The following is a 72,089-nucleotide window of genomic DNA, read 5'->3' as shown; positions in this document are numbered from 1 at the left end:
TCGGCTGCTTTCTATGGATAATGTTCCCTCCATGACTCAGTTATCTTCAGGGTGGCATGAGGGTGGGGATCTGGCTGTTTTCAGTGGGACAAGGAAGAGTCCAGGTGGATCTAGGCTAGGGTTTCTAAGCTTTGGTATCGGTGACATTCGGGGCTAAACTTTTGCTGTCCTGCCCTTCTGTGCATTGTAGGATGTGCATTGTAGCAATAACCCTGAATGCTACACCCCCGAATGCCAGTAGCACTTCTACTCCAGGTACAGTAACCCACACCATCCATAGATACTGCCCAGTGTTCATTGAGGGAGCACCCCTGGCTGCCAGCTGAGCATCACTGGTCTAAACCGAATGAGTTTGAAATCTCTCTTTCTCTCTTTTTCTCTTCTCCAGTCCCCCCTCCCATTGTCAATCTGCCCTCTCCATCTCCACCACCTTAGTCTAAATTACAGTCTTGTCCAGCCTGGACAGCTGCTATAGCTCCTGTCCTAACCGGTTTCCTGCATCCCCCTTTACCCTCCAAAATTCATTCTCCATACTGATGTCACAGGCATCTTTGAAAAAAAAAAAAATTCTCTGTCTAATGCTGTAAAACCCTTCGGGCCCTTCTCATTTCCTTAGTTTCCTTAGGATAAAGACCAAAGCCTTCACCATCTGACCCTGCCCTGTGTGATCAAGGCCCTCTGCAGAATCCTCTCTTCCAGTCATTCCCTGGTCCTCTGGGCTCCAATAGTCCTGCTCTTCTTTCACTTTTCAGGTGGACTGTGTGATGCATCCAGCCACAGGGCCTTTGCACATCCTGGTCGTCTGCCTGCGTCTCTCTCCCTCCATATTCCTCCGGTTAAAGCTGATATCCTCTATCAGCTCCAGCATCACTTCCTTGGGGACACCTCTCTGAATGCTCAGAAGGGGTTGGGCTCCTCCTGCTAAAGGTGCTCATATCAGTATGGAGAGCTCTTATCACAGAGCTCTAGCTTTGCACTAGAGGACTGTCACCCAATTGATGTCTCTCTCCTCTTCTGGGTTGTTAGATGTAGGAGGCGAGGACTAACCGATTTCTTCCCTTCCTTCTTCCTCTTCTTCGTCTTCTCTCCTTCTTTTCTTTTTTCCTTCTCCCTTCCCTGTTTGTGGACTCCATTCACATGCGTCTGCTGAGCCTGATCAGTAGCCCGTACACGGGGCTCTTCACAATACTCCACCTATTCTTTCAGTTACTTATGTTTCAACTGATCTCCTTTTCTAGCAACCTACCATTAACCCTCTGCCCTTTCTGTGGGCTAAGAAGTCTTTTGAAGGAATATTGAGTTGCTGGAAAGACGCCACCCAAAGCTCTCTTTGTGGGACCCCCTCCAAGGTGAGGGAAAAAAAAAAAACAGTCTTTTGTTCAAAGCAAAAGGGGTCCTGAGCCTTTTAACCACATTTCAGCTAGAGGGCTGCCCAGGGCCCTAGCTTAGGAAGCGGATAATAAAATCAGACAAGGGCACAAAAAGGAAAACGGAACACACTGCATTTGTCAGGCAAACTCTGGTTTAGTGGCGCTTGTGACGGTAGGCAAGAGAAAGTCTAGTTAATGACCATGACTGATAGCAGTAATGCTGATGGGTCGTGACCTTGTCTGGCTCTGCAGTTTCTGGTTTGTGGTTCTACCCCAAGTCTGTAATGACATACAAAATAACAGACCACTTGTCCTTGCCCTTCTTCCTCATCGCAAATCACATTTCTCAAGACGATGCATGGAACTCAGAGGATGTAAACTTATCACAAGAATGTGCATCACTCAAGCGATGGCTACTGAGTCAAGACCTCACACTGCATGTTTAACTTAAACCTATGTCCTCCCCGTGCTTCCGCTTTATACAAGCTTTCCTTGTGTCCATGTTGTCTTTCTTCCATCTCAGTCTCTTTAAGGCTGTTGATATTGACCATTTCCGGAAGAAAGCGTCAGAAAGGGTTCTAGACCCAAGGATAATGATGCCGTTGGACTCTTTCGATCTTGACAAGACAGTGCTGGGGATCCAGAGCGACTGACCATAATGCGGGGGTAGCAATGGGGACTGCTACTGATGTCCACGGGGACAAGGCAATTTCACATCCATTACCGCATGGCTAGGACACTTCCAGGATCCTAAGAGAGCACTCAAGGCGGAGATGAGAGAGGTGCCCTTCTCAGTTGGAAATGCCATCTTACGAGGATTTCCCTTGTGAACGGCTGGGGCCACATTCTTGTCTGCTTTACAAACTCAAGGAGAAATGCCCCTTGGAAAAAATTCACGCAAGAGCTGGATGGGGAAATCAGGCTGCTGCCCTGGTAACTGGTTTAAGCTTCACGATCGCAGTGACAGGGTCTGCTTTCTTCGTCACACCCCTAGAGCCTAGGAGAGTGCTTGGCAGTTGATATTCCCAGGAAATACCTGATGATCTTCCGTGTGTGTGGAAGTAACGCAGCATGGAGCTGAAAAGGAAGCACCCAGTGCACATGAGAAAGGGGGGGGGATGTGAAAAGTGGGGTGAACTGGCAATAAGCACACTCACGCTGTTTCCTTTAAAAATATTTCTTCTTCAGTGATATTGAATTCTGAGGGTGTCTTTAAGATGCCTTCTTAAACGACTGTTATTACTTCTATTTTTCATAGGTGGAGAAAGAAACATACAACATGTGGCTTCCCCTGGGTCATGCAGTGAATCTTCTTAATACTCTGTTTTAAAATATGCTTGTTGCCTCTTTCCTTTTTCTCTCTTTTCACGCCCGCACTGGTGGCTTATGGACGTTCCTGGGCGAGGGGTTGAATCGGAGCTGCAGCTGCCTCCCTGCGCCACAGCCACAGCAGTGCCAGAGATGAGCCGCATCTGTGAACTACACTGCAGCGTGAAGCAATGCCAGATCCTTAACCCACCCAGCGAGGCCAGGGATCGAACCCTGGTCGTCATGGATACTGGTCGGATTCGTTTCTGCTGTGGCACAGCAGGAACTCCCTCCACCTTCTTGATCTTAGATAGATTTCACATCTGTCTAACATTGTTAGTGCGCTACTGGACACTTCAGCCTAGTCCGGTGCATCACAGGGTTACTCAGGTTTAAGAAGCAACAAGAGTTGCTTGCCTAAAGGAGGCAGCTGTATTTACAAGAGTGATCTGTCCTCAATTTGTCTTAACAAGTTACAATTTTCTTTTGGCCTTCCATGACACTAGAAGCCCGCATTCTGCTGGAAGGCTTTTCCTGGCATTGCGGGATGTAAGTTTTTCTACCTTTCTTTTTTTTCCCCCTTTTCCACCAGCATGAAATAGATATCAAAATAGGAATAAACTATTGTTTTTCTTAAGAAAGAAGGAGTTTATTAAGCACTAATCGGACGCCCAATGTAGAAGGAATTGTAAATGCATGATTCCCTTTGTGAAGCTGAAATGTGGACATGAAGCCACATGTCTAGTTGGGGACAGGATATGTGGATAGTAAAAGGCTGGGGGCTGATCCTGCTTTGATCCTCGCCAATGGTCTCTGCTGCTCAAGCTTCTTATATCTGCCACTTCCTGCTTGTATGACCTCAGCTTCCTTCTCATTTCTGGTTCCCAGGCTACGTAGGCGTCATGGCGCTAAAGATACAAATTCTCACTCATGCAACATATGCACATGTCACACAGGGCTACTCTTTTACAATCTCACATTTTTTATTGTATAACTGAGCAGAGCTATTCCACTATTTTTGAGTCTGAATTCTCATTGCTAATTTGCACTGTTATATTGTTTTGATCACTAATCTGTGTCCACTTTCTTTTTTTACATTTGCACCTTACGAATGTTCTTATTTACACCACCATATAAGTCTAGAAGAAGAAATATAAGGAGAGACAAGGCATGTTTCTATTCCCCAAAGACACTCAAAGAGGTTTACAATCGCTACCATATTCCTTTCAATCTGTCACCAAGGATTTTTAGGCTAGCAGTATTTATGTCTGAGAAAAAACAAAAAGTGCTCTCTATTGGACTTTGACACATGCTTTCTTATCGCATCAATTTGAAGATCCTCATCAATTTTGGAGATGTTAAAGTGCAAAAAAAAAAAAAAAAAACAAAAAAGCAACAGAACGGGTATGTTCAGCTTATGTCATTAGAACCAGTGGTGCACCATGCCTAACCCAACTACATTTCAAAAATTACAAAGCAGGCATTATCTTAGCTATTAATGAGCTATTATCTTAGAAGCATTTTTAATTTATTTTATTTGTTGCTTTTTAGGGCTGCATCCGTGGCATATGGAAGTCCCCAGGCTGGGGGCTGAATTGGAGCTACAGCTTGCTGGCCGCAGCCACAGCAATGTAAGATCCAAGCTGCGTCTGCAACCTACACCACAGTTCACAGCAATGCCGGATCCTTGACCCACGGAGCGAGGCCAGGGATCGAACCACATCCTCATGGATCCTAGTCAGGTTCGCGAAATGCTGAGCCACAACGGGAACTCCCTAAAGCATTTTTAAACTCCAATGACTGTCATGTGAATCCTGAAAGAACTGAAAGCACAGAACTTGTGACAGCTGTTTTCCTGAGTTGCGGACGGACACGGTCTAGTGCTCAAGATTTGACTTACATGACAGTTTTATTCAGCTTCCATGAGCCCCTGTATTTATTTCAAACCCAGCATTCTTTCTATGAGAATTTCTTTTAAAATAATAGCCACTCTTTCGTGCCTCCCACAAATAACCATCCTTGCACGCTTGCTGCTGACTCGGCATTGGCAGATCAACACAGTCTGTTTCCCAGGGCTGTCCTGGCTCCCCCAGCCAGCAGGGGGGATGCGAAGGCAGCATGGGCCACAGCCCTGCAACGCCGGTTGGCCTTGGTGGTACAAGACCATTAATCAGACTGTTGTCAGTCTGTCTTTAAAAGTGCAGTGAGGTTTATACTTTCCAAGAGAAAAATCTGAAAGTACTGCTTGCTTCCTTTTTTTTCATCTTATGGTAGGCAACGTTGCTCCGTGAAGAATATATACACTCAAAGCTGTGAAAGGCGACATAAAAGCCGCTGGGACAACCCTCGTAGTGGACTGCAATGGCATTTGGATGGTTCACCTACACATCAATCAGTTCGACTTGGCTTTGAAAGCAAGGCATGAGCGATCAAGACCCATGGGCAGGGTCAGAGAACACGCTATATTTCTTTGTGCATTCATGTCATAGCTATTATTTACTAAGCACTTACTATGTGCTCAGTACCACCGAAAGGGAATTAATAAGCTGGAGTGACTCGTTTCTCATAACCTGTAACAGATAGGTAATACTACCAGTGACATCTCACAAAGAAAGAATTGAGTGTTATGTATTGTGTCCCCTCGAAGTTCACATGTTGAAGTCCTAACCCTCAATGCAATCGTATTTAGAGAAAGTCTTTTTTGTTGTTGTTTATCTTTTTAGGGCCACACCTGCGGCACATGGAAGTGCCTAGGCAAGGGGTCAAATCAGAGCTGCAGTGGCTGGCCTATGTCACAGCCACAGCAACATGAGATCCAAGCCATGTCTGCAAACTATGCCACAGCTCATGGCAATGCCAGATCCTTAACCTACTGAGTGAGGCCAAGGATTGAACCCACGTCCTCATGGATACTAGTCAGGTTCATTTCCACTGAGCCACATGGGAACTCCTAGAGAAAGTCTTTAAAGAGGAAACTGAGTTAAAATCAGACCACTGGGTTGGGGCTTAGTCCAATAAACTGGTGTCCTTAGGAGCGAGGGAAATTTGGACCCAGGGACAGGCATATGGGGACAGGACCATGTGACCATGAAAAGAGGCCAGAGATGGATTCTCCCCTCACAGCCCTCTAAAGGAACCAACTCTGCTGACACCTGGATTCTGAACTTCCAGCCTCCCAAACCGTAAAACAATACATTTCAATGGTTTAAGTCTACTTGGTAGTACTTTGTCATGGCAGCCTTAGCAAACCAATCCAACCAACTAATGAAGGTTATACGATTTGCCAAAGATCACCCAGATAAGCGGGTCTGTAGTTCACACTTGAACTTCTGTGTCTATGTTTGAAGACTGGAGTCCCCCCAACACCAGTCTTTACACCCCCAACTGAGTCAGAATGGACTGTCTTCCGTGGGCTTTATACACCGTGAAAATGGAGCCCATCGGTCTGAGGCTAGTGGTTCCTAAAAAGTTTCATTTTTACTTTTTATTTTTTAGGGCCTTACCTGTGGCATATGGAAGTTCCCAGGCTGAATCGGAGCTGCAGCTGCCAGCCTACACCACAGCCACAGTAACGTGGGATCCCATCCAAGTCGGTGATCCACATCACGGTTTGCAGGCAATGCGGGATCCTTAACTCACGGAGCGAGGCCAGGGATCAAACCAGCATACTCACGGAGACTATGTCAGGTTTTTAACCCACTGAGCCACGATGGGAACTCCTTTTATAAAAACTTTAATATCACACAGCAATCATTCACCCAGCATGCCTTGCTGCTGATGAAATGTCCGTTACATTATTATTGCCCAGAAAAGAGTAGGGGCCAAACTGATCCTGACCATCTGTCCTATGGTGTGCCGACCCACCCTGGAACCAGAAACTGACTTCAGGCTCACCACGGCCCAGATCGTCCTCTGGGTCTGATGAGGGTTGTCACCACATCTGCAACTCAGCAGCACTTCCTGGGGACATTTCAAATCTTCTTCAAGTCCTGATCAGGTCATTCAACTCAGAAACTTGGCTGACCAGCCCTGCCATGTCCTCCAGAATAAAGTCACTCATCTTTTAGCTCGTATGGCGTTGCCCTGGCCTATGCTTCCTGACCTCATTACAGTAGCTACCTCTTTCGTTCCTATAGGCCGGCGCGGGCAGGCATGCGCACACAGGGACCCTCTTTTGTTCCCATAGGCTGGCGCGGGCAGGCATGCGCACACAGGAACCCTCTTTTGTTCCTATAGGCCGACACGGGCAGGCATGCGCACACAGGGACCCTCTTTTGTTCCCATAGGCCGACACGGGCAGGCATGCGCACACAGGGATCCTCTTTTTTTTTTTTTTTTTTTTTCGTCTTTTTGCCATTTCCTGGATCGCTGCCACGGCATATGGAGGTTCCCAGGCTAGGGGTTGAATCGGAGGTGTAGCTGCCGGCCTACGCCATGAGCCACAGCAATGCCAGATCCAAGCCGCGACTGCAACCTACACCCCAGCTCAGGGCAACGTCGGATCCTTAACCCACTGAGCAAGGGCAGGGACCGAACCCGCAACCTCATGGTTCCTAGTCGGATTCGTTAACCACTGCACCACGACGGGAGCTCCCCAAGGATCCTCTTTTGTTCCCATAGGCCGGCACGGGCAGGCATGCGCACACACGGTCCAGTCATGCTGGCCCAGCCCTGCTTCCAGGGCTCCCCCTGCAATGCAATCTCTCATACCGGAGCCCTTATTCCAAGCATTTCCCTGACCTGAAACTTCCTTTTTATCCTTGTTTCACCTATTGATAATCCTACGCACTTGCAAAGTCCAGTTCAAACCTCACAGTCCCCAAAGACCTTTCTTACATCCCTTCGAAGAAAATTATGTTCCTTCTAATTCAAAGTCCCAGTGCCTATTTCCCAGTCCGCCTTCAAAGGAAGATAATTATGACTATGTTCCCCACGAACTCTTGGGAGAGAGGGCCATTGCCTTTTGTAAAGTTTAAAAAAAAAAAATCTTTTTTTAAAAAATTAAAAAAAAATTTTTGCATGTCCTTGATGACACCTTAGAAGGGTTTTCTTTATACAGTAGGCAATCAATAAATTTTTGCCTGATTTAGTGTGATTTCCTGAGTCATCCCAATGGAAGCTCCTAAACAGTCTCCAAAAAATTAACCAATCTTCAGGATCAAAAAAGCAAAGCCTGAGAGCCTTACTCTTGGCTCTCATTTTAAACGGAGCCAACTCATATGGGCAGAGATACTCTTTCTCATGTTTTTCCTGGAAGACAAAGTACGGGCCTATGATCACCAAGTATGCTTTGCGGTCTCAAGTTCATTGTCTACCAACTTAGAAAATTTTATTTTGTTCCTAGACTTAACTACTTTGAACTCCAGGAGTCAATACTACAGCATACCCAACAATTCCCCCACTTTAGGTCAGGTGACAAAATGACAACTTAGATAACATGGTGGCCCCAAATGGCAATGGCATTCTATGTCGGATTGGAAGGTGCATAGGATCAAAGTCTATTTCATTTCTCTAGGTTGCTTTCTTCCTCTTCTTCTTCTCCTCCTGCTCCTCCTCTTCTTCTTAAGGCTATGCCTGTGGCTCGTGGACATTCCCAGGCTAGGGACTGAACCCTCACCGCAGCAGTGACCCAAGCCACTGCAGTGACAATGCCAGATCCTTAACCTTTGCCCCACAAGAGAACGCTAAGGTTGCTTTCCTCTTAAGAAATGTGAAGACAGCATAAAAGAAAGATGCTGCCCAGCTCACGGGCCTCATTGAGGGCGACTGTCTAATTTAAAGCCATTCCTGGTGGTTATAGCAATTTACAATGCAACAACTCCATTAGCAGCATGATCCCAAACTTATGTCCCTTTTCTTGAGACAAGTTGCTTTGAACTTGATGGCAATTACTCTGTTCTCAGTGGCAGTTGGCATAATTGCTAAGTTCATGAAGCCTGGGACCATCTGTTCCCAAACAAATCCTGGCACTACTACTAACTAGATCTTGGGATTTTTAATTTTTTTAAAATTTTTATTTATTTATTTATTTTGCTTTTGCTTTTTAGGGCCACACCTACGGTATTGGGAGGTTCCCAGGCTAGGGGTCGATCGGATCGGAGCTACAAATGCCGTCCCACACCGCAGCCACAGCAATGCCAGATCCGAGCCTCATCTGTGACCTACACCACAGCTCATGGCAACACTGGATCCCCCACCCACTGGGTGAGGCCAGGGATTGACCCTGAAACCTCTTGGTTCCTAGTCGGATTCGTTTCCACTGCACCACGATGGGACCTCCTGATCTGGGGATCTTTGATATCTCAACTTTCTAGATCTCCGTTTTATTATCTGTAAAATCGGGGCGAGGATTGGTTTGAAGGTGTGTTCTGATGCACTGCATCAAAAAATAGAAAGTGCACGGACTAGCAACTAGGACAGAGGCAGTGTTGGATTTAATGTTAGCTGCTACGACTTGAAAATGTCCCCTTTGCCAAAGAAAGGAACGAGCAGAGAATACAACTGGCTTCTGTTATGGATTCCATCTCAAATGCCTTCCCCTTTGCTGTTTTGTTTTTTTGTTTTGTTTTTTTCTCTTTTCAGAATATGTTGGAAATTAGAAGCAAACATGTAAGGGAGGCATGTATATTTAGCTTCACATACAACCTCATTGGTACTTCCTGGCGTCCTTCCAAGATATCTCACAAGTTCTCAATCTCGCCAGGACAGAGTGTGTTTGCTGACCACTTCCCCTTTGCAATGAAGGACCGTGACCGCTGGCTTACGCAGACGGAGACCAGCGGCCTTAACCCCAAAGGAGGTCAGAAACTCCCAGCGCTTCCCGCCGAAGGGGCCCGCTGAGAACCTGACACCGTGTGTTTCAAGGCTGTGGCTACGCCTGTGACCATAGGAACTGGGAACACCCACCAACACCCAGTTTCCCCCCAGCCCCACTTCCTTCGCTTCGATGCCATTAAGCATGGTTGCAGTGCATTTGTGAATGTTTTGAGTGGAGTTAGGTTTCTGGTGTTTATTATTGAATTGCTAAAGATTTGGAGAGAAGACAAACAGACAAACAGACAAACACAGAAAGAGACAGAAAACACCCTTGACAGACTCACGCTCTGAGCAGACCTGGGATGCACGAAGGTCTGGGGGCCCATCAGAGCCCCGGGATGTGGTCAGTTGCTCTCCAAATAAAAGCTGCCCTAGGCACACAGCGAGGAGGCTTTCTTTGCATGGGAGACCTGCCAGTCTGGCCTGGCAGGTAGCAGGTCACCGTCAAGGGGGTGGTGAGTTTTCCCGTCTATCTTCACGAAAGCATTGAATTCCATGAAGCAGGGCCTTCAAGGGGTCTGGCATTGCTTCTCTTTCCAGATCAGTGTTTCAATTACATCCAGTTGTTGCCTCTTGGCTCTCTTTATCACCTCTCCTCCAGAGCACGTGGCAGGCAGAGACGATAAATTCACAGAGACTTCTCTACTGAGTGTACAGGCGGCTCAGGAGTGGGGCCGGTCCAGCTGGCCACACTGAAAGGTCAGGCTGCACTGTGTCACCTCAGGCTTTCCCAGTTGGGCAGGAAGGTTCCCCATCTGACTTCGTGGTACCACCTACACATACTCACTCACCCGCATCCACTAAAGTCCACGTAGGAAGAGGCTGCGTCTATGCTGATGCCATGGCAGGGCCAACATCTACCACATACGTGCCTGGCACGGATCAGACTCGGTGCTTAGTTGTTGAATAATAAATAAATGTCTCTTAATAGACATAAATACATAGCCATTGGTATGGTCCGGATTTAAAATACTTGGAGCTCCCGTTGTGGCTCAGAAGGAGAAGAACCTGACATAGTGTCTGTGAGGATGTGGATTCCATCCCTGGCCTCACTCAGCGGGTCAAGGATCTGGCATTGCTGTGGCTGTGGCATAGGCTGCAGCTGCAGCTCTGATTTGACCCCTGGCCTGCGTCCATAAAATTAAAAAAATAAAAAATCAATAAGATATTCTGTTCCACTGTCTTTGTATGTACATTTATGTATAATCATGCTAGTTTTTTGGTTTAGTCAATAGAGTCACTGTGTCTGTTTTCTCTCCTTTTTTTTATTATTGAAAGAGGGATGGAGGAGTTTCCATTATGGCGTAGTGCTAACGAATCTGACTAGTAGCCATGAGGTTGCAGGTTCGATCCCTGGCCTTGCTCAGTGGGTTAAGGATCCAGTGTTGCCATGAGCTGTGGTGTAGGTCACAGACACGGCTTGAGTCCTGTGTTGCTGTGGCTGTGGTGTAGGCTGGCAGATGTAGCTCCAATTTGACCCCTAGCCTGGGAACTTCTATATGCCGTGGGTGAGGCCCTAAAAAGCAGGGAAAAAAAAAAAAGAAAAGAAAGAAAAAAGAAAAAAGAAAGAAAGAAAGGAAGAAAAAAGAAAAGAAAAGAAAGAGGGTGGCAGCCTTCCAAAGGCCAGGAGGAAATACATCTGATAGCAGCCTGTGATTTCCTGGGAGAATGGACTCCAAAGGCTCTTCCATCATAGTTAGAGAGTCTTAAAGTGTGCAAGCTTCTCCATCCAAGATAGATTAGAGATTCCTTGGGAGTCTAGAATCTTATCACTCCCCTGAGAGGAGCTTAAAGTTTAAAGAAGAATGGGGTCTGATGAGCAAGACATGGAATCGTGCACTTTAAGATTATGAAAGGTTATGCACTTTGAAGATGACGTTGGCGGCAGGAATATAAATTACAGCTTAAAGAGTCTTAATATTTTACCTTCTCACCTAATAATTCTTCTAGGCCGATAGCCTAGAGGTATAATATGGAAATCAGCAAAATATTCATCACCTCATCACATAGGAGAGCCAAAATGTGGAAACAGTTTTAAAGTCCAGCAATGGCAATGCCCAAAGAAATAATGGGGTGTGGTCATTAAAGTGGAAAATAGGACACTTTGTTGTGGATGTGTTGGTACCATGGATATTTTCTGTCCCCAAAGAATGAACTATTCCATTCCTGACTTGAAAAAAAAAAAAAGCGATGTATTTAACGCTCCACCTCTGGAAGCCTCCTTCTTCCACTTTGACTCTACACCCAAGACTTCAGTGATTCCATAGGCTGAGTCTATGTGATATACAGATAATCTGTCATTTAAACTCAAAAGCTTAGCGATGTATTTTTCATGCCACCAAGTCACTGCGGATGTGAAAAGACACAAGACAACCAAGAAAAGAGGGTGAAACCTTCACTTACACGAGCGATATTTATCAAGAGTATTTATTGATATTTATAACAATATCAAGTTAAAAAAAAACAGGACACACACGTGCATGTACAGTGCAATGTAAATAATATAAAGATTTTCATATGACTATATAGGATATCCCTGTGCTAAATTATCTACATGGAAGTCACTAGTGGGAGATGATGCATGATGACTGTTTTCTTAATATTTTTATATGTTTTTTCACATACGTGCTTATTGCTCTCATACTAAAGCTGTATGATAAAATTGTTAAAAGTAACTAAATGACAGTGTGTTGAATTGCGTTAACTACAAAGGAGAGCATATTGATGGCATTTTTTTTTTTTTTTTTTTTTTTTTTTTTTTTTTTTTTTGCTTTTCAGGGCCACACTCATGGCACAGGGAAGCTGCCAGGCTAGGGGTCGAATTGGAGCTGCAGCTGCTGGTCTGTGTCACAGCCACAACCACACCAGATCCCAGCTGCATCTATGACCTACATCTGTGATCCTTAACCCACGAGGCAAGGCCAGGGCTGGAACCCAGTCCTCATGGACACTAGTCAGGTTCTTAACCTGCTGAGCCACACTGAGAACTCCAAAAACGTTTTTAAATGCTTGAAATGAGATCCTTGGGCAAAATGCATGGCTACTTTCTCCCTGAGGGTTATACGAGCGGTTCACTTTTCTCCCTGAAGGGTCAGTGGATCTGAGGGATGGGGAAATCTGGACCACTGATATCTCTCATGGTCTCGATATCTGTTAAATTACAGAGACAGAGCAAGGATAATTTCATGGCATAAAATGGCCATTTTTTTTTTTTTTTTTCTGGCAAGTGCATTACCAGTGAGGTGGCTTGAGTACCTGTCCCAAGGGTCCAGCTCTATTCATATGTTCCCTGTTGTTCACCACTCTGTCCCATTCAAGTCCCTTTTCCGTATAAGCCCCTATTATAGAGAGCGGAACCCTTGAGGCTGGAAGTCATCCATCTCTCCTGAGGCCTCCTCTGTATTGTGCAGCGCTAGGGGCTGACGGAGCCCATGACAGCTTCAGAGCCCAAAGCCAGAGGCAGCTTAGGCTTCCTGACCTTGCAATTGGCTTTGACCTCCACTCTCAATCTCTGAGGTCCAGCTCTCTCAAGGATATAGTCCAGACTAGGATCGGCAGCAGGAGAGGGCTGAAGTCTCCTGTGCTGTGGTCTTCAGCCTTTGCGGTTCTCAAAATACAGCCAACTCTCTCATGCAGTGCTGGTAACACGGGATAACTAAGTAGCAAAAGAATCACGTGCTTGTGCTGGGCAAGAAAATAAAGACATCCTCGGAGTAAAATTAAAGTGCATATCATTCATTTCATTAATAATTTTGACTATGGGGGGGCAGGGGATGGAAGAGAGTATTTTATGGAGCGGGCATTTTATTCCCATGGATCCTGACAAAATACTACATGGACCAGCAGCCTCAAGTAAGAGCGACTTTCTGTGGCAGCCTTGGTTTTCCGAAGGCCAACGTGGGGAGAAGTGGCCTGAATTCAGGGAACCCCTCAGAGCTTCCTTGATCTCCCTGGGGACAGGTTGGATCCTGAAGATGTTTCCTGGGGCTCTTGGACTCTAAAGACTAATGTATTCTGGGTGATGGGAAAAGAAGGAAAGAAGGGAGACAGGAAATGAATGAATTGCCATAACTTTCTTGCTGCCTTTTGGATAAAGGTATCCAGGGGAGGGAAAAAACTCCCATTTGGGGGCAAAGTGCTCTTTTGTTTCTTCTGGCTATGTGTTCGAGATTATAAAGGGAGGAGTTCCCGTTGTGGCTCCGCAGGTGAAGGACCCGGCGTAGTATCTGTGAGGATTCAGGTTTGATCCCTGGCCTCGTTCAGTAGGTTAAGGATCCAGTGTCGTGGCGAGCTGTGGTGTAGGTCGCAGATGCAGCTGGGATCCTGCGTTGCTGTGGCTGGGGTGTAGGCTGGCAGCTGCAGCTCCAATTTGACCCCTAGCCTGGGAACCTCCATATGCCGTGGGTGTGGCCATAAAAAGGGGGGGGGAGACTGTAAAGGAAAATACAAAGGCAAAGAAATCCTATCCTTACTAAGAAGTTTCTGGTCCTATAGAAATGGAGCTGGAAGAATCCTGTATTATTTGCTTGGGCTGCCATAAAAAGGTACCATGGCCTCGGTGGCTTAGATAACAGGAATACATTTTCTCCCAGTTCCAGAGTCTAGAAGTCTAAGGGCAGGGTGTCAGTAGGACTGGCTGGTTCCTTCTGAGGCTCTGACGGTGGGATCTGCTCCTGAACTCTCTCCTTGGCTGATAGGTGACCATCTTCTCTCTGTGTTTTTATATCATCTTCCCTTTATATGTATCTGTGTCCAAAATTCCTTTTTTTTTTTTTTTAAGGGGCACACCCGCCACATATAGAGGTCCCCAGGCTAGGGGGCAAATCAGAGCTGTAGCTGCTGGTCTACACCACAGCCACAGCAATGCTGGATCCAAGGCGAGTCTGCGACCTACACCACAGTTCATGGCAATGATGGATCCTTAACCCACTGACAGAGGCCAGGGAGTGAACCCATGTCCTCATGGATACTAGTTGGGTTCGTCAGCCACTGAGCCACAATGGGAACTACCAAAATTTCTCTTCTTATAAGGACGCCAGTCATATCAGATGAGAGTCCACCCTAATGATTCTGTGTTAATTTAATTTCCTCTCTAAAGACCTTATCTCTAGATATGATCACATTCTGAGGTAACACGGGAGTTAGGGCTTCAAACACTATGACTTTGGGGTGATACACCATAGAGCCCCAAACAAAGCCCATTCATTTTTGGCGATGGTACATTCTGACGTAGGAGTTTTTCTCAGTCGTTAGTGTCTACAGGTCTGGGAGCCTCCCCCCTTTATACCAGGGGGTGAGGGGGGGAGAAAACCAGCCCAGCAGACACGCTGCACACAAGATTTCAATCTTAGAGCAGATACTGCATGAAACACCCACTCAAACCCAGCCTGGATTGGACCTGCTCCCTTTCTAAATGGAGCAGTTGCCGAAAAAGCAAAGTTTTCTGGTGAATCCAAAATAGTCTGAAACTATGAAGCCAGGCTAGTTGGGCTGTGTGGTGGAGCCCATTAATTATAGTGTGTCCTGACCTCGTTTATTTGTCTAAACTCTTCTTGGTGTTGTACAACTGCCCCCATTGCACATGAAGCAGCAAAGGTGTGAGAGCCTATGTCTCGACAGTCATCCCCTTGTGGCTGCAGGTCTGTGGAGGGGAGATGCAGGGAGGCAGCCTGCATCTCACTGGGCTGGGGTCCTGCCTGAGTTCACCTGGGTCCTGTGGAGAAAGATGCTCCCGAGCACATCTGTGGGTTGCCTGGCGTGGTCTCCAGGACCGGCTGCCATCTTGTGTATCATGAGCCAAATGCTTGGCTGGTGAAACCCACGGGTTGGGAACAAGGAGGATGGGTGATGAGGTGAAAGAAACATAGATCCTTTCCTAAGTGCCTTTTGTCCCCATCCCAGACTGTGGTAAAAGAGAGCAAGGTCCAGCTGGCCAGCCTTGTTTGTTTAAGCTGTTGACTAATCCCTGAGTTCATGTGCTGAGCTGGTTCATGAAGTTCTTGAACTTTTATTATCCTTGGACTTTCGGCACAGTAAAAATGAAATAAGAAACGGGTGCCGTCTTTAAAAGAAACCTATGAGATTGAGGAAATTAAATGTTTGAAAGAAGAGATCCAAGGAATTCAAAGAAAATTTGCATTGACATTTTTTTGGGGACGGCTACTTGGTGCCAGGCATGGGACTTGAACATGGAATTAGAGTAAAGTTGAATGTTCTTCTCAGCTCCATCAAGGACCCTTCTCACCTAGGCTGCCTCTAGAGTCATTGGGTCATACTGATCCGCGGTTTCCACAAAATGACAGTTTAAGTGCAAAACACTAAGGGGCATTTATAAATCAGAGTTAAAGAAAAGTGACTATAGATCTGTGGTTTCCAGTATGGTAGCCACCAGTCTCAGTGGCTGGTGAGAAGCTGAGGAACTGAGGAAATTCACTTCCTCAGTTGCACTGGCCGTGTTTCAAGTGTGGCATAGCTACCTAATGGCTGCCATACTGGACAGCGTGAATCTAGAACATTCCGAATGGCAGAATGTTCTATTGGGCAGCACTGATAAAGAACAAGGAAATATGGGCTCATATAGAATATCTTTCATTTCAAAACATTTTGCAGACCACTGCCTATGAAACCTGCAAGGGCCAGTTAAGATTTCAAATTTACATCTCAGGACTTGGAAACAACCTTAAAGATTACCCAGATTAACTACCACCTGAGGATTAATCCATGCTACCACATTTTCACCAATCCTATGTCTATTTTGGGGTTGAAAATTCTGAGAATAGACATTTGCTTTTCAAGGCGGTGGACTTTATCAGTGAATTCCTCCCGAGTCCAAAATGGTTGGTGTATTCAAGACGAGGCTCTTGGAATTGCTAATTTTTCTTTGAAAATATTAAGTCCATATTCTTATTAAACTCTTTACAGATGAGTCACAAATTTCATTACAATTGTGAATAGGAAGAATAAATGTCAAATGCAAATGTCAATGTCAAAAATAAAATGAGGTTGGAAGCTCCCTTTGTGGCTCAACGGTTAACGATCAGGACTAGGATCCACGAGGATGTTGGTTCGATCCCTGGCCTCGATCAGTGGGTTAAGGATCTGGCGTTGCTGTGATTGTGGTGTAGGCCGGCAGCTACAGCTCTGATTCCACCCCTGCTCTGGAAACTTCCATATGCCATGGGTGTGGTGCAGCCCTAAAAGAAAGCAAAAAATAAATTAAAAAACCTAAATAAAAAAAATAAAATGACGTTATGCTGTAGTCTGCCCTGTGTCCTATGATACACTGGTAATAATGTGAAAATTAGGTTTGAATGTATGAACACAGCCCAACGGATGACTTACTACTGAAAATGATTGTATACATTTCTCAGTAATTTTCCTTCTCAAAAATATTTTGCCATGGAAAAAAATCAGTGAATCTTCCAGATTAAAAAAAATTTGTTTACCTTCGGCAACACCCACATCCCAAGAAGAAAAAAAAATCAAGCATGATAGGGCGTTCCCATTGTGGCGCATCAGAAACCAATCTGACTAGCATCCATGAGGATGTGGGTTCAATCCCTGGCCTTGATCAGTGGGTTAAGGATCCTGCATTGCTGTGGCTGTGGCGTTGCAGGTGCAGCCCTAAACTCCCCACTCCCCCCAAAAAAAGTGTTGCGTGATAGACACATTTCCATAGAACATCTCTGCTTGAGTAAGCAGGGCATCCTGACACATTCAACTTTTTCTGAGGGTCTTGTCTTCAACCCTGTGGGCCTAAGCCTGGCCACTGCACCACTGAGGCCCCCCTGCTGCTCAAACCTGCAGCCCCTCGGCTGTGAGCACCTTCCATACTGAGTAATTCTTTCAACTCTGCCACTGCTCTCACCAATCTTTTTTTTTTTTTTTTGGTCTTTTTAGGGCCATACTTCAGCATATGGAGGTTCCCAGGCTAGGGGTTGAATCAGAGCTGCAGCCTCCAGCCAATGCCTCAGGCACAGCAATGCCGGATCTGAGCTGCATCTGCAACCTATTTCACAGCTCACAGCAACATTGGATCCTAAACCCACTGATCGAGGCCAGGAATCAAACCTGCATCCTCATGGATGCGAGTCGTATTCATTTCTGCTGAGCCACGACGGGAACGCCTCACCCGTCATTTCTAACTGCGCTTGGCTCTCTTTTACTAGACAGGAGATTTTATTGCTTCAGCTCTTCTCTATCTTTTCACGCACACTGGATTTATCTTTAAAGATAAGAACCCGAAATGACTATTCCTCTAAGGGTCCTCATTACAGCCGCTAAATAAAGTGCATAGACTTTGGGACAGTTCTTTTCCCCAGTGCTGTTCGTTCCTCTTACCTCCAGTACTGCCTGATGTTGACAGAAATCTCACGGGCTGAAAAATGATGCTCTGTAGTATTCATAGCGATAATAAAAAAAATTTTTAAAAAAGGAGGAGGAGGAGGAGGGGAGGCGGGAGGGGAGGAGAGGGAGAGAAATACAGTAACTTGCATCTATCGAGCCCTGATCTAACCACTGGGGCTATGTTTATTCATACTGAATTCATAACAACTCCATAAGGTACCTTTTGCTTGGTTTCTTTTCCAAAGGAGTTAACCAAGGCCATAGAAACAGGCCATCCAGCTAGTAAGGGGCAGAGCCTGGATTTCATCACAGGACAGACGGCCCCAGTGTTACTATTGCTAACCATTTTGCTTTCCGATCGATTTTTCAAGTTTCCACGCAGTAAAAAAAAAAATAATAATAATAAAATAAAATAAAATAAAAAAAAAAGTTAAAAGGAGTTACTGTCGGGGCGCAGTGGAAATGAATCTGACTAGGAACCATGAGGTTGTGGGTTCGATCCCTGGCCTCACTCAGTGGGTTAAGGATCCGGCGTTGCTGTGGCTGTGGTGTAGGCTGGCAGCTGTAGCTCCAATTTGACCCCTAGCCTGGGAACCTCCATATGCAGGGGGTGTGGCCCTAAAAAGCAAAATAAATAAATAAATAAATAATAATAAAAAAAATATATAAAGTGCATAGATTTTGGGACAGTCCTTGGCCATTTGTTTAGGCATTCAATTAGCTTAGGGAGTTCCCATTGTAGCTCATTGGTAATGAACCTGACAGGTATCTCTGAGGATGCAGGTTCAACCCCTGGGCTAGCTCAGTGGGTTAAGGATCCAGCGTTGCTGTGGCTGTGGTACAGGCCACTAGCTGCAGTTCCGATTCGACCCCTAGCCTGGAAACAAAACTACATATTAGTTTGAACAAACTCCTCAGTACCTTTACTTTTCAGATGTTTTCTTCTAGTTTTTCTAGGAGGCTAAGAGTGCCTTGTTTGCACATGAGGGTGTAATATGTATTTATTGCGGTGGTGGTGATATCTGCCATCCTGGTTATTTCTGAAATAACCAGTGTTTGCTCAAAAATATCATGCATATTTTGCATTTGCATTGCTACTTCGCTATTTTAAGATTTAAGAGGACTCACTTTCTTCAACCACCTTAATTAATGTGTGTGCCAGGCATTTTGCTAGGAGATGAGAATGAATGATGTGTAATAAAGATGCCATGTCCTCAAGGCTCTTACAGTCTACTGGGGAAGACCCTCGTATAAAGAGAGAAAAGTCACTATAATGAAGAAAGTGATGGGATAAAGGCCAGGAAGGTTCTGAGAAAAATCTAAGGTTTGGAGCAAGGGGAAAGCCTAAGAGGAGTTGTCACCTGCTCTGAGACTTGAAGGTTGAAGAAGAATTAAAGAAATAGAAGGTGGGGAGTTCCCGCTATGGCTCAGTGGAAACAAACCTGACCAGCGTCCATGAGGTTGTGGGTTTGATCCCTGGCCTCGCTCAGTGGGTTGAGGATCCAGTGTTGCCGTGAGCTGTGGTGTAGGTCACAGATGTAGTTTGGATCCTGCGTGGCTGTGGCTGCAGCTTAGGCCAGCAGGTGTAGTTCTGATTCAACCCCTATCCTGGGAACTTCCTTATGCCTTGGGTGGGGCCCTAAAAAGACAAGGAAAAAAAAAAGAAAAGAAAAAAAAACCCTGAAAAAACCAGAAGGTGTACCTCAGACCTTCAAGTGCAAAGTCAAGTGCATCTACCTGGCCTTCCGCCAGGGTTCCCTCAGTGGACGGCATTGAGCGGCTACAGAAAATGGAACCGGGAGGATATTTACCTCCATCCTCTTCCTCACCCTCATCAGCCAGTCAGTCACCAAACCCAGTGCATATTCCACTTCCTAAGTGGCTTCGGAACCCATCACTTCTCCCTACCGGTTTTGTCACCATGTGGTCATATCTTGCCTGTAGTTGACAATGGTCTAAGTACCAGCCCCCAGCCTCAAGGCCTGCTCTGCCCATCATTCCCCACCACCCTCCCCTAAACGCACTCTCCACTCTGTAGCCAAAGTGCTTTCATGTGGAACTCTCCTATTGAATGCCCTTTGAATTCATTGATTCCATTTTTAATTTAAAAAAAGTGTGTTTTTGGGGGGTTTGTTTCTTGTATTTTTAGGGCCATATGTGCAGCATATGAATGTTCCCAGGCTAGGAGTCAAATCAGAGCTGCAGCATCCGGCCCACGCCACAACCACAGCAATGTTCTGCGACCTACACCACAGCTCATGGCAATGCCAGATCCTTAACCCACTAATCGAGGCCAGGGATCGAACCCGCGTCCTCATGGAGACTAGGTAGGTTCGTTACCATGGAGCCACGATAGGAACTCCTTGATTCCATTTCTTATATGCAGTCTGCTATGTTGTTAATCTAATGAATTCTTAATTTCAGGTATTTTAGTTTTATTTTCTAGACTATCCATTTGATTATTTTTAAACCATCCTAGTTCTCTGCTGAAATTCTCTCTTTTCACTATCTTTTCTTCTATTTTCTTTACCATACTTATAAAGACTATTTTTAAAGCCTTGCCTACTATTTTCAATTCATAAATCAACTGATGGTTGGCTTCTATTGGATGTATTTTTTCCTTTTAACGATGAACCACAGGTTTAGTTTCCTATCATGTCTTATAAATTTTTTAAATTACGCACCAGACATTGTAGATAAGAGGATTGGTGTAGATATTTTGCAGTTAAGGTGAGGAGGACTTCAATCCAATCAGAAAGTGAGCTAGGCTGTAACTTTAATTCGTTTCTTTCTTTTTTTTCTTTTTTTGTCTTCTAGGGTCACACCCACAGCATGTGGAAGTTCCCAGGCTAGAGGTCAGATCAGAGCTGTAGCTGCCAGTCTACACCACAGCCTCAGCAACTCCAGATCTGAGCTGCATCTGTGACCTACACCACAGCTCACTGCAACGCTAGATCTTTAACCCACTGAGGGAGGTCAGGAATCAAACCTGCGTCCTCATGGACACTAGTCATGGTGGTTGCCACTGAGCCACAATGGGAACTCCTTAATTAGTTTCAGTACAACTTTGTTCCAAATATCTTGAAGGCTATCTTATTATTATTAGTGCTTATTATAAATTTTTCCAGCAGTATTCTTTCCCATACAATGTGAGACTTTGGGGCGATTGCTCTCTACCTTCCCAATCCAGTCCCTAAGTTGCCCAGTACTCAGGAAAAGTCCCAGTTCTTGGAGAGAGGAAACCACCCGGGCATCCTGACCTCTGCCAGATTCCAATATGTCACATCTTTTCTGGTAGCAGGCTTGACCCTACACTTGCCTGTGTCTGCTTGGCAGGAAAGTGGCTATCTATTGATATCTTCCCCCAAGGAAGGGTTTTTCCATATAAAATTCAGCCCTTTTACAAAAAAAAAAAAAAAAAAAGGGGGGGGGGAGTTCCCGTTGTGGCGAAGCAAAAAACAAATCTGACTAGGAACCATGAGGTTGCAGGTTCGATTCCTGGCCTCGCTCAGTGGGTTAAGGATCCGGCGTTGCTGTGAACTGTGATGTAGGTCGCAGACGCAGTTCAGATCCTGTGTTGCTGTGGCTGTGGTGTAGGCAGGCAGCAACAGCTCCAACTGGACCCCTAGCCTGAGAACTTCCATATACCTCAGGTTCGGCCCTATAAATACAAAAAGACCAAAAAAAAAAAAAAATTCCCTTTAGATTTCCTTTCATCATGTCCATCTTTGCAGCTTTTTGATACCTGTTTAAAAGGTATCTTTAAAAAAAAGTTTATGTGACTTTGGAGTTCTTGTGTCTCAAGTGGATTAAGGACCTGACATAGCCTCCGTGATGATTCAGGTTCAATCCCTGGTCTCACTTAGTGGGTTGAAGATCCGGCATTGCCTCAGGCTTCAGTGTAGGTTGAAGATGCAGCTTGGATCTGGTGTTGCTGTGGCTGTGGTGTAGGCTGACAGCTGCAGCTCCGATTGGACTCCTTTTCCTGGGAACTTCCATATGCCTCAGGTGCAGACCTAAAAAGAAAAAGTTGATCTGGCTTTGTCTATTGGTTATGGTGCTGGTGCTAGCAATGTCCTAAGATCTTCTACCCATAAATAAATAAAAGCAGAGTTACCTGAATGGTTTTTTAAAGTCCCATTGCAGGGGAAAGTAATGCATATACTTTTCTCTTTGAATTTAAGTTTTCGTTCTTTTAGGGTGAAAGTGACATTTGTCTTAGAGTATAAGCTCTGTGGAGACAATGGCGAGTTCCTAGGCCCACCACAGTGCCAGACTCATCACTGGAGTCCAGGAAATGTTTGAATAAATTATCAGCACGAACAAAGACACAGGGGTTTGAAATAAATAGCGCAGTGCCTAGGGAAATATTAAATTATTCTCTATGTTCTAAAACTAGAACATTAAGGACAAAGCAGAGAGAGATGGAGGATGGGGCTAAAGATACAGATGGGTAAAAGGAAGAAGGGTTTGTAAAGAGCTCAGACTTTAAGTGATCATCGGCCACTGACTGGTTTCAAAAGGGAAATTGATACAGCCAGCAGCACAGGATAAATAGATCATTCTGGAAACAGGCTTCAGTAGGAGAAGACTGTTGACCAAAAGGACAATAGGGAAGCCATTTTTTGGAACTCCTCGCAAGAAAGGACAAAAGACTGATTTAGAGACAGGGAGGAGGGAACAAGTATTTGGGTAAGCTGGTGGCATCAGCAAATACCTTTGTCACTCTCTCACTCTCATGGCAAAGAAGAAAGCCCATAGGATGTGGGGACGGGAGGTGTGCCTGAAGCTTCAGGTCCTAAGGATTCAGTAGAGAAAGAGAAAAGCCCAGGCTAATTTCGGGACAAAATCATTTACAGCAACGAGTAGACCTAAGCATGAATAGACCCTGGAAAATCAGAACACACACTCGATCTCATGGTTTAATGAGAGACTCTGGCCAGTGATTCCCCTGCATCCTGAGAGACAAATGGAACTGCCTGAAATTGCCAGCCCTGAGAGAATCCCATTGCCCTGCCTGAAGTCAGCCTCCTGGTGAGGAAGTACCTTCTACCTCTCACATCCTGTTTGTTTTTCATTGCCTAGGACACCTCCCCTAACCCGACGTTGTACACAGGTGCCATGGGGACTCATACCAGTAGACATTGGTGCGAAGAGAAAGCTCAAAAGGTCAGATGTCATGGAGTTCCCGCTGTGGCTCAGCAGCAGTGGACCTGACGTATCCATGAAGACTCAGGTTCCATCACTGGCCTCGATCAGGGGATTAAGGATCTGGCATTGCAGCGAGCTGTGGTGTAGGTCACAGATGCAGCTTGGATCCTGCATTGCTGAGGCTGTGGTGTAGGCGAGCAACTACAGCTCAGATTCCACCCCTAGCCTGGGAACTTCCCTATGCCTCACGTATGGCCCTAAAAAGCAAAAAAAAAAAAAAGAAGTCAGGGGAGTTCCTATCATAGCTCAGCAGAAATGAATCTGACTAGCATCCATAAGGATGCAGGCTCAATCCCTGGCCTCACTCAGTGGGTTAAGGATCCGGTGTTGCTGTAAGCCGTGGTGTAGGTCACAGATGCAGTTTGGATCCTGCATTGCTGTGGCTGTGGCGTAGGCCAGCAGCTGTAACTCCAATGGAACCCCTAGCCTGGAAACCTCCATATGCCTCGGGTGCGGCCCTAAAAAGACAAAAAAAAAAAAAAAAAAAAAAAAAAGTCAGATGTCATTGAAAGGATCTCAGAAGCTTGAAAGAGGAATCCGGCCCAAGTAAACAGAACAGCTGCCTTATAGAGGGGGTTTAGCAAAGGAGTAGAGGTGAATTTTAAAATGATTGTAAGGAGACTTTTTAAGGAGACATAAGAAAGTGCTGTAAAAGATCAATTGGGGAGAAAAAAAAAGATTTCTGAAAATAAAAATGCATTCTGCATTTTAAAATCCAACAGACGACCTGAATAACAGCACTGAAACTGCTGAAAATGAAATAACCATCTAGAGGATCAGATGAAAGAACATAATCATGGCGAAAAGCAAAAATAAAATAAATGGAAATTACCAGTTAAATGATAGGGATCATGAAAGACACACCTGGGAGACTTAATATGGTGAAAACAGGAATTTTAAAGTGGAGAAAAGAAGAAGAAAGAACAATAATCATATACTAATAATAATTCCCTGTGCAAAATTGGCAAGATTCAGAAATCATTTAGAAGATAAATACAGTAAAGCTCTTTGATATCACTAATACCATTCGACTGTTTTCAGAAACAACTCCAGTTTCTCTAATTAATGTCTGTATTTCCCCAAATTTTATTTAAAAGGTCTAATACTTCAGATGGTTTTATTTTAACAATAAGTCTGATAGGCGTTCCCATCATGGCTCAGCGGAAACGAATCCAGCTAGCATCCGTGAGGACGCAGGTTTGATCCCTGGCCTCGCTCAGTGGGTTAAGGATCCAGCGTTGCGGTGAGCTGTAGCGTAGGTTGCAGACGCTGCTCGGATCCTGTGTGGCTGTGACTGTGGTGTAGGCTGGTGGCTACAGCTCCGACTGGACCCCTAGCCTGGGAACCTCCATATGCTGTGGGAGCGGCCCTAAAAAGCAAAAGAAGAAAAGAAAAAGTTTGATCAAATTAATTAAAAAGGACCTATCAAACATAGTTGCTTCCTGGAAAGCTGGGGGTAAAATTACATTAGATAGCCCCAACATTGTGCTTAGAATACACATGCAACTGTGGACAGGGATACTTCCCTCATACTTGACCAAGATACTTTTTTCACCCCCACCTCTCATTCAGGATTTCCTGCGGTTTCATAATTTACCATTAGAAATGCACTCCTTTAGGTATAAGGCAGTATATTTTACTTTCTTGCTTTTTTAGGGCCACACCCACAACATATGGAAGTTCCCAGGTTAGGGGCTGAATCAAGCTACAGCTGCCGGCTTACAAGCCACAGCAACGTGGGATCCAAGCCGGGTCTGTGACCTACACCACAGCTCCTGGCAATGCTGGATCCCCAACCCCCTGAGCGAGGCCAGGGATCCTCATGGATACAAGCCGGGTTCATTACTGCTGAGCCACGACAGGAACTCCAGCAAAATGCATTCTTCAATGTCATCAGCACGAAAGAATACATAGCAATTTTATAATATCTCAGCTTGTCTTACCTTACCTAGCAAAAGGAATTCTGAAGGTGCAATTGAGAATCTTAGATGGGGATATTCTCCTGATTACCCAGGTGAACCCAAGGTAATCACAAGGGTCTTTGTGACAGAGTGGCAACAGAGAGAAGAAGGTGACAGAGCTAGAGTCAGGGCAGTGTAGGTTAATGCAATCCCCCGGCTCAAGGGAAAGACATCTGATTCAGGCCTATATCCAGCCATGCCTGAATCCAGCCCTATTCCTACATTCTCCAACTACAGAACCAATAAATTGTCAATTGACTCCAAAAGAATTCCATCTTCACATATAAGGGTTCTAGAAAGTACAGTTTGAGAAATAATGATTGAATCACTGTGTTGTTTACAGCTGAGTGTTGATGTAAACTTGAATTTTCAATTATCTTCTTGGTCTTAGTGTCTCTATTATTTACTAGATTATTATTATTATTAGTTTATTATTTTTAGTTTTAGGGTTTGGCTTAAGTATTTTATGATTTTGGTAACAACTGATATATTAATGTATTAATTGATATCTTAATATAGCAATCAATACATTATTAACTGATATATTAATATCAATCGATATATGGATAAATATATAAATATTAAGTTGGAGCTGCAGGTGCCAGCCTACGCCACAACCACATCAACTTGGGATCCAAGATCCAAGCCACGTCTGCAACCTACACCACAGTTCACGGCAAAGCTGGATCCCCAATCCCCTGAGCGAGGCCAGGGATCAAACCCACAACTTCATGGATACTAGTCAGTGGCTGTGGCTGCACCACAACGGGAACTCCCTCATTTTTTAGTTAATACATATTTACGGTGTAACTATTATGTACCAGGCAACAATCTAGCAAATGGGGATAGAGAGGTGAGTAATACAAAGTCCATGAACGAGTAGGGTTTGCATATTAATTGGAGAGTGAAAGGCTGATAAATGAATCTATAAACTAAACGGCCAGAAACGTTCATTATCTTTGAAGAAGCAATCTGTGGGCTGACAGTAGAGTTTAACCCAGTCCGTGGATGTGGGAACACAGTTTGATGCCAGCTTTAGGGCACAAAAGGAAAATCCCTGCCACACAGTAGGAACGTCACATCAGAACTCTGTAGGAATGTCATATGCATGAAGCAACGTGTCCCATACATGAAGCAACTGGGTTAAACATACCTGAACATGGTTCAGAGATTTGAGGGAACTACTTATAATCTGAGGATCAAGGTGTCAAGGAATTAAAAAACATGTGTGAGGAATTCCCGTCCTGGCGCAGTGGAAACGAATCCGACCAGGAACCATGAGTTTGCGGGTTCGAACCCTGGCCTTGCTCAGTGGGTTACGGATGCGGCGTTGCCATGAGCTGTGGTGTAGGTCGCAGACACAGCTCAGATCTGGAGTTGTTGTAGCCGTGGTGTAGGCCGGGGGCAACAGCTCCGATTGGACCCCTAGACTGGGAACATCTATGTGCCGCAGGTGTGGCTCTCAAAAGACAAAAAGACAAAAAACAAAACAAAACAAAACAAAAAAATGTGTGAAACACTGAGAAAGAATGGGAAGGACTATAGCAAAGTCACTGTGGATTTAGTTGTTATAACAGATAAAACAAATTTTTTTTCAAGTAAAATCACTGTGAGTTTAGATGTTATAACAGATAAAAATTTTTTTTGATCTTTGTAAAGATTTATAAAAAGGATGAAACATATTGTTTCCAAAAAGAAGAAAAAGAAGAGAAGGAAGACAACCCTTATTTCCTAAAGTTGACAAACAAAGAAGAGCCCCAGAATTGCATGGCCTAGAAAATGAATGTTTGTTGTTTCTCTATTGGAAACTTGAAAATTGCTTTTTCCCTCTTTCCCCATCAGACTTGAGATAGATACACATATAAAAGCTAAAAGCTTTTTTAAATTTTTTTTTTTATTTTTTAGGGCCGCACTCGTGGCATACGGAGGTTACCCAGGCTAAGGGTTGAATCAGAGCCGGCTTACACCACAGCTCTTAGCAATGCCAGATCCTCAACCCACTGAGTGAGGTCAGGGATTGAACCTGTGTCCTCATGCTTCCTAGTCAAATTCATTTCAGGTGAGACACGACAGGAACTCGTAAGAGCATTTTTAAATTTGAAGACATCATTTCATTTGTTTGGGTGGTTTTTGTTGTTATTGTTGTTTATTTTATTTCTTTCTTTTTAGAGCTGAACCAGAGGCATATGGAAGTTCCCAGGCTAAGGGTCAAATCAGAACTGCAGCTGCCGACCTACACCACAGCCACAGCAACACCAGATCTTTAACCTACTGAGCAAGGCCAGGGGTAGGACCCGCATCCTCATGGATACTAGTAGGGTTCATTATCACTGAGCCACAATGGGAACTCCTGTTTGGGTGGTTTATTTATTTATTTTTTTAACTCAGCCTGATTATTCTTCCTTAAAGTGTGCTCAGGTCTAGGGGTTCAACTGAGAACACAAGCTTTAGGAACTCAGAGATGTGCATTTGTGAAAAATCCTCCTTATGGAAATGCCCTTTAGAGAACTATGCCGGAAGAAGACATAAAATTAAAATATATTAACAAAAAGTGAAAACATCCAACATTTTTATAGGTGTTTAAATAGGTCAGTACCTCCATTCCTTCTTGCTGAAGATACATCAGAATCTGAGAGCAACATTTTCATTTTCTTTTTTTATGTGTTTTTTTCTTTCTTCTTCTTTACTGCCATACCTGTGGCATATGAAAGTTCCCAGGCTAGGGGTCAAATCAGAGCCAAATCCGAGCTGCATTGGCAGACCTTCTCCAAAGCTTGCAATAAGGCCTGACCTTTAACCCACTGAGCCAGGCCAGGGCTTCGACCCACATCCTCGCTGACACTAAGTTGGGTTCTTAACCCACTGGGCCATAATGGGAACTCCCGTGTTTTCATTTGCTTACCAAGGGGCAGGATTCTGAAGAGAGTCTTAAAAAGTCCTAGAAAGTTTTCCTTAGCAAGGAAACCAACACTTAACTCCACCTCAGCTTTGGGTAACCTCCTTCTTTTCTGATTGACAGCTGGATGAGCCCTCCTGGGTGGTCTACCTCTGTGCATGCTCCTTTTATTTTTAGGACACAAAAGGAAAATAACTGCCCAGCAGTGGGACTGGCCTATGACCTTAAGTCTCTGGGAATGTGATATATGGCCCTGTATGTGAAGTTACTGGCCCTCTTTCTGCACATTTTTTTTTCTTTCTTTCTTTTTCTTTGTTGTTGTTGTTGTTGTTTTAGAGCTAGGCCTATGGCATATGAAAGTTCCCAGGCCAGGGGTCCAATCTGAGCTAGCTGCTGGCCTACACCACAGCCACAGCAGTGTGGGATCCCAGCTGGGTCTGCAATCTACACTGAAGCTCACTGTCAACGCTGGATCCTTATCCCACTGAGCGAGGCCAGGGATCACACCTGCATCCTCATGGATCCTAATGGGGTTTGTTAGCACTGAGCCACAACAGGGAACTCCTACAATTTCTTTTTTAAAGTCAGAGTTGGTGCCTAAAGGCTCCCTGCTGCCACATTCAAAATCTGCTTCACTCAAAGCCCGTTTGAGGCTGCCATTACAGGGATTTGGAAGAGGGTTCTGGTTTTCTAAGCCTGCCAAAATATTTAATTCGGGACCTATATTTGGAACCATGAAGAAGGCTGTACCCTCAGGATCCCTGAGGATGTCGAGTGCTGGGAAAAAAAAAAACAAAAAAACAAAAAAAACTGGGGGGAATAAGGGGATAGGAAGGGGAAGAGAGAAAGTCAGGAAAGGTCTTCAGACATCACCAAGTTCAACTTTCTAAATCCTATGGGGAAACTGAGGCTCGGGGATGCGAACTGGCCCAGGACTGTCTGTGATGGTACCTTCATCCTTGACCAAGGCATCCATCTGCATCTCCCCCAGCCCACGTCTTGGACCTACGGAAAGGCAGCTGAGGACGGGCAAGTGGCTTCTGGAACCGCTGGAACAACCCACAGCCTCCTCTGAGGGCCCCGATGGGGAGGGAGGAGGCCTTTCTGTGAGAGAGTGAGTGAGGGAGGGCGAAAGGAAGGAAGGGGAGCCAGAGGTGGGAGTGGAAGAGGCAGCCTCGCCCGGGGCTGATTGGCTCCCGGGGCCAGCCCTCCCGAAGCGGTTTATAAGAGTTGGGGCGTCGGGGCGCCCTGCCCGCTCGCCCGCGCGCCCCAGGAGCAGCGCCCGGCTCTGAGCGCCGCACGTCGAGGCCCGCCTGGCCGCGCGCCGGCTCCGCGCCGCCTTTGGACTTGGCCGCGCGGGCGGACTGACCCCGGGAGGGAGGCGAGCGCCCGAGCCAGCGGGCCGAGCGCCATGCGCCGCGCCAGCCGAGACTACACCAAGTACCTGCGCGGCTCCGAGGAGATGGGCGGCGGCGGCTCCGGCGCCCCGCACGAGGGCCCCCTGCACGCCCCGCCGCCGCCCGCGCCACCGCACCAGCCCGCCGCCGCCTCCCGCTTCACGTTCATGGCCCTCCTGGGGCTGGGGCTGGGCCAGGTGGTGTGCAGCGTCGCCCTGTTCCTCTACTTCCGAGCGCAGGTGAGTGCTCGCCTTCCAGGGGCGCGCGGCCGGGGCGCATCCACCTCGATCCGCGGGCACTTGCAGGCGACAGAGTCTGGCTCCCCGCTTGGCTTCCCCGATCTCAGGGAGGGGAAAGGGACTCTAAAGAGGGAGCGTCCGGCTCGGAGACAGCCAGGCGTGGGGCCCGGCGCGGTGGCCTCCGGTCCCCGCGCACGCACCCCGCCCCGCCGCGTGCGGAGGCTGGGCTCACCCAGCCTGGTGCGTTTGAATTTCCCCCGGCGAGACCGCATTGGCCGCTCACCTCTTGTGGAAATGATTGCACGCTTTGCTCCCCCTTCCATTTCCCACTCGGAGCAAAGAGTCAATTTATGTCCATTTGGGAAGAAAACAACAGCAAACACCAATACTGAGCGCTTTAAATTAGGCATCGACCCTTTCCCTTCCCACCCACCATCAGGAGGATTTAGGTTCCCGGGACTGGCCGCTTTGCACCGCCTCGAGGTGCGAGCAGGGCGGCAAGTCCTGTGCGCTGCGGGCAGACGCGGGAATGATGTCCAAGTCGCCAGATGGGCCGAGCGACACAGCGCGGCGAGAGAAGCCTGCTCTCAGGACATGGGCTCGGCTCGCGCGGGGTGAAAGAAGAGAGAAGGGCCCACGTGTCTTCCCACCAAGGTGGGAGGAGGAAGAAAGCCAGGTGTGTGTCGAAGTGGAGAAGGTCTCTCCCCTGCCACAGCCTGGCGACAATCTAGCAAATAACCAAGCTTTTCAAAGATGAGGAACTGCAGCAAGATAGTAGAAGGGAAGGGGTAAATGTGTAACACTATGCTTTCTGGTGGTTTATGCTCTTGTGTTTTCTTGGAAATTGCAGTGCATTTGGTTGGATTCATTCGAATATTCTTGTCTGGTGCTGTGAACTCTTTCTCAAAGGAAGTGGGGGGCTGACTGTGCATTTTTTTTTTTTATGGGAAAAAAGAGTTGGGTTTGGACTTCACTGGTTTTCAGATTCAAAGATGATTACTAAACCAAACTGGATGCATCAAAACATGGCATTGCTTGGTTTCTATGGGATTTTGACATGTGTCAGAGTCTTGAACTAGTTACTTGTAATCACAGGCTTTTTGTTAAATATGCATCACTGGCTAACTTGCGTCTTATAGAACTAGTTTGATTACCGAAACAAAGGTAGATACACTATGTGTGATACTTTAGGCAATTTGTATTTCCATATTAATAAAAATAATCTTTCCCTATTAAGATAATTTTTTTTCTAAAAATACAATTTTCGAATGATGTATTTGCAACATAGATGACACAAACCTATGTGAAAGTGATGAAACATTTTTTCTTTCACTGTGAGGGATGCCGTAGTTAAGAATGCATGATTTATCTGTTTCTCATCCCGCATGTGGTTCGGTTCCCCCACCCACACCATTTAATGTTTGTATATCAAGGGCCTGCACTGCCCATGACGCTGTTAAATGGTATGGAGTATGAGGCAAGAATCATTTATTCAACAGTGTCCACCATACAGTGGCCTGAGGCCAGATCATGAAGGGGCCTATAAAGAAAAAAAAAAAAAAAAAAGACTTTCAACTCTTAGTCAAATAAGAGAGGAACGTTCAGAAAAGGAACACCTTCAGGCTATGGCATTTTCACAGAAGTAATGGTTAAGTGAGAATGCAGCCCTGAAAGAGCTGGTAGGGAGTGGATGAGTTCTAGGGACCAGGAACCATGGGCATCTGTGTGACTGTTCAGGAAAAGAATGACCTGCTGGGCTGTGGAAGAAGTTGTTCAGCTTCTTTGCAGAGATTCTCAATACGAGTGTCGAACCTTCTGATGATCATTTCACAGTCTTGGGGTCTCATGGATAACAGTGGACTTTTCAACAAATTTTTTTCCCAAAGGAAACACGTAAGTTAATAAACATAGCTAGAAATTTTTCATTTGGAGAATTTAATGTCATTGGATTTCTGGATACAGTTTTCCTAAAGGAAGACTGGGATTCTCTAAGACTTAGGCCAACATACATGAGCCATTACTCTGGACTCAACTTTTTATGGCATTTTTAAAAGGCCATCTCCTTCAGGACAGGAGTCATATTAGGAGCGATGTTTTCATAGGAAGATCCCATTAGATGTAGTTGTGGTGTTATTGACTACCTTTGGTACCTAAAGGAATACTGATCATTGAGAGATCCATACGGAAGTAGTTACAAATGCAATAAAATGTCTGGGATTCATTTCCAAATAATAGGTGGGGAGTGGGCATAGGGAGGCGGCTGCTTAGAGATGAAACAAGGTTGGTCATGAACGAGTGATTGTTGTTGAAGCTTAGTGATCTGTACTTGGAAGTTCGCTCTGCAATTCTTTCTACCTGTACATATGCTGGGAACCTCTCAAAGTTTGACCTGACACTGATGTCACATTTCCACTTATATCAGCTCCTTTGGATTAGAACTTGGTACTGAATCAGAGATAGTTTTTTGATTTCCACTTAATTTGTGGGTCAACTCCTCGGCGTTTCTGAAGGTGTTTGAATTAGAATGAAATCATCTAATGTCAAGTAACATGTTTACATTTTACAGTAAGAGAAAGAGTTTCTTTGTTTTTATTTAAAGTTGGGAGGGGGGAACTATGCAAATCCTCAAGAAAAGAAAAGGTTCAGTTTAGTTTTAAATGCATTTACAAGAATGCCCCAAAGCATGTAAAAATTAGAGTGACTTGAAAAAACCTCCCCTTCTCAACTTGTGTTTCAGGAGTTAAAAATGAATCAGCCTCTCAAATGTTTGCAGATCGCCTGTGCCTAGATTAAAAAAAAAAGTACTAGATGCCCTGCAGACTGGCTTTTCCCCCACCAACCTTGCCAAAGAAAAACTTGCATGTGGCTTGTGCTATATAGTTACCACATAGTATTCATACTTTGGTTTACAAAGAAAAAAATAAACTCTTCCAAAAAGTTGCTTTTAAAATTTATGTGTGCTTAAAAAAAAAATCCATATACCATATTCAGAATTTAGAGTTTAGCTATAAGATAAGCTTTTCAGAAACCTCAATTTCTGTTCCCTTTTAACTCCTTCCCCCAAACCCAACCTCTCTGGGTTGTTTGTTACCCAAACAGGAGAACAGTTCCTACTGAAAATCTGATGCAGAGGTGTGTAGGCTGCCCACTTGAAAAAACAGAAAACAGAGTAACATAAATGTCAGGCATCCTGCTTCATTTAACCTTACGAATGACTCAGTTTCAAGGAAGTTCTTTTTTTAAAGAGCGATTTCCTTTCATATGAACTACATCATCTGATAAATCTATTTTTGAAATCCAGTTTAGATCAGATAATCATGCCTGCCTTGATATATTCAGTAATTTCTAGGTATGGTGAATTCATTTGAAACTCATTAGACTGTGATTTTTGGATGAGTTTCTATGTTCCGAGTATAAGTTCCTTGAAGGTCAAGCCTGCCTGTTTTGCTCATTACCTTGTTTACAGCATCCAGCCTGGTGCCTGGCATGTTGAATTTACTGAAAAAGCTTTTCAGATAATTTGCAACACTAGAAATATACCCGTTTCTAATTTGTAATATGTAGATGGTCTCATTAGTAGCTAAAATAGATGCAAAAGTGTAATTTTTCCATCATGCAAAGTACCTATTGTTGGGGAGGAGGGTACATTTGTTTAGCTACTCCCTGAACACCATGAGGGTCTGGCACCAGCCCCTCACCCTGCCCTACAGCTCCTGCAGCATCAAGACCACAGGAGCAGATGAAGGGTTTGCCTGTGTGTGTGGCTGGCCCTGCACCCCAGCACCTCTACTCTGCCCTTTCTTCTGGTCTCTATTTTCAGAAATGGGGAGCATCAAGAGCACTGGAATAAGAAAGACAGTTGCTTGTAGGTTAAAAATAAATTTCTAAGATACATGCATCCCTGTGCTCGTAGCAGCCCTGTTCACATTAGCCAGGACATGGAAGCAACTTAAATGTCCTTTGACAACTGACTGGATAGAGAAAATGCACGTAGACACAATGGAATACTACTCAGCCATAAAGAAGAACAAAAGAATGCCATTTGCAGCAACATGGATGGACCTAGAGATTATCATACCAAGTGAAGTAAGTCAGAAAGAGAAAGACAAATACCACAATATCACTTATATGTGGAATCCAAAATATGGCACAGATGAACCTACCTATGAAACAGAAATGGACTCACAGATATAGAGAACACACTTGTAGTTGCCAAGGGGGAGGGAGTTGAGGGAGGGATGGGTTGGGAGTTTGGGATCAGCAGATGCAGACTATCATATACATGTAAAATTGAATCACTTTGCTGGGCACCAGGATATCACATGATAGTCTAAATCAACATACTTCAGTAAAATAAATTTTGAAAAATAACAAAATATATTAAGTAACCAAAATAAGTGAGTATATCAAAAGTAGTTATGCCATACTTTTGTTTAGGAACACAATTGGCGACGTTTTCTGTATGTTTTAGCTGTAACATGACCTTCTGAAACAGCAGTTCTCACCTACGCATTAGAAACACTTGGGGAAAAAAAAAAGAAACCCTTGGGGAGAGAGACTCACCTGACCCCTCTCCTTAGGAATGTTGATTAAACTGGCCAAGAGTGGGATCTGGGCATGGACATTTTTTAAGAGCGAAGAGACAAAAATCTTTGCATCCCATTTCTTTGCATCAAACCGTCAGCCATTATTGACCATCGCAGCATCTTTGTGCTCACTGGTATGACTTGTGAAAAAAATCTCAAATTGGTGTGCAAGGGAATGTGGAGACATTTTTAAGAGCAGACTATCGTCTTTTGTCCATTTAGTACTTGAAAGCATTGCTTCTCAAACACTAATGTGCATCAGAACCACTGGGATCTGGTTAGAGTGCAGATTCCCAGGCACTGTCCAGGGCGGGGCCTGAGCTTCTGTATTTCTAACAGGCTCCCGCTGAGCCTGCGACTCTACGGGTGCCTGACCTATCCTTTAATAGCGAGATTAGCAGGGATCTGCTGCCTCTGTTGATGGCACTTTGCTTGTCAGCAGGACTGGAGCTTAACCAGTGTTAGGGTCCCCAGGCATTTCTCCGCTAATACCACACTGTTCCTTTAGCTCAGCAGCTTTCTGGTGGGGAGCCAACCGAGGCCTTTGTATAATTCTTCCTTGAGGTCTGAACCCAACGACCCTTCATATCAGTTGCCCAAGTTTCTCTGGTTTTGTGGGAAACTTCTTGGTAGAAGTGAGTTTTTGAAAAAAAAAAAAAAAAAAAAAGTATGGAATTGAAAGCTTGCCTTCTATAAAAACTCACATAGACTGATTTATACTAATTATTTTAAGTGAGAAAAAAATAAATATGGATTGCAAATAGTTTTGCTTCATAAGTGATATCTCTCCTGTGATTATAGAGAATCCTTATATTTTGCAAGAGTAAAATGATAAAATTTATATTGGGGGTGCACATTTGTTAAAAGGCTCTCATTTCATTTTGAGCATCTCAAAAATGGATAGGGTACTTTCTAGTTGATTTCTGATGGCTGGTTAATAAACCTGCACATCTTCTGATGACTTTTAAAAAGATAATTAAGCTAGAGAATAAGAGACTCGGTATTAATTGACTGGGCCTTGGTTACTGCAAACTTACGTCATTTTTCCTTTTTGCAATCTAGCCTGTACCTGCTAATAAGCAAATGCACGTGAAGTACCTTGGATTTTTTTGAGAGAAGAGGGCAATAAATTAAACCACTATTATTAAAACAATTAGAGAGCTAATTATCTCTACCTTTTACTTGGCGGTTGAAACCACAACAAAGTCTTAACAGAGCCCCAGGAGAAGCTGGCAGACAATTGTAAGAAAAGAGTAAGACTTAAAGAAATGCCTGTGCTGGCATCTGTTTTGACTAGATGGGGATATTTTGGGTGGGACAGTCCCCCACACCTCAAGAATTTTAGCATCTTCTCAGCATGTGTCCTCATGGCTTGCTCATACCAGGAGCCCTTCCCATCCCAAGGGACACCAAATGTCACCATGCACCTTCTCAGGCACCCACCAATGGATGCACCACTCCAGGTTAAGAAAACCCAGAGGTTCAACAAAAAGGGAGATTATGCTTCTGGCTTCAGATTTTCTTTGGGGCTAGGAAAAGGATTTCTTCCTCCCTTCTTTGGCCAATTAAAATTCCCATTGAGGAGTTCCCATTGTGGCTCAATGGGTTAAGAACCTGACTAGGATCTGAAGATGCAGCTTGGATCCCTGGCCTCACTCAGTGGGTTAAGGATCCAGCATTGCCATAAGCTGCATTGCAGGTTACAGATGCGGCTCAGCTCTGGCGTTGCTGTGGCTGTGGCGTAGACTGGCAGCTCTAGCTCTGATTCGACCCCTAGCCCTGTGAACTTCCATATACCACAGATGTGGCTGTATAAAAAAGGGAAAAAAAATACACATTGATTAGGGGAAAAGGCCAGGCAAACATGGTGGCTAAGCGATGTTAATTTCATCTCACATCGTGTTTATTTTGTGATGTTAGGTTTCATGCCATGAGTATCCAAATGGCCTTCATAATCCCTAGAGTGCGGCATAGGACTTAAAGACAAAAAGCTTTCTCTCCCTGTCCTGAACACCTGTAATTTCTTTGATGCCTTTCTCTGCTATGAGGACTTCTACATCGTCAGATGGTTTTGATCATTTCCCACGAATCACATGTGTACACGTGTGTCGTGGATGATAGAAATGAATTAGAAGTGAATGTTTTCACCTCCTTGAGGATAACTGTATTAACTGTTAACTGCTGGGGACAGAGGGACTCTTGCAAGAAGGAATTCTTTCGTCCTTCAGTCACACTTTATTAAATAGCAGCATGAGCACTGACATCCTCACGTTTTTATCCTCCTCAGATGGATCCTAATAGAATATCAGAAGATGACACTCACTGCATTAATAGAATTTTCCAACTCCATGAAAACACGGATTTGCAAGACACAACTCTGGAGAGTCAAGACTCAAAATTAATACCTGATTCGTGTAAGAGAATTAAACAGGCCTTTCAAGCAGCTGTGCAAAAGGTGAGTCCACATGGAGCTGACATGTCAAGGGCCCTCACTGACTCTACTAAAACCCGCTAAGTGCTGTTGACTTTGTTCTTTTTTATTTTAATAATTTTTTCAAGAGCCGATGAGACTTCTTTTGAGGGATGAGCAGAATTCTTTTGCAGCTGGTGGTAGTTAATTATGGCGCCCAGAGATGTTCATGCAGATGTTTTTCTCTTTCCTTCCTTTCTTTTTCTTTCCTTCCTTCCACCACGTTCCCTCCCTCCCTTCTTCCCTCTCTTCCTTCTTCCCTTCCTCCCCCGCTGCCCCTTATTTTTGGAGGAGGGATTAAATTCACACTGGGACAAAGATGCTTTGAGGTCGTCAAGGAGTCAGTTTGCTAGTTTGAATCCCTGCCTTAGAAACCATTCCCTCAGCTCTCAGGATTCTCTGCTAGCTGCTTCCTTTATATTTGAATTTGGGATGGTAGGATCCCCTGTTCCATGTCTGTGGATCCAGATACAGTTATCTGAGAATAACTGTAACTCATTCACTGTTGTCATCTGAGGTGAGGGAGTAAGCGGGTGGAGCAGGAATTGATGTGGTGGGTGAGATGGAAATTCTCTGTCCATTGGCTCATTCTCTGGGAGAGCTGGGTGAGAAGGAAGAAAGAAGATGGGAACAGGGGAGACCAATCACCTCTTTACACCGACAGTACCAATTGAGAAACACTGTAATAACTGCCTGTCTTGCTTTCCTGGATAAAGTCACTTGAGAATTCTGCAGCCTTAGAATTATTTACTTACTAACTCCACCAAGAACTGGGTAGAACCCTGTGACTCCAGCACGTGCATATCTGTACACATTGCCTACTTAAGTAAACATCTGTGCACACTGCATAATTGGATGCACATCCGCATGGATTCTTGCATCTACTTGTCCATCCCAGCCTCAAGTTTGCAACTCCCTGGGCTATATCTCTGATCAGCTTAGAGTAAATTCTTAAGTTCTCAAATCCCTTAAATCCTAATTGAACTTAAATGTAATTAGTTTCCTTTTTAAAGATCCATACATAGGAACAGCATTTTTTAAAATGAGCATATGTGTTGGAGGTGGAGGTAAAGAGATAAAGCTGTATTGTGTAGCCCTTGAAGTTGATATTTGCTATGTTTCATCAAGCTTAAGATACCACGAATTTTCAACTTTATTATTTCATGCATGATAAAGATAGAAAAAATACTAACTGAAGAGTTAAACAGGATTGTCATAGATTCTAGCTGCATCTTAACTTGAGATGCTGAAATGTCATAAAAATGTGCATTATAGAATCAATGATGGATATATTGCTCTAGGATCTATACAAGCATATTGCTTGTAAATATTACATTTTCATTATAATTAGTGTGTAGGTGCTTAGTTTTATGCAGTAGATGCATATTTTAAAATGTGGCTTTAAATTTGATCTTTTGGGAGTTCCCGTTGTGGCGCAGTGGTTAACGAATCCGACTAGGAACCATGAGGTTGCAGGTTCGATCCCTGCCCTTGCTCAGTGGGTTAAGGATCCGGCGTTGCCGTGAGCTGTGGTGTAGGTCTCAGACACGGCTCGGATCCTGCGTTGCTGTGGCTCTGGTGTAGGCCGGTGGCTACAGCTCCGATTGGACCCCTAGCCTGGGAACCTCCATATGCCGTGGGAGCGGCCCAAAGAAATGGCAAAAAGACAAAAAAAAAAATAAATAAATAAAAATAAATAAATAAATAAATTTGATCTTTTGATCTTATATTGTAATTTTTGAGTTAGAGCAATTCCACTAGTCTAATTCACTTTTTAATGTTCCATAATATTTTCTTTGCCTGCTTTTGTTGAGTTAAACTACGAAAAATAAGTAACTTCTGATTTTTTTTATTACTATGGGAAGAAATTGGAAATTAAAGGACTGCTATCCTGTATTTATCTTCTGCTCACATTATCTTAATTCATATATGTATTATAGGAAAAACTGTGGCATGTGAAGTCAGATAGCCTTTTGTTTGATTCAGTGTGATCTGGCTAAAGTACTTCATATTCTTCGCTTTGGCATTCTCATTGTTATAAAGTGGAGCTCACAATACCTTCCTGGGGGATGGTGGGTGATTTAAAACAATGGGTGTATGTCTATGGTCATGCCACCCTTGAACATGCCCAATCTCGTCTGACGTAACAGACGTAGAGGATCTAGGCACAGTACTGGAAATAGAGTATGTACTCAGTTAATGTTTATCACTGTTATTGCTAGTATTACTAATTCACATCATTGTTGATGATTCAGTCAAAGACATATCTTTAAAGACAGAGCATGTTCGATCATTTTTCTAAGAGTACATCAAAACAATATGAGGGAGTTCCCATCGTGGCTCAGTGGAAATGAATCCGACTAGCATCCATGAGGATGCAGGTTCAATCCCTGGACTCACTCAGTGGGTTAAGGATCCGGTGTTGGCTGTGAGCTGTGGTGCAGGCCACAGACACGGCTCGGATCCCATGTTGCTGTGGCTGTGGCTGTGGCCGGCAGCTATAACTCTGATTTGACCCCTAGCCTGGGAACTTCCATATGCTGTGGGTATGGCCCTAAAAAGCAAAAAAACAAAAAAACAACAAACAAACAAACAAACAAAAAAAACAAACCCCAAAAACAAAAAGACAAAAACCAATATGACATTGCAGAAAACCACTGAGTGGTTTTTTTTTTTTTTTTTTAATCACCAGCAGCAATAAACATATTGAGTACATACTAGCCTTAGGCAACCTCTAGGTCTATTTAAGACCTGGAAGTAATTCTTTTATTAATACAATAATTTAGAATACAGAGAACATGTTCTTAAGGCATTTTAAGCTATACATTGAAGAACTGTGTATTAGTGGAGGAGAGAAACATAACATTTGCAAGATTCTCAATTTGAAATTATCATTAAAAATCCTGAGCCACAATTGAGGAAAAGGGGACTTCCTGAGCTGTGTGCATTGTGAAATCTAATACTCAACTTGCTGTTCTTTTTTTAAACTGAAGTGTAGTTGATTTATAATATTGTATTAGGTTGTTCCCGTCGTGGTTTGGTGGTTACAAATCTGACTAGTATGCAGGTTTGATCCCTGGCCTCGCTCAGTGGGTTAAGGATCTGGCATTGCCATGAACTGTAGTGTAGGTTGCAGACGTGGCTCAGATCTGGCATTGCTGTGGCTGTGGTGTAGGCCACACCTAGAACTCCGATTTGACCCCTAGCCTGAGAACTTCCATATGCCTCAGGTCTGGCCCTAGAAAGCCAAAAAAACCAACCAAACAAAAAACAACAACAACAAAAATACTCTATATATAGTTTCAGGTACACAGCAACAGTGATTCGTTTTTTTTCATTCCATTGTAATAACCTATATTCCATTATAGGTTATATTCAACAAGATACTGACTATAATTCCCTGCGCTATACAGGGAATCCTTGTTGCTCATCTATTTTATGTATAGTAGTTTATATCTGTTGGGCTCATGCTCTTAATTCTCCCTTCTTCCCTCCCTTTCCCCTTTGGTGGCCATAAGTTTATATTCTGTCTATGAGTCTATTTCTGTTTTGTAGGTAGATTTCTTTATACTATTTTCTAGATTCCATATATAGGTGATATCAGATTTAAAAAGGAATGAGCAGATGCAAACTACAGCAGATGAAAACTATTTGCATAGAATGAATAAACAACAAGGTTCTACTGCATAGTACAGGGAACTATATTCAATATCCTGAGAGCAACAGTAATGGAAATAATGTGTGTATGTTTCTATCTTATACATATATCTTAATCCCTTTGCTGTATAGGGAGAAATTAACACAACATTGCAAATCAGCCCCGCTTAAATAAAATCAATTTTTTAAAAAAGGAATGAAATATGACCATCTGCAGCAACATGGATGGGCCCAGAAAATATTCTACCTAGAGAAGAAGTCAGACTGAGAGGACAAATTCTAACTCATTTTTTATTGTTTTGTTTTATTTTTATTAGTCTGCTTGTTTTTATCCCACCTCTCAAATACTGAATAATCTATCTATCAACAACATTTGCATGTACTAGAGGTAATCCATGAGGTCAAAACTGAAGCCCTAATTAAGGTCATTCTGCTTCGGTAAATGATTGCCTCCTAATTTCCTGTTTCGATTAACCCATATCGCATCTCCCTACGATGAAAAGAAGCTCAACTTTTCGTTTCATTGGTGTCCCTGTTCTTAAAAATTATGCTTTGGGTTTCTTCTGGAAGATGAAGTATGCAAGATAGGCCAAAACAATTTTGAAAATAAGTAATATGAAGAGGAACAGATACCATTAACATTTACTTATGAGGATATAAGGATGGTTGATCCGAGCAGGTTAAAGGAGAAAAACATTATCATCTCCCGGACACTGAGAAGCGATTGACAAAATTTTGCACTTATTTCTGATGTTTAAAATCCATTAGAAAATAGAATCTGAATATGTACAACTCATTTACTTTGATGAACACCTGAAACTAACACAAAACTTTGTTAAGTCAGCTATACTCCAATAAAATTTATTTAAAAATTCCGTTAGAAAATAGAGTAGAAAATAGTTGGATTCTTGATGTTCATCTAAGTAGTTCAAACTAAAAATTAGCATGATGAAAAATAGGAGCAGTTCTCTTAATATCATGAACATACCAATGATACCAACTGTCTCCATGTTCTCAAACATTGCTCAGCATGTGCTGTGATTACATATGAGAATGAAATCAAATATATAGAAGGCAGAATCTGCATGTGATATGATTGTATACTTGGGAAGATTCGAAGTAGCTGAAGGGCTACGAGCAAACTAAATCAGTTTGTAAAAGTTAGTAGTTACTAATCACTAGCTACTCCCATTTCAAACAATAATGAGAAAACATGAATGAAAGATTGCATCCTTCATTTTTCAAAAGCCTGAAAAAATTAGCTTAACAAGGAATGTACAAAGCATGGAAATAAAACTAGCAAACTCTACGGCGGCATTTAAAATAGGATTGGATAATGTAAAGACAGAACCACGCAAAGTCATAATCCATATAAGAGAACAAACACTAGCATAGACCTCATTGTATGTGTGTGAATGTATGTGTGTGTATCATTTAATGTAAGATTAATTTTGGGGGGGAGGTTCCATCATGGCTCAGCAGTAACGAATCTGACTAGCATCCATGAGGATGCGAGTTTGATCCCTGGCCTCGCTCAGTGGGTTAAGGATCTGGTGTTGCCATGAGCGGGGGTGTAGGTTGCAGAGGCAGCTCAGATCTGACGTTGCAGTGGCTGTGGTGTAGGCCTAGCCTGGGAACTTCCATATGCCGAGGGCGTGGCCCCAGAAAGACAATGAATAAATAAATAAATAAATAAATAATTTTGAATAAGTGGGCGTAGTTTGGATTATTCAGAATGGTACTGGGACAGTTTATTTGCTCTTTTTAAAAAGTGATAGCCTTACCTCATGTCCTAAGTGAAAACACATCTTAGAGAGAAGTGGGCAGTAGCTGCTCCCTGGTAAGCCCTCCCTTTCCGCTGTCTCCGTGGGCTTTCTGTCCCCATCTCCCCCATCAGAACTTCCCATTCATTGTCCCATTTCCTTGGAACTTTCTATGTGACTGTCTAGAGAGCATGACAAGCCAATTTGTACTTAAAGGTGTTAATGAACCATAATGGCAGAATTTTCACTGTTGTAGGAGCCTTTTGGGTGCCTCGTGCCAAATGAGTAAGACCAATTATGAGAGATTCAGTGCCTGGCAAGCCAGAAGAAGAAAGCTTGGTGGCAGACAAGAATAGTCAACTGCTTTTATTAAAGACACCCGGTTTTTTTGGTTTTTGTTTGTTTGTTTTTGGCCACGCCCACAGCATGCACAAGTTCCCAGGCCAGGGATCAAACCTGAGCCACAGCAGTGACAACGCTGCAACCTTAACCTTCGGAGCCACCAGGAAATTCAAGGACACACCGTTTTAATTACACTAGTAGACTAACATGACTCTCAGTACAGTGGAGTGGAGCTTTATTTTATTGATTTCACGTGTGTTTTTGTGTGCTACAGCATTTTACCTATTATTCACGCGTAAGGATATTACACACAGATAATTCTTTTTAAAGAATAAGAAGCTGTCATAATATACCATTGTGTGTTTGGAAGTAGACGATGCCACTTCTTCCCCCAGATAAGAGGATCTTTATGAAAGAGATGAGCATTTATTCATAGCTTCTCATTAGAATCAAGCAATTTCATTAAATGCACTTACTCTGCTAGGCACTTGGCTATAATTTCTCCTATAACCAAGGATTTACTCTTCTCTTATTTTAGCCAAATAATGATTTGCCAAATGTGTTTTCCTGCAACGAGAATTACTGGTTGGATGTGACATTCTACACATCTTGCCAAAAGAATCAGATTCCTCATTTCTCTTGGCGATGCTAAAAATAGGATAGATGTATCAGGCATTTGTAAGTAGGTCTGAATCTTAGTTTTAGGTCTGATATAGATACTGGGTGAACCCGTAAAACAATTACATTTGTGGCTACAGTCTTTACTGAGAGATCTCCCCATCCAGCAGTAACAAATGCCAGACATAAGCACAATAGCACAATATCACATTATATGTGTGCAAAAAGTGGTGTTTACCCAGCCCATCTTTGGTCAGACAAGTAGTGCTATTCCCCCCACCCCCTTTTTTTTGTTTGTTTGTGGCTGGGTTTTCTTGGCTTTTTTTCCCCTTTTGCACAGAACTCTGAAAGCCTCTTAGTGATCCAACCCTACCAACCACAATTTACAAAGTCTCTCATAACAGTCTATGACAATAAGGAAAACAGCAGGGCAAATACGGGGTCCGATTTATAAAGCAATTCTTGTTCCAGATTTGGCGGCCTCAGCAGCCTCTGCCGACCCGAGGAGTGGTGTGGGGAGTTCAGGCCTGAGCAGGGGAACCTGGCCCTCAGACCTCCCGGCCAGTCACATGAAAAGCCGTCTGTTTGTATATTTACACAGCCTGAGCCCTGGGGTGGTGACTCTACCCGCTGTTACCACGCCCGGGTGTTGATTTCCCACTGGGCACTCATTTGTCAACCCAACTTCCTGAGACTTCCTTTTAAAAGTTTCTGGAAGGGTGATAGGGAGGAGAGAGGTCAATATGCCAAGCACAGCCCTCACCTTCCTCTCCAGAGTGGGGTGCTCAGTGCAGTCGGGTGATCCCCTAAGATATGGGAAAGAAGCTCATGGGTATGCATTTTTGACATTAGCTTTAAAGTATACTTGCAGAGTTCCCATTGTGGCTCAGCAGAAATGAATCTGACTGGTATCCGTGAGGAGGCAGGTTCGATCCCTGGCCTCACTCAGTGGGATGAGAATCCAGTTGCCGTGAGCTGTGGTGTAGGTCGCAGACACGGCTCAGAGCCCACATTGCTGTGGCTGTGGTGTAGGCCAGCAGCTGTCGCTCCGATTTGACCCCTAGCCTGGGAACTTCCCTATGCCACAAGTGAGACCCTAAAAAAGCAAAAAAAAAAAAAAAAAAAAAAAAAAGCTCATATTTGTGAATATTTTATAAGGTACTTAATATACAGGAATGTTTTAACGTTTATACTGATATAAATACATGCGTAAGTTTGGGGAGCATTACAGTTTTTCCCCCAGATATATTTAGAGATGGTGGAACAAAGCTACAGCCCCGGCAGGACGAGGACTGCGGCCATCCCGCTCGCATTTGAGTGCATGATGCCTGATTTAGACTCAGGATTGAAGGAAAGAACAAGTAAATGACGGATGACTTCTTGAATTCCGTAGACGAATAGTTCTGAGCAAACATGGGTCATCAGCCAGCTCCTAAAGCCATCCAGCCTGTTATAAGCCTGGTTCTCACCTGTTGGATGTCTTACCAATGTTATTGTGGATAATTATTAATATTATGGCCTGAAGCACTAATGCCTCGGTACCGTCACAATGAATGTTAATTTCTGTTAAAAGTTTCCTTCATCCAGACTTCTCGCTTTAGTCGTGATTTCTCCAGGTCTTTTTGCCTCTTCATAGCTGGTACGTGATAGAGAGCCAGGCCTAAAATGTGAACTAAAATCACAGCTCTGGCTTTCTTCTTGTGATTTTATAAAACTCTCTAATTCCACCTCAGGCGATGAAAAGCCAGTGGTGACGAGGATGACCGCCAAGCTGTGCTATTAGCATATTCTTGACTCAGCATTTCCTGGAGTCAGTAAGTCTCTGGGCCTCCCAGGATTTAATGGCAAATGGGGAGTAGGAGTAGATTCATAATTACTGAACAATTAATTCTTACCTGGAATTCTTATTTTATTCCCTGGGGATCAGGTGGCCTCATCTCCCATAGGGTTCACACTATAAATGAAGCTGTCTCCTGATATTTAGAATGATGTACACAAAGTCACAACTTAGTGATCCTCAGTCATATATTCATTGTTATTTCCTATAGCCTATGCCGTTACAAACAGACCCATCACTCAGTGAACGAAGACAATCTTTTTCCCTCATATGCAGTGATATACAGTCCTGGGCTGGCAGGGAGGCACCTCCATCAACAGCTACCTTCCATCTCTGGATCCAAGTTGGTGTCTTCATATGTTGTCATTTCCAGATAGAGAAAAGGGAGAAGGAAAAAGTGAAGGCAGTGTCTGGAAGTTGGGACGTCATCACCTCTGGTAGCATCCTCTTGGCTGTAATTTACTCCTAAGATGACACTTTGATGCAGCAAAGTAGGCTGCACATCGTAATCCCTAGCTGGGCGGCCCTTTGTACCAAAGCTTGAAGAAGGAGGTTGCCTATAATCATCAGAAAGAGGGGAGGATGGATTCTGGGGCACAATGCGTGGTCTCTGATATTCACTAAACCCTATTTAGCCAGGAAAGTGGGCTCACTCTATGAGCAAGGGTTAACTCTATGGATGCAAAAGTCTATGAAAAATTGGAACGGTTAAGATTTTATTTTCTACAAGTTAAAGTACTTTAGGATTATTTAGATTCCGGGAGAGAGAGAAATTTCAAAGTAGATTTAATAGCATGCATCTTTTTGATGGACTTTTAAAGGGTTTTTTTTTGTTTGTTTGTTTGGTTTTTTTTTAAGTCATATGCATCTGTGATATTTGAGTAAACTTAGATTCTCACTTGCAGTTTTAAGTACGTTTTGTGGATTCAAGAACATTCGTTTAAAACCAGAAAGTTCATCAGTTTAGACGGTTGTTTTCTCTGTATGTAAAGATGATTCCTTAGAATCCCAACGTCTGTTATTACATAAGGTCTAGTCCCGTTTTTAAAATTAAAATACATAAGAAATCAATTAAAAATTGAGTAGCTCTTAAGTGCTTATGAAATTATAATCACTGAAGTTGTTCTCTAGCTATTATTTCTTATTTGCTTTTTAGTTAAACATACACACAACAAAAACAAGGGAAAAAATTAAGCCCCATTCATTATTTCTTTGCCTTTGTATGTGAGTATGTGTCTCAAGAAAGGTTCTTGAAAACCCACAAGATAACTTGGGGTTTCAGGGCACTGAGGTTCCCAAATCAAGATGTTAGTCATGTAAGTGGTTTTTCCAATGGGATTTCATCTCTGCCGTAACTGTTTTGGGAACTGCAATTCAATCAACCCCAATCATATCTAGTATTTATAAAAGCTGTCTTTATGGGACAGCTTTGGGAAAGCTGAAGTATGACCCACAAAAGTTTCCTATAAAACAAGACCATCCACGGCCTTTTGCCCAACAAAAGGCCATGTGCTGCCATTGGCTGCCATGTGCTGGACCTCAGGGGAGACCCAGGGTAAAAGGGAGGGGTGTTTGCAAGAAGGAAATGTTGTGATATTGTCAGAGGTGGGCTTATCTTCATGCTGGAAGTACTCCAGATGAAAGAAAAGATAGTCTGGCTTGACATTTTTGTTTTTATTTTATATCTTTTTAGGCCGACACCCATGGCATATGGAGGTTTGCAGTCTAGGGGTCAAATCAGAGCTATAGCTGCCTGCCTACCCCTACGCCACAGCCACACCAATGCCAGATCTGAGCCTTGTCTGAGACCTACACTACAGCTCAGAGCAATGCTGGATCCTTAACCCACTAAGCTACGCCAGGGATCGAACCTGAATCTTCATGGATGCTAGCTGGGTTCATTACCACTGAGCCACGATGGGAACTTCCCAAACCTGCTTGAGCTTAAGAATCACTTGGGGACCTAGTTTAAAAGATAAACAAAAGGCTTCCAAATCGGTTACAAAGATTCAGATCTGGTAGTTGAGGAGTAGACTTTGTGATTTGGGAAATCTTTTCTTGGAAGGGCTGATCTGTCTTTAAAGGAAGGCTTTAGTGTGGGTACTGATAGAGCACTGGGACCAAAGAGGTGTTCTAAGCCTCCTAAGAAGCGGTGAGAGCCCCCAGAAGATGGGGAAGCTGCTGGTGCCTGAAATGACTATCTTTGAGAAGAAGGAGGCAGCCTGTGTGGTGTGGAGAAGATGGACTCTTGGAAGTTTCAGAGAACAGTCTTTATATCTAAGATGACCAGACAACAAATGTTGGCTTGAACTCTTTGAGATTCAGGGTCTGAGAGGTCGGTTCTCACGTAGCTTCCTCATCCTAGGGTTCTACCCTAGTTGTCAGTATTTGCCCTTTGAGGACACTAGGGGATGGTGGTGGTGGTGGCAGGAGTAAACATAATCATGATAATTATAAACTGTGAGGTCATATTCATCAGAAGCTTTTGGTGAGCTCAGCATCTCTTCTCAGCCTCTAGACCTGCTTCTTATCTGACCTGCCCGTTCCAAGTGGATGACAATCCGTCCTCTCCATCACCCCACACCAGAAGCCAGGAGGTGGTCTCAGATGCTCACTCACCTACTTTCACTCCCAATCTGTGAATTCTACCTCCTTCCTAAACCTTCAAATACTTCTCTCTGTGCCACTATTGTTGTCACATTAATACAGGTGTCACCATCACCATTTCTCGCCTGGACAACTGCAAATGGCCAACCCCTCCTACCTATACTGCCTCTGGTCTGTCCTCTCTGCAGCTGAGTGACCTCTAAAATGCAAATCCGACCATATCACTTACATTCCTGCTTAAGAAAATCCGTCAGGGGACCCTGTAGTCATCAGAATAAAGTCTGAGCTGCTGAACAGTTACTACAAAGTCTTCTGTGTTCTGGAACCCTCCTTCCAACCCCAGCCTCTCCAGTCTCATTACCTTATGAGACTTCTCTCTTTACCTTACCTCCTCCCCCAACCTCAGCTCATGCTCAGTGGCCCCACCTCGGTAGTGCTAGAAGTTCGCTAACCTGGCAGTGTCCTCCTTTGCCCTGTCCCCTGCCTCCCTGTTGTGACCATAGGCACAGTGGATATCTGTCCTGGACACGCAGCATCTTAGCATCCTGGAGGACGCCTGGCCCTAGCAGCCATTAGGGAGCTTTGTGGATCAGATGAATGCATGGATCAGATGGATGCATGGATGGATGGACAGATTGATGAATTACAGGTTCTTTGTGCATGTCCTTTATGTCCCATTCCAGGCTCTTCTTTGTGTACCGTTTTCTAATTGTCTTTCAAAATTGAGCTCAGGCATTAGTTCCCGAAGGTCCCTCAGTGTTGGCTGCCTGCCCATCTTTGGGGTGAGGAGCCCTCTTGTGCACACCTAGGGCTTCATAGCAATGACCTCAAGAGCCTGGGGCGGGTCTGACTCATTCCAGTTTTCCAAGGATGGAGACTGTGTGATGCTTGATTTCTCTATGCAGTGGCAGGTACCTAGTAAGCGCTCAGTAAGAATTTAAAGAACCAGTTTAATGACTATGTGAGTGACCTGTGCTCACCCCTGCTCTTGGGGTCATCGGGTGGTCGGTTGTTTGCCAGACACTTCACAGTACTGGTGTCTGGAAAGGCTGGAGCTCACTCTCAAGAGTGGTGCTTTTCCTGCTTCTTCCAGAAGGGAGCATCTTCCCTCTTTGGGGCAGGAACACCATAGGGACTTTGAGGCGGGTGCACCCTCACCGGCCACCCCGCCTCCTCCCTCCCTGGCCTCACTGGTCCACAGTGGCTGTCCTGGTGCCTCTGTTCCACTTTGGGTTCCATTCCTAGCCTCCGAAATCCTTTGGGCAGAGTCTGTGAGAGTCTGACTTTCTGCAGAGGAGATGAGGCTTTGTGAATGTCAGAAGCTCTGATTCACCTTTTTCCCCCGCTCCATGGCATATGGAGTTCCTGGGCCAGGGATCAGATCCGAGCCATAGCTGTTGCAGTGCCACATCTTTTAACCCACTGTGCCTGGCGGGGATCTGACCCACTGCCCCAGAGCTCCCAAGATGCCACCAATCCCTTTGTGCCACAGTGGGAACTCCAGATTACACTTTTTTTTTTTTAACAAGTACCCTAGCGCAAGACATTTTAACATTGGGCTCTTTATGGAGACTAATATTGCTGTCATAAGGTTACTTTATGAAAACCCGAGGGGCCCTTTACCTATAGCAGAAACTTCCTCATTTAAACCATGAAGGTTAAACAATAAAAACTAATTTCCTATTCCCAGCGTAGCCATCGCCCTGCCAGGAGAGCATCCCTCTGCTTTAGGAAAACAAGGGCACGGTGGATAGAGTACATTATCTGTGCACAAAGACATGTCTGTTCTGATCAGGAGACTGATTCCGGGAGAAATGAGCGCCGGCTGACTGCACGTGGGGGGAGAGCAGGCCAGTCTGCATCTCGCACAGCTCTTCTCCAAGAATTGCGGCATGGCAGCTGATTCAGTGAGGAGAGGGGGCGATTAGGCGGTTGAGGCGGGGTAGATGCGTGAGGGCAGGGGACCCGTGTTGAGAAGACTTTGGCATTGAGAGAATTTTTTAAAATCAGGAGTTTATACAAAGAAATGCATTTTAGGGATCAGAAGGTCAAGCTACACAGTCAAGGTGGAGATGGCTGTTACCTTCAGAATGAACGGGGTCTGCGCCTTAACTGCTGTCTCCCCTCTCCCTGGGCCCCGCCCATCTCCCCGGGCCCCGCCCATTCCCCCTCCCCCAGAGTCAGGGTGGGATGGAGCTGCCCTCTCCGTCCTGGTACCCTGTGAGGCTCTGCTCCAGGCAGGGTACCTGGGCTGAGAAGCACAGGTTCCACTAATACCTTTTTCATAACATGGACTTAGGTGACGGAACCCCTAATGGCTGCTACTCTTAACGTTCTTTGAGGTGTTTTTGAACTGTCACCATTGACTCTATGCAGAACCAGCTGGGGGGGGGGGCCTCCAGGCCCATCCGGGCGCTTATCAAGTGTCCCTTCACATCCTGTGGCTTAGAGGTTCCATGTGAGCTTTAGGGGAGGAGGAAAGCGAGGCTGAGGCATCTACTCTAATTCTGCCTCTTTAGTTGCCTCACAACACGTGGTGGCTGTTCTTTCTGTGCCTCGTGAGCTAGAAAGCTCATGGAAATAACATCTTTTCAATTAAAGATGGGCTGTTGATAAGATGGTGAGACGTCTTTCCCTGGGAGCAGTTGTACGCCACGTCTGCATGGATGGAGGGCAGGAGACGTGCAGAGGGCAATGACTCTGAATGGTTCCATGTGGCTTGAATGTCCTTGAAACTGACAGCACTTATGGCTTGAACCCAGCCAGAACCCAGATTGGGACTTGAACCCACAGTTTTTACATTAGAATCACTCAGCTGGTGTCTGGACTTACTGAGGTTTAGGTTCTTTGTGTCTTGGCACAGAAAGAATTCAGCGAGAGACTGATAGCAAGAAATAGATTTATGGAGCTTGGACGCTTGTGATAGATGCAAGCAGGCAGGCAAGGAGGCTCTGCCCCGAGGATTAGGTGGGCTACAGTTTTATCATCCAAGGGGAGTGGGGGTGGGAGAAGACTGCCTCTTCCTCTTTCTTCAAGTAGTAGCCCTCCTTGGTGGTTGGTAAGAGAGTATTTGACCCCATAAGGTCAAATGTGGACTGTCATGCTGCTTATTCAGGTCAGCAAAGAGTGGTCCTTAAACTCCTGCCCTTGGTCTGAACTTGAATGCAAGCCTCACCCCATCCCCCACCCAATGACCTGAGGCACATCTCTCGCCTCCACTAGGCTTTCTAGAGCAATTATTAACTTACAGTGATCGCCCAAAGTTCCTTAGGTTTCCCTCTCTATCTATGGTCCTTTCGTGGGACTTCTACAACTACCCGTACAACTCTCCGTCTCCATCCCTATCATCCTGAGGCTGTGTCCTCAGGGGTGATGGGATTAGGGGGTGCTGGAGAGGACTAGCAGGAGAGCCTGAAGTGGTATCCCTCCAGGTTGTGCAGGGCTTTATAAGCCCAGGTAAGGGATATAGACTTGATCCTGAAGTGTGCAGTCGGCCCCTGGAGGGTTTTTAGAAGGGAAGGGGCTTCATTGAGAGATGAATGGATTAAGAAGATGTGGGATACATACGCAGTGGAATATTACTCATCGTAAAGGAATGAAATAATGCCATTGGCAGCAACATGGATGGACCTAGAGATTATCATACTAAGTGAAGTAAGCCAGACAGAGAAAGACAGATACCATCTGATATTCCTTATATGTGGAATTTAAAATACGACACGAATGAGCATAGCTACAAAACAGAAACAGGCTCTTGGACATAGAAAGTGAATTTATCATTGCCAAAGGGGAAAGGAGGGGGAGGGATAAAATAGGAATTTGGGATTAGCAGATACACAGTACTATATATAAAATAGATAATCAACAAGGGTCTACTGTATAACACAGGGAACTCACTCAAAATCTTGTAATAAGCTATAATGGAAAATAATCTAAAAAGGAATACGTATTATATATGCATATATATATATATATTCCTGAGGCACTTTGCTGTACACCTGAAACAAACACAATACTGTAAATCATCTATACTTCAATAAATTAAAAAAAAAAACATAAAAAAAGGAAAAGAAGGGACTTCCTCCCATGAGTATTTTATGATGCTCACTCTAGCAGCAATGGACCAGTATGAGCAAAGCAGGGGACCCGAAGTGGAGGTTGGAGGCTGTTATTGTACACCTAATGAGAAATGATGAAAGCTTGAAGGAAGGCTGGGGATCTCAGGCTAGAGCGGAGGGGATGGATTTCGGAGCTATTTACAAGGTGGAAGTCTGCAGGATTTCTCTGCAGGAATAGGAAACTGGCTATTCATTTTCAGAAACAACCCCTGCGTGGCATTCATGTGCTAACTCGGCTGATGAATACACTCTTCTTGTAACTAGGTTGGAGAAGAATTACAGGAAGGGTATCATTAAGATGTTAAAATGAATGCATTACATATGTTAACAAGTGTATGAACCCTGTATTATATCTGGTAAACGGGGTGTTAAATCCTTGCTCAACCAGCCAGATGTCCCTACAGCTGCTGCTTGGGTTGCCGAGGGAGGCAGCCACCTGAGACCCCAGCTAGGAGCTGGTGCCAGTGGTTTCCAGAAGCATCTGGCTAGACAAATTGCTTCTCCTGTGCTCTGACTGACAGGTTCCACAAGGATCACACAACGCACATCACAATACACAGGTGGGATTTTCATCTGATGAGCCCAGACTCTGGCATCTTGACCTTTTTCAGGGAATCTTTACAGCTGGGAGTGTCCTCAGTGGGAGCTCAAATCTGTTTAATATAGAAGATTTGGGAAGATCAAAAAAGAAAAAAAAAAAAAAACCAAAACCTCCCACTGTCATCAGACAGACTAAGACCAATTTAATAACATTCACTCTTGAATTGGAATGCCATCAAATTCTTCTTTGGAGCTGTTATCCAGCTGCATTTGCAAAGGCTGGCTTAGTGTTTGTTGTAAATGTTTCAATTACCTGCAGCAAAATTCCCATCACTGGTCAAAAGAAGTCAATAGTACCAAGAGGGGGTTATATTTATTCTTACAGAGGAGACTCTCTGCGAAGTGGCTTTGCTGTATCAAGACTGAACCAGTTCTGGGGTGTCTCCCTCCTCCTTCTGTTTGGCCAAATATTCTAAATGCTATTCTGGAAGGCTGTGCTCTTCAAGTTTTCCCCATCAGACTCCTGGGAATGGTACTTCTTGGATGTCGAGTTCAGGAGAAGTTGAAGAGAAGCAGTCTTAGAAACCACAGTTACACAATCACATTGATCTTTGGTGTACTCTTTTTGCTGGTGGAGAAATTGTGAAATCCCAACATTCTTCCTATGAGTGAAATAAAAAGTCAAAATTAAAAAAAAAAAATCATACTGGTTGTTTTCTTGTCTGTTCAAATGTATTCTGACAACAAAGATGAAAAAAAAAAGTCAGTGCAGTCTAAATAGGAAAATACCACAAAGAGAAGATTTTCAAATGTTGTGAAATGTCCTCATCTCTATTGTTTTCAAGACTGGAGTTGGGGCGGAGAGCAGTTTCAAACCTGCGGAAGTCTGGCTGTGGCATCCCAGGCTTGTCAATGTTGGACAGTGTCCACTAGGTGGCAGTATGTCAGAGGATTTCTTTTATCCTTGACTTGGCAGTGATTTCTTTGGCCAGCTACCAGTAGTTTGGTTTTTTTCTTTTTGTTCTGTTTTGAAAGGTTAAATGAAGCTACCATGATGTAGGTGCAAATTATGCTTATTTAAAAATGCATATATCCGTTGAAAAACCTACTTATTACAGTGTGACCATAAGTAAGTTCATTCATTCATAGGATTTTTCTTCGCAACTTATAGGTAATGATCCTAACAGTTGTGAGTAGTTTTTGGAAACCAGGGGGTAGTTCTTTTTGTCCTTGGGTGTAACAGATGCTAACCATGCTGTATTCTGAAAGGGCAGATGCCAGTCTTCCTGGGGAGCAGGACATGGGGTTCTTTTTAGTGGCTGCCAGCCAAGAGAAGATTGCACGGATGTTGCGTGCCAGCTTCCTCACTGGGGAAACTGATTCTGGCTTCTGCTGGAGGCTGTTTGCTGGGAGGTGTGTCAAAATGACTAGTACTTCTTTATGCAAACCTGTGGGCATTCTGATCTTGTAGACGACACATGACTGCATTGAAAGTGTATTCAAAGAGTTAACTGGTTTTTTTTTTTTTTAATTTACAGCTGAATTTAAAATAAGATAAAACACGTATAACATTGTTTATAACATTTTTTAAAAGTTCTCTTTCATCTGGATAATCAGTTCAGAGGAAAGGAGTTAGGATGTTTTTTGTAGTGTCTTTTCCCAAATTAGATGATCAGAACTTTTTGAATTCAAAGAAACCAGAAGCAACATCTGAATGATCAGATTTGGGAATAAAGAACTCTGCAAATTTTAAAACACTTGAATTCATGCGACGGAAGAAGAGGACACACGTGGATGAAAATATGTCAGTGCCAAGTTTAGGAAGTTAATGGAATTGTCAGCTAGGGTGAAGTTTGGGTATTCCTTGAGAAGGGTTTCCTATAATTCTGAAAATTAAAAATATGAGGGGGCCATTCAAGAGAGAGTTGTGCTTGCTATGTACATAGCATAGTATCTGATCTTTGAGAAAAATGACCACACAGAGTGGCCCTGCTCTGTGGAGTGGCCCAGATGGAGTTACATTTGGAGACGTGAGACCGATGTGCCTAGTGGGACACTCATGGCTTAAAAGTTTGGGGGATTCATCAGCCAAGTTCTGAACAAGGCTTGGCCAGTTCTGAGGCTGCTGTTTCCTGAAGCCCCCAGGAATTCTGAGACCATATTTCCTGATGTTGAGGCTCCTGTCAGATCCCCGGACAAGATCAAGGAGGGCCTTCTTTCAGAGTTACAAGAAGGGAACCATAATCTAGGGATTTCTTGACAGGTGTAGAGAGAAAGGGGAAAAAAAAAAAAGAAAAAAGACCTTCCCTCTCTCCACTGAGGTCTCCAGTCAGGCTCCTGTAAATTAGACTGACAGAAGACAATGTAATAAGAAAAAAGCATACCAATTTATTTAATGTAAGTTTTATGTGACACATAAAGAAATGAAGACCCACAGCAACAATTAAGCTGAGTGGTTTTTATATTCGGTTTGATGGAGAGCGGAAAGGTGCGGAAAGATACAGAAACGGCGGGACGAGGAGTTCCCGTCGTGGCTTAGCACTAACTAGTATCCACGAGGACTAAGGTTCCATCCCTGGCCTCCCTCAGTGGGTTAAGGATCCGGCATTGCCATGAGACAGTATGCAGGGTGAAGATGTAGCGTGGATCCAGCATTACTGTGGCTGTGGTGTAGGCCAGCAGCTGCAGCTCTGATTTGACCCCTAGCCTGGGGACTTCCCTATGCCTTGGTGTCACCGTAAAAGGCAGAAAAAAAAAAAAAAAAAAAAAAAAAAAAAAAAAAAAAAAAAAAAAAAAGAAGGAAGGGAGGTCCCTTCGTGGCGCAGTGGTTAACGAATCCGACTAGGAACCATGAAGTTGAGGGTTCGATCCCTGCCCTTGCTCAGTAGGTTAACGATCTGGCATTGCCATGAGCTGTGGTGTAGGTCGCAGACGGGGCTCGGATCCAGTGTTGCTGTGGCTCTGGCGTAGGCTGGCAGCTACAGCTCTGATTTGACCCCCAGCCTGGGAACCTCCATATGCCGCGGGGGAGCGGCCCAAGAAATGGCAAAAAGACAAAAAAAAAAAAAAAAAAAAAAAGAAGGAGGAGGAGGAGGAAGGAAGGAAGATGGGACAAGACAGGACGGCACAGGGTTGGAGTTAAAGGTGGTAAACAGGAAACTCAGCCAGGCCTGTTCCTTCAGATTCCTCCGGGTGTCCTTCCATCTCGAGAGATAAAGATGGCCCTTTCTTCCTGTGGGGAAGGTGCCTCTCACAGGAGGGCCTATAACCTGCTTCCGGTGAGAAGGAGGAAGCCAGGCAGTCCTTCTGGCATCTGTCATTTCTCAAAATCCTTGGCTAACCTATTCCATCCATATGCCAAAGCACTGGGGATAGCAGGTCCTGAACCCCCTCACAGGCTATTGGACACTTTTTTTTCAAATATACCCCTTCTCGGAGTACATCTGATGATTGCATCTTATGATGGGGTGGGCTTATAGCTCTAGAAAAGGGGTGGGAAGGCACGGACTCAAGGTTCAGAGTTATCAGGGGCATCCAGTTCTCTCTTGGCCTCCATCTTCCAGTCTGAAACAAGTAGTTACCTGGCCTCTGATTCTAATAGGACCCAAGAGAATAATCTAAGGGGAAATAGGTTGTTGGCTGCAAATGGAAGGGATTGTTTAATTTTCATTACGTGGAATATAAGTTGTGAGAATATAGTAAATCTATGACTAAATAGAGATGTCACCAAAGAACCATTCATGGAAACAAGGGATAATAATGAGTTATAATGTTTCTCAACGCCTGCTGCATGTTAGAATCACCTGGGGAGATTCTTGTAAAAAACTACCACGTCAATATCAGACTAATTATTAATTAGACTGGCTGGTGTTGGGCCAGGACACCCTAAAACTGTAGTCTTAGAAGAATAATTCATGGTTGATATCTGAGCACATAAATAGCAATGATCTTAGAGTTCAAAAGATTAGGGGTGGGGTAGGGCCAGAAGAACTGATATTAAGAATACATTTTTCTGTAGCCTGAGTCTATAGACACATCATGTACTTTGCTTTTCATGTGGAAACTTCTCTATGGGGTTTCCAAGAGGAATTGTGATTCTGGGATGCCCAACAATATATAACATGAAAGCAACATTACCTTATGGGGTCTTGAGCTTGAGTTTTAATTCATCCTGGGTCATGACAGACTTTTTTTTTTCCAAGCAGATGTTGAAAGTGCTTCTGAATGGTGCTGGTTATTGAATTTTCTTGGCATGAAAAGATTCTGTGACAGCGCTGACCCAGCAGCTGCTGATTAAATGGGCAGAAGTTCATTCCCAGGTGGGAGAGCTTTTTCCCTGCCCACTTAATCGGTGACTTTGTTGCTTCTCTGGCCTGGTCTTAAGCTTCAGGAAAATCTCAGATTTGCCCATCTCTGAAAGATTTTGAGAGGCGAGAGGGGTTGCTTGTCTCACTTTGAGGCCCTAGGCCAGCAGGACTGGCTCCCGCGTTGGAAATGCAAATTCTCAGGCCCCACCCTGGACGGAGTGGATCAGAAACTCTTTTGTTTCAACCAGCTCTCTAGGAGATCGCGCTGCTTGCTCAAGTCTGAGAACCAGTGACCAGACACAAAGGCTCTTTCCTTGTTTTTCTCAATGATAAGCGTGCTTCTCTCAACAGAAAAGCACCAAACAGGCATCTGTAGGCATAGATTGTACTTTGCTTTGCTTCCTTCTTCTCCCCACCCCCTCCTTCCTCCTGTTGATGACGCAGATCAATGCTACAGGGGAAATGAGGGGTACCTTTCAATTTCTGAATTACTCTGTCATCCAGTTCCTATTCCTGTTCAATCAGATAAAGATACATTATATATATGTATATAAAGATAGAAAGATTTACAAAGTATAAATATATATTGTATCATAAACATATAAAACTACAATGTATATGTATGTTATATATATATATATCCATTACAAATGTATATATACAATGAATAAAGATACATCATATATACATTATATATTATATATATATATATTTACAAAGGTAAAAGATATACAATGTATAAAGATACGCTAGGTGTATACATAAATGTATAAAGATATAAACAATATAATAGGTACATTGTACATAAATGTATAAAGATATACACAATGTATAATATGTACACTGTGCATATATAAATCTGATGGGACTGCGGGGAAGACCAAACCAGGAAATTTCAGAAATCAGGATACCACTGGGAATCCAAAGATTGTGATGAATTCGGCATTGTGGCTCAGCAGAGACGAATCTGACTAGCATCTATGAGGACGCAGGTTCGATCCCCGGCCTTGCTCAGTGGATTAAGGATCTAGCGTTGCAGTGAGCCATGGTGTACGTTGCAGACACGTCTTGGATCCGTGTTGCTGTGGCTGTGGTGTAGACCCGCAGCCACAGCTCTGATTTGACCCCTAGCCTGGGAACCTCCATGTGCCTCGGGTGCGGCCCTAAGAAGACAAAACAAAACAAAACAAAACAAAACTAAAGATTGTGAGAAAAGACATGGGAGACTGACAGTCAGCAGGGGAGAGAAATGACTCTTAAATGGAGTGGGGAGAAGCATGAAGCCTGGTAAGGGCCACTGCATTGTACAAACCCCAAGGAACCAGCCACTATTTGCCTAGAAATTTCCTGCAGAGGTGCTCCCAGAGCTGAGTCAAGGCAAGGTAGGAGGTAGCCCTGGGTGAGGGTCTAAGCTTCCTTCTAAAACTCAGCCATACTGTGAATTCTTTAAGACAAACGGAAGACAGCTGTGCTGTGTCCTCCAAGGGTCCTTAAAAATGGAATAGATTCTCATCTCTCTTGGGGGTCTGAAGGCAGGAGAAGAATCAGTGTAATTTTATCACTAGAACCTTTCCAACTGTTAACAGTTGAGGCTGTACTATCGCCTCTTACCTGTCTACTCATCATCTATCTCAAAGCCTCTGTCTCTAGACAAAGAACTTGGGCTCTCTGGTTCCTCATGCAAACATCATGGTGTGTGTGTGGGGGGGTAATTAGCATGGATGGTCACCCTAAGAAACAGAGAAATTAGGACTTGCTCCAGAGTGTTTCTAGTATTTAGATGAAGGGGTTATCAGACCCTCTGCTAAGTGCCTTCAGGCATGATTTCATGGAATCACCTAGCCGCCTATGCTATGGGTACTGTTAACATCCTCAGTACGTAGAAGGTAGAAGACTGAGCAGGGATTTACCTGAAGCCAAAGCCCGAAGTTTCACCCACCTCACTTTCCGATTTAATGGTAGCAGTAATGGTCTCGACTGAGGTGGGCCTGCAATTATCCATTGGATGCTCCGTTGTCAGGGCCCAAATTGAGATAGACAGTTCCCTATGCCGTTTATGTGCTTGTATTCTTTCTTTTTCTGGTGTGTGCTTCTAAACTTCTATTTGTGGCAATATTTTAAGTTAATTATTGGTAATCTAAAAGCTCTTAGACTGCCATATAGTACTTTAAATACACCGTGACTTTTTTAAGTAAAAAATTAACCGCTGGGACTAGGCATCTTTCTCTTTCTTATGGGCTGAGCTCCAGTGTTGTAACAGGAATTCACTAATGAAACAGACATAAAAAGAGCCTCCCTAAAGATTTAGGAGGGTCATATATTCTATGGTAATTGTTATTTTCCTAGTTAACTTCATCTCTATTTGTGTACCTGCTACAAATGTTTAATTATGTTTGGTGATTCTGTGTTTTATAATGTACATTGTCTTTTATTTTCTCTTACTGTCCAAAGTATTTTGTCAGATGGTATGTGTGCAGTCTACTTTTTAGGTACAGCAACACAATCCTTTGGGGGTGAACTTCCCTTGATAGCTATTTAGCACATCAAAAAATTCTACTGCCTGTGTATGTACTTCTGGCATATTTTGAAGGGAAGTGGATGAATTTATCGTCTGCCCAAGAGTCCTGAATTCTTAACTGCTTTATCAAAAGGGTGAGTGTATAAGTAAGATTGTTTTTTTTCATTTCAGGAAATGCAGCATATTGTTAAATCACAACACATCAGAGCAGAAAAAGGTAAGCATGCATCTGTATGGCTATTCAAAAACCCCTATGGCCACTGTTCTTTGGGCTAATATGGCTTCCCTCCTCTCCTCTCCAGCCATGGTGGAAGGTTCATGGTTAGATCTGAGCAGAAGGAATAAGCCTGAGACTCAGCCCTTTGCCCACCTCACGATCAACGCCACAGACATCCCATCCGGTAAGTTCTATTTGCATCCAGCTGAAAAATATTTCAAGAGTCATTTATCAGCCCATCTGAATACGCAAACCTATTCTTGGCCTGTTACCCAAATTCTGAGAGCCCTTAGCTCCTAAACCAGAAGAGGGATCATCGAGTGTGTCATCCACATCATCATGGGAACAGAGATTCTTAGGTGTGCCAGCATGGACACCGTCACTAGATTCATTTTCAGATCGGCAGGGGGAGTTTATCTGAAACGACTGCTGGTTGAGGTGGCATAACTAGGAAGCACAATCCCTTGTTATACTCATTTCTATTTATTCCATCTATTTATTTATACATCCCCATCGATGACTGACCTGTGGATTCCTCCAAGGAGTCATATACTCAACCACCTCTCACAGAGGTCCAGATAGGAGCTCAGCAGAGTGATCTTTCAGAGGCAGGAGTCCTTTAAATTTAGAATTTAGCTCAATGGACTAGAGACCTGATTATCTTTTGGAAATGAGCAAACCCAGAGCTCTTTGTTCGCATCTACCGAAGGCTCCAGAGATTCCCTACATAATCCCCTTTGGTGATTTCCCATTGAGGTAGGTGCACATGAAAAAGATTATCAAGAGGTGTTCCCCTCGTGGCTCAGTGGTTAACGAACCTGACTAGTAACCATGAGGTTGCAGGTTCGATCCCTGGCCTTACTCAGTGGGTTAAGGATCTGGTGTTGCCATGAGCTGTGGTGTAGGTCGCAGACATGGCCTGGATCCTGTGGTGCTGTGGCTGTGAACTTTGATTTGACCCCTAGCCTGGGAACTTTCATAAGCCGCAGGTGCAGCCCTAAAAAGCAAAAAAAAAAAAAAAAAAAAAAAAAAAAAAAAAAATTGTAAAGAATATTATGATAGAGTGATAGAGTGATGACTTCACATTATTGCTATTATTGTTTACCATTTACCAAACACACACTATGTATCAAGGCATTTTGCTCTGTATTCATCATTTCTGATTCTTACTACAACCTTGCAAGGTAGTGATTATCATTCAGATTTTGCAAACAGAGAAACCATGGTTCACCCAGTGTAAATATCTGATCGAGGTTATAACACAGCAGCAGGATTAGAAGTTGAATTCCACTCTAGTTGATTCCTAAGCCCGTGCGTTTTATCTTCTAGGTTATCACATAAGTACCTTGTAGACAGTTGGCTTTGTCAGAAGGAAATAAACCCTTATGTTCCTTCTTTCCTATAATTAGTAGATAAAAATTTTTTTTGGTCTTTTTAGGGCCGTACCCATAGCATATGGAGGTTGCCAGGCTAGGGGTCAAACCTGAGCTGTAGCTGCTGGCCTACACCAGAGCCACAGCAACAGGGGATCTGAGCCGCATCTGCAACCTACACCACAGGTCACTGCAATGTCGGATCTTTAACTCACTGAGCGAAGCCAGGGATTGAACCCGCAGCCTCATGGATACTAGTCGGGTTTGTTAACCACTGAGCCACGATGGGAACTCCTAATGTGGTTTTAATAGTAGAGCATCTTAAGTCTGAATGCCTGGGTTTGAGGCCCGGCTGTAATGCTGATTGGCTGGCTGACCTTGGGAATGGTATCAGTATCTACCTTATGGGACAGCCATGAAGATTTAACAAGGTCACATACTAAGATGCTTACACAGATGCACTTGGTGAATGTAATTTATTATTATTATCTGAGTTCAATTAAATAGTTACACATATTCTAATTTTCTTCCCAAACTGATTCAAAGCAAGTTTTTCTTTTGAGTTAAAAAAAAAAAATCCAAGTTGGAGATCCTGTCATGACTCAGTGGAAATGAATCTGACCAGCATCATGAGGAAGCAGGTTCGATCCCTGGCCTCACTCGGTGGGTTAAGGATCTAGCGTTGCCGTGAGCTGTGGTGTAGATCGCAGACGCGGCTCGGAGCCCGAGTTACTGTGGCTGCGGCATAAGCCAGCAGCTACCTCTCCAATTCAACCCCTGGCCTGGGAACCTCCATAAGCCACAGGTGCAGCCAAACAAAACAAAACAAGACAAAAAAACCCCCAAGTGTTAATAAACAGTTCTGAAACCATATAGTTCATAGTACACCATATGTACTCTGTGGTACACAGTATGGGCCACAAAGGAATTTTTCTCAACTGCAGACATAGAAAGTGAGAAACCAATCTTTGATTTCTAGAAGATTTTTCTAACCTATTCTGTCCCAGATCCTTCCTTCATAAACAAATTTTCTGTGTGTGTTTGTGTGCACACACGCGCACATGCGTGTGCCTCATGGTGGAACTAATTTTTCTGAGTGGAAAGCTATTTTGCATGTTAGCAAAGGCAACCAAATTAATATCGAGCTCTCAGCTGTGTGTGCTGTGAAGGCATGCTGCATTTATCTTTTCAGTTCATTTTAAATGGCCTATGATAAATATTGCATTAGACTGTGTGCCAAAGTCTATTTGGCAATAGCAAGCATGTTTTAGTTATAAAGCTCTCTCTCCAGACACCTAGGATCAAATCATTGCCAAAAACAAGGCAAAACTCCGGTTATTTCCTGATCGTTAGTGAGCTCAAGACAGACGGAAAGGAGTTCGTGTATGCTTCTATTTAGGAAAATAGAATCTGCTTCTCTAGCTTGGCCAGTGACCCCTTGAGTCCATTTATCTCTCAGTTTGGGCCAGTAATGGTTACTTCAAAGGAAGATGGGTTTCATTTTGCATGTTCATTTGGGGCCTCTGTTTCATACTTATTTGTACTTGTTTACACGTAAGAAAGAAGCCAGAACCTGCCTTATATTGACTATATTCCAAAGTTCCTGAATAAAATGCATTGGGGAGTATTTTGCGAGGTCAGAATTCATGGTTTTCTTATAGGCAGTGCTTAAGCTAAATATTTGGAGAGGCTTCTTCTCTAATATCTAATAGCAGGGACCCTAGGGGCTGGGGAGGCTGGGGAGGCTGGCTGAAGGTCATCTAGTGATGGAAGCCCTGGCTCACCATGTGAGGTCCTCCAACCTGCTGAGGGCGCTGTTCTCATCTTTTCTACCACTACTGTCTATTCATGAGCCTCTAATTCACACTGATGGTTTTTCTCCCTTCTCCTCTGCATGCTGTGTGTGTTTCATTCCCTGCTGGAACAGTCTCCTTTGTTCACAATACTCTCCCTTTTCCCAGCCCATCATATTTGACCCACATTGTCCCTGTCCTCTGACTCCTTTCTCTCACTGGGCTGAGCTCTCCTGATCGCCATTAATTTTTGCACCTTCCTCTTGGCAGTTGCTTTAATTGAGCTTCAACTATGTGCTATATGGCATGCAGAAGTGAGAATGTTCTATTTTCATTTTATGTGCCTGTTTCCTTACTTTCTACACTACCAAGTGATAAGTGCCTTGAGGCTATGGTGCTTGGTATAATTCTTAATTATGGGTAGAGTGAATGCCCATAGAAGCACCATTCAGACGTTTACTGAATAACAAAACTGATCAGAAAATGGATAAAGACAGATGATTCTTAGGAAATAAGGACATCCCTTCCACTGACTTGAGCTAATAGTGGGAATGACATGCAGTCAAGGTTTCCATTTTTTCCCCTCTCTCTTTCGTATTCCTTCCCTGCCTTCCCAGACTGTATCTTTGAGCCCTTGATCTAATGCTGGCAGATCCATCCAATTGAGAGGGTAGACTTCGCCTTAGTCATTCCGCTATCTGTTAAGACCCATCATGGGAGATAAACTGTAAGACCAGTAATTGATTGGCGAAAGGACTAAATACAAGAGTAGGGTAAGGAGGAGGTAAACGTGGGATGGCTGAAGACAGGAAACATCTTGAGTTTTGTCAATGGATCAGGTGGCTGGTTACCAGTCTGGAGAAATTATGAATGTTTATGAGGATGTGATAAACAGAGGCTCATAGGCTCATTTTGACTCACTTGGTATCCTTGAGTGATATTTATATTTGGGATGCATTAATCTGGGATGACGACCTGAGGTAGGACATCCTGGGTATGTGTTGTGCTGGGACCTGGAAGCAGCAGTGCCTATGATGCTTCTCAGGCTCTCTTTAGCGCCCTCTTGTGGATAAGATGTGCAGGTCAGAAAATCTGTCCTATCCCTGGACAGAGGGATTGGAACCACGGTATTTTTCACCTTTGCAGATCTGTCTAATGGTGGGTTGTCCCACAGTAGCTCGGACCCCACTGCATTTTTTTCTTCCCCTACCACCTGGTTGTTTCTTGGAACAGCCTGGTATTGGGGTCTCCAGACCATATCCTAGCTGCCCAGTGGCCCTCCAAAGACTATAGAACATTCTTGTGGCTCGTTAGAGAAAGATGTAGGTGCTCAAGTCTCTCCAGGATTCAGACCAGTCTTGAAAGGTAGCCAGTGTGGGCTTCTGATTCTACAAGGCTCTCTCAAGGACCCATGCCAATCAACGTGTTGTCAGTCCCAATGGATCAGTGGAATCCACTTTAAGTCTAAGTTCTATGGGTTGATTTCTCTTGGTGACAAGCAGCAAAGAACTTCTTGGCTTTAGGAAAAAAGCCTAGTTAAATACACTGAAGACCCAAAATATTCAAAGCATACTGATGAGAGGATTTTCTAGAAACTTCTGCTGCACCAAAAACAGTGGCATGAAGACTGGTTGTCACATTCCAGGTGTGAGAAGGAGCTAAAAGAGAACTCTGGTTAATCAGGAGAGGTGTTAGCATCCTTCAGTCACAAAGGATTGCATAAAGTTGGGGAGTGCAGAGCCGAGAATATATACCTTGTGGACTCCTCTGGGGGCAGCTTTTCAGTCATGCTAACTTGGGAGGCATTTGGGCTATTGGAGGAGGGGAAAATCAATGATGATGAGAACAGAGTTTAAGAGTTTGACTTTTTGGTTTAAGTTGCTGTGACCTAGATTTTCAGTTCCATCTATATCTCTCTCTCTCCATGAAGTAAAAAACAAGGTGAGGTCATGGATACTTCCTGTACTTGTTTCTTGCTTTCTTGTTTCAACCACCTTCGGCTGATTCTCTTCCTTCAACCTTGAATGACTTTTATGCTTCTGCTGGCTGAATCCTATTCCTCCTCTAAGTTCAGGCTCAGTAGCCCAACAAAGTCATTCTTAATCCCTCTGGGAGGAAGCCATCTCTTTCCTTTGAATTCCCATTGCAATATTTGCACCTTTCTTATCAGGACCCACACCTTGCTTCCTATCTGGACATATATCATCTTTATCCCTCATGTACTGTAGGTTCCTTGAGGGCTGGAAAAATGAGATTTTGTTTTTGTATCCTCTCAGATGCCTAGCAGAGAACACAAGTGTGTCTTAATGTATTTGTACTCCCTTTTAGAAAATAAATTCTGAGCAGTGATTCTCCCATTGGAACAATGACTGTTATAGTAAGTTTTTCTCCAACCTCATAGGGTTGTGAGGATGTCCTTCTCATTGAAAGGGTGGGTTTTTTTGTTTGTTTGCTTGTTTTAGGGTTTTTTAGTCTTTTAAGTTTTTTACAGTTTTATTGAAGTATAATTGATTTACAACATGGCGATAATTTCTGCTGTACAACAAAGTGATTCAGTTATACATACACACACATCCATTCTTTTTCAGATTCTTTTCCCATATAGATGATCACAGAATATTGGGCAGAGTTCTCTGTGTTATACAGCAGGTCCCCATTGGCCAGTCACTCCACATACCTCAGTGTGCATATGCCAGTCCCAAATCTCCCATCCATCCTGCTCCCTCACCTGTCTGAAGGGGTGGGTTTTAAATCACTTGCCTCTCCTTTCCTCAGGTTCCCACAAAGTGAGTCTGTCCTGCTGGTATCATGACCGAGGTTGGGCCAAGATCTCCAACATGACTTTCAGCAACGGGAAACTAATAGTTAACCAAGACGGCTTTTATTACCTGTATGCCAACATCTGCTTTCGACATCACGAAACTTCAGGAAACCTCGATGCGAAGTATCTTCAGCTGATGGTGTATGTCACCAAAACCAGCATCAAAATCCCGAGTTCTCACACTCTGATGAAAGGAGGAAGCACCAAATACTGGTCAGGGAATTCTGAATTCCATTTTTACTCCATAAATGTTGGAGGATTTTTTAAGCTACGATCTGGCGAGGAAATCAGCATTGAGGTATCCAACCATTCACTTCTGGATCCAGACCAAGACGCCACGTACTTTGGGGCTTTTAAAGTTCGAGATATAGACTGAGCCCCATTTTGTGGAGTTGTTTTCACGTATTTCCTAAGATGCATAGACAACTTTCTCTAAAACAAGCCAAGAAAGATGTATATAGGTGTGTGAGACTACTAAGCGGTATGGCCCCCAGGGTACCAGAAGACCCTCCCCATGCCTTTGAACTCTGTAGAGAGCAGATGTATTTACAGCCAATGGAAGGGTTTTCTTACACAGTGGTTTTTCAATTTTGTAATGAATTCCAAGAATTAAAGCAGATTGGAGCAGTTAGGGTTGTCTTTAGGAATAACCATGTTTGGCCTATGGGAGGGGTTAATTCTCTGGCTCTAGCCTGTGGCGATGTGCCACCCCCATGTGGCTGAAGTGGAGAAGGTGTCATCTAATTGCAGACTGATGACCATCTGAAGGGTTAAATTCTTTTGAGTTGTTACATCATGCTGGAACCTGCAAATAAATACTTTTTCTAATGAGGAGAGAAAAATAATATGTATTTTTATAGAATATCTAAAGTTATATTTCAGATGTAATGTTTTCTGTGCAAAGTATTGTAAATTATATTTGTGCTATAGTATTTGATTCAAAATATTTAAAAAATGTCTTGCTATTGACATATTTAATGTTTTAAATGTACAGACGTATTTAACTGGTGCACTTTGTAAATCCCCTGGGGAAAACTTGCAGCTACAGGAAAAAAAAAATGTTTGCTAATATGAACTGTGTTATATTTCTTCATTCTCCTTAACTTAATAGATTTTTCAGACTTGTCAAGTCTGTGCAAAAAAATTAAAAAGGATGCCTTGAATACTAAGCAGAATGCTGGCCACCAGGTGCCTTTCAAATTTAGAAGCTAATTGACTTTAGAAAGCTGACATTGCCAAAAGGATACATAATGGGCTACTGGGATCTGTCAGGAGTATTTATATAATTATTGAACAGGTGTTTTTTGTTTCTACAAGTGCTGCAAATTGTAAAAAATTTTTAATGGAAAAGTTAGCAGTGGCTTACAGCAAAAAAATTCCATTTTTAATTTAGGGAAGTCATTTTATATTATACAATAAAAACATTGCCTTTGAATGTTATTTTTTTTTTGGTATGAAAATAAATTTATAAGAAAACCTGCCTTGTGATTTTTGTGCTTCTCTTTTATGTCTCTCTTGTTCTGTGATCCCGTTCTCTCCAATATGGTAATGTGGCTACTATCTTTCCAAAGGTTACTGGGAGACATGCAGATTTAATTAAAAATTAGGAACAGGTTCAATTAAATTAATGAGCCTCGGAATTTGAAAAATAATTTACAAGGGATTCATATGCAAGAAGGTAGCCAGATAGAACACAGAGGCTTCAGGACTCAAAAAAAAAAAAAAAAAAAAAAAAAAAAAGAGAGAAAAGTTTGTTATGCTTGTGTTGTGAGAAAAAGGGGTGCTCTATACAAGTTCAAAATGCCCCACAGGACAATCATGTGACCTGGAGGAGACCCTGTACCTCACGTCCCTTACTGGTGAGGAAGCATTAAGAGAGGATGGAGGCTCCTCCTGCTAGAAATTTGTGTGGGGAGCCATCTAACCCATGGTGATCGCTCTACGTGAGAGACAGCGAGAGGGAAGAAAACCAGCTGCTTGGGAAGTCACAGGAAGCTGTAATTTAAGGCACTTGCCATCTGTGGATAAATGTTTCTTGATGGTTGTGACAAGATGGAAGGAGAAAGGAAACAGCAAATGTTACAAAGAAGAAACTGTAAATTTCAAATGGCAGGTCTTTGAAGGGAGGACTTGGATCATTGACCAACATACACCTACTTTCAAACTATCAGTAAATCTGTGGTAGACTGATAGAAAATAGCATTTCAGTGTTACAGGTCCCAATGGCTAGACCCAATTTTTCTTGGTTTAAGGAAAAATTAATTTCGAGGGCAGCTGGAGAATTTCTCCACTCTCCACTGACACAAAATCTTGTTATATAGAGCCTTATTAGCTACCCTGGCTCCTAGGATATGATTCTGTCGCTTCAAAACACGAATTGCATTTATCCATTTGTTTGTTTCATATACATTGTTTTTTCTTCTTTTATTTATTTCATTTTTTAACATTTTATTGAAGTAGCGTTGACTTAACGATGTTGCAATAATTTCTGCTGTGTAACAAAGTGATTCAGTTATACATATACACACATCCATTCTTTTTCAGATTCTTTTCCCAAATTTCAGATATTTTTTCCCAAGATTATCACAGAATATTGGGTAGAGTTCCCTATGCTATATACCAGGTCCCCGTTGGCCAATCGTTCCATCTACCACAGTGGGTGCTCATTATTGAGCACTAATGACGTGCAGGGCACTGTGCCAGGCACTGGGGATACAATGGCACTCTTCTTGCCCCTGCCCAGCAAGAATGTGGTGAACTCCGGGGTACAGCCACCTAGAGGGCGCTGTGGGAATAGAGAAAGGGACACTGAACCCAATCTTGGGGATCAGAGAAGGTCTAGAAATCAGTCTGGATAGAAGGTGGGCTGGAATGGCTCCAAAAGTGGATATAGAGTCTCCATTTCCCCCTTTTAACTTAGAGGCAACTAACTTGCAACTCGAAGATGCACTAAAACCCAAGGTGTAGGGATCGAAAAAACCTGGAATCTAGTAAGAAAATACACGGTAGCAGTGGACAGCCTAGAGATCTAACACGGTGGATGGTCTTGCATATCCTTATCTACTATGAGGAAATGTTGGTGTGAACTGGCCTGCGCCTTGAAGGTGTCAAGTGTAGCAAGTAGAGAGGCTAGGAGGTTTGGGAAAGGCTTGTTCCCTTTTCTGGTGATGCTCATGGCTTTTCAGGCTCTGAAGAGCAGGATCTACTCAACTCTTCCCATTCACATGCTACTTTTTACTCTTGTTTTTTCTTCTCACTCACCCCCTTTTCCACTTCCACTCCTAAATATTTTAATCTTTTGCTTTTCAGTTTTCCCCAATCCCCAGCTCTTGCTCTAGAGGACCATTGAGTTTCTCTAATGGCCCTGGGGGAGGAGAAGCTGCTGCATCCAACGGACATGAAACCAGATCATGTCAGCACTCAGCAAAGTGCAGTAAATATTGAGGGGTGACAAAATGCCAGGAAACCAACACAGACTGGATGCTATGGCAAACGGAACGGTTTGCTCATTTTAACTACGCCATTTCAATCTTCTTCCCAACATATGCCTCATCCGAAGCAAGGGAAACATGCCGAATGTGAAGTCCTCTGTCTTCTTGAGTCACTTTTCACAAGGCTACCAGACCCATGCATCCTAGCATCTTCCCAAAATACTACGTGTGTAGCTCTTGTTAGTGAAGATGCTCTTCCTGCCTTTCCTCCTGCTTCCTTCTGTCTCATTCGCCCTCATCCCGCCATTCTAGAGAACTAGCCAGAGAAGACCCATTTCCCCAGTGACTTAGGTGGGACCCTAAGAACCTTACAGTTCTTCCTCTCTCTCTGGGTCTGATTATCGATGCAGCTAGAGATTACACTTAGGACATTTTAGGAACCCAACTTTGATGCAACTTGCATTTCCACATTTAGCCTGTGGAGTCATTTGGGGGCACTGCAAGCATGTGTTGGCTTCATGTTTGGCTTCTGTTAATCAATTCCCTGGCTTCCTTGCTATGAAATTGAAATATGTTTCCCAGTAGCTGCATTTAGAAATGCTAATTAGTTATTGATTCCCATTATTATGATTTAGCTGTGTGTCACTTTGTACACTAAAAACTTTGTACACAGTGAGTCTTAGATGTTAGGTATGAAACAGAAATCTATCCTTCCGATTAATAACGCTTTCGTGATACTGCTACTCTTCTGTTCTTGCCATTTAAAAATTCCGTTTTTTAATCATCTGCCCATAACTCCCCTCTCCTTTGTTGACTGACTTTTCTGTTGGTACTGCATCTTGACCAGTGCTCTGTCTATTTGCAATGACAAGTTCTTTGATGGTATCAGATGTGGACCAGTTATAACATTATTCATGTCACTACTGGCTTTCAATATCTGTAGAGAAATCCTGGAGAATCTTCTGTTTTGAAAATTCAAAGAGGTTAGCAAAGGAATGAGTTAGAAGTTAGTTATTCCATGAGTAGCACCCAGAGCTAAGAACCTGGGGATCAGGACTGATCTTGGAGACAGTAAGTTCTCCTGAAAAAAGTTAATAGATATTTCCATCTCCCTGATTGGGGTCTTAAAATCATGAAATGTCATTTTTGGGGGCAAAATCCTTTTTTTTTCCCCTTTTCCTATGGAATCTGAAGAAGGTGGGTGGCATAAGAGCATCTCATGAGACACGAACGTCTTTTGAAAGAACGATCACAGATACGGACCTCAGCAAGAAGCAGGGTTGGAATCTGAGCTCTGCTGCCTGGTAACCCTGGGCAGGTGATCACCATTTGGATTTCAGTTTCCTGTCTTGTAAAGGAGGAGTCTCCCTGTCTCTGTTAAAGAGTTGTGAGGTTAGGCAATGGGGGAGCTCAAATAGGAGCCGCCATTTTGTCTTTTTAGGGTGCACCCACGGCATATGGAGGTTCCCAGGCTAGGGGTCTAACAGAGCTACAGCTGCCGGCCTATGCCACAGCCACAGCAACGCCAGATCCGAGCCGTGTCTGCGACCTACACCACAGCTCATGTCAACACCGGATCCTTAACCCACTGAGGGAGGCCAGGGATTGAGCCTGCATCCTCATGGATGCTAGTCAGATTTGTTTCGGCCATGACCTCAGAAAGGAGACGCTGGTAGGAGGTGGTGTCCTTGAACCTTCTCCGGGTGGGGAAATCTATGCCGAGGACACTTGCTCAGGTTTACTGTATTCGAATTTCGAAGGAAGGCGTTCCCTGGTGGCCCAGCAGTTAAGAATTCGTCATTGTCACTGCTGTGGCTCACGTTTGATCCTTGGCCCAGGAACTTCCACATACCATGGGTGTGGTGAAAAAAATTTTTTTTAGAAGGAAAATGTAGTAGACTCTAATAGGTACAAGGAGAGGAGTCCACACACAACTTGAGGAGAAGCACAAATAATAGATGAGACATCAAAAGTGCGCAAATTAAGGAAATAAGTCATGAAACAAGGGGTGTCCAGAGGAGTCTACCTAAATCCCAAAGTGCAGGAAAACTCCGCAGCAGAGGAAGCGAGCAATGCCCACAGAGCGTCAGGTTTACACTAGAACAAGAAGCAGGACCTGCCATCTCCTTCACATCTACAAAAATCACCAACACGGGTGGCCCATATTCCGAAAGACAAGTCCCATCCACGTTCAACCCAAACCCCCCAGACCTGTGACTGGCACGGAGACAGATCCTAGAGCAGAGAGATGAATGTGAGGATGTTGCTGTATTAGAGAGATGGGATTATGGATATTTCCTTCTTTTCAAAATTCCTTCCCTGACTGATGTTATACTACCATTGAATTCAACCATAAAGAGCAAGAAAGCTGATCTTCTCCATAGAGAAATGACATTGAAGCTTTTGGCACTAAATGAATCTAGAGTCCCATGATGTAGGCATATATATATATATATATTATAATATGTATACATATAATAGATAATAATGCATGTACTATAAATAGGCCTTGCAGGTAAAAAAAAGAATATAGATATTGACAGAGATATAGATATATATAGGTTATAATGGGATATTGAGTGTAGTTCCTTGTGCTATATAGTAGGTCCTTGCTGTTTACCTATCAGATAGCCAGTAGTGTGTATACGCTAATCCCAAACTCCTAACGTATCCCTCCCCCACTATCTCCTTTGGTAACCATAGTTTGTTTTCTATATTTTTAAGTCTACTTCTGTTTTGTCGAGAGGTTCACTTGTATTTTTTTAGAGCCCACACATCAGTGGTAGCATATTTGTCTTTCCCTGTCCAACTTACTTTACTTAATATGATCGTCTCCAGGTCCACAGGCCTGGGTACCTTTCAAATGCAAGCTGGATGCTTTGGGAAGCGTATTTCAGAATGAGAAGAAGGGACTTCTCTCCAGGGTGCAGTTCCTCTCTGTTTACAGCCTTCCACTTAGACTGGGATTGGAATTAGGGGCTAACAGGCCCTGCAGGAACCAGGCTTAGCATCCAACCTTCCATCACTCCCTCCTAACACGTGTTTTTTCACCATCCTCCTGATTTTAGAAGACGAGGTGAGCAAGCAGGACAGTTTCAAAGCAGAATCGTTTCCTGAATGTGTTAAACAAACCCCAGAGGCTCCACATGAATTTTTTAAAGATGACGACTTGTTCACCTTTTTTCTGCCCTCAACAAGGCACTGAGCTTGACAGACAGAGACAAGTTAACTGAAATGTCCCCTTAGCGGGCAAGCTGCTTGGGTAAGATGGAAAGATGGCATCCTTGTGGCATGGCTGTTTACTAAGGTGCATGGGAGTTTTTTTAAACTAGACTGTGAAAAGGAACCGAGCAAGTCAGCTGAAGGTTTTTGTTTGTGACATAATAAGGATCAGCGATCAAGGATATTTTTTTTTGCCCAATAGACACTGTGATGTTTCAAAATCTAGAAATTCTTTTTTTTTTTTTTTTTTTTTTTTGTCTTTTGTCTTTTTTTTGTTGTTGTTGTTGCTATTTCTTGGGCCGCTCCCGCGGCATATGGAGGTTCC

At 43.7% G+C, this 72,089-nt stretch overlaps 1 protein-coding gene and 1 long non-coding RNA gene across 2 annotated transcripts in view; one reads left to right on the top strand and one right to left on the bottom strand.

Moving 5' to 3' along the window:
• Positions 1 to 6,770, bottom strand: part of LOC102167865 — a 16,261-nt gene extending 9,491 nt beyond the window's left edge. Inside the window, exon 1 of the long non-coding RNA XR_001304351.2 lies at positions 6,182 to 6,770. This is a non-coding gene — a long non-coding RNA (uncharacterized LOC102167865). The remainder of the gene's footprint in view (positions 1 to 6,181) is intronic.
• On the top strand, positions 29,177 to 66,587 carry TNFSF11 (TNF superfamily member 11). The gene is made up of 5 exons (XM_001925694.6): positions 29,177 to 29,544; positions 36,418 to 36,585; positions 59,079 to 59,124; positions 59,210 to 59,308; positions 65,066 to 66,587. Exons 1-5 carry the CDS (start codon positions 29,320 to 29,322, stop codon positions 65,485 to 65,487), a joined length of 960 nt encoding a protein of 319 aa, XP_001925729.4. The 5' UTR covers positions 29,177 to 29,319; the 3' UTR covers positions 65,488 to 66,587.

The sequence above is a fragment of the Sus scrofa genome, chromosome 11 (genome assembly GCF_000003025.6).
Source record: "Sus scrofa isolate TJ Tabasco breed Duroc chromosome 11, Sscrofa11.1, whole genome shotgun sequence".
Classification (NCBI taxonomy): Eukaryota; Metazoa; Chordata; class Mammalia; order Artiodactyla; family Suidae; genus Sus; species Sus scrofa.
The sequence above is the reverse complement of the archived record's forward strand: the minus strand, read 5'-3'. Positions and strand labels throughout refer to the sequence as shown.

Excerpts from the sequence above, each read along its gene's own strand:
- TNFSF11 (XM_001925694.6), top strand. The coding sequence starts at position 29,320 with ATGCGCCGCGCCAGCCGAGACTACACCAAGTACCTGCGCGGCTCCGAG. Across the intron at positions 29,545-36,417 it reads TCCTCTACTTCCGAGCGCAG|ATGGATCCTAATAGAATATC; the intron begins GTGAGTGCTCGC and ends TATCCTCCTCAG. Across the intron at positions 36,586-59,078 it reads TTCAAGCAGCTGTGCAAAAG|GAAATGCAGCATATTGTTAA; the intron begins GTGAGTCCACAT and ends TTTTCATTTCAG.